Source organism: Arachis hypogaea, chromosome 20 (assembly GCF_003086295.3).
Source record: "Arachis hypogaea cultivar Tifrunner chromosome 20, arahy.Tifrunner.gnm2.J5K5, whole genome shotgun sequence".
Lineage (NCBI taxonomy): Eukaryota > Viridiplantae > Streptophyta > Magnoliopsida > Fabales > Fabaceae > Arachis > Arachis hypogaea.
In genome coordinates this window covers 73,843,514-73,915,602 of record NC_092055.1, presented here as the reverse complement: position 1 = coordinate 73,915,602, position 72,089 = coordinate 73,843,514, and the positions used below count along the sequence as shown (strand labels likewise).

The following is a 72,089-nucleotide window of genomic DNA, read 5'->3' as shown; positions in this document are numbered from 1 at the left end:
TGAAGAAACTGCAAAGCTGTCAGCCTGACCTCTACGCATTCAAACAGTCAAAACTTGAGCTACAGAGGTCCAAACGACGCGGTTCTAGTTGCGTTGGAAAGCTAACGTCCGCGGCTTCGATTTGATATATAATATGCCGTAGTTGCCCTGACACTAGGCGACACGATCGCGTGCTCCATGCGGCCGCGTCGCAGTGACGAAAATTCAGCATGTTGAATTCGCAACCAGCGAATTCTGGGTTGTTTCTGACCCAGTTCTTGGCCCAGAAAACACAGATTAGAGGCTATAAAGTGGAGGAATGCATCCATTCATAAGGAGGCTTTCACATTCACAATTTTAGGAGTAGATGTAGTTTTTAGAGAGAGAGGTTCTCTCCTCTCTCTTAGGATTAGGATTTAGGACTTCTCTTAGTTTTAGGAGTGACACTCAATCCCAGATTCAATGTTTCTTTTATTTTTTTTTCCAATTTAATTTATGAATGTCCATGTCAGATTTAAGTTCTTTTGTGAATGCAATTCGAGGTATTTTCAGATTTAATTTTGCTTTGCTTCATTTATAAATGCTTTTAATTTAATTTAGATATTTTCCCTTTTGGCTTTGGTTGATTAATTGGTGACTCTTGAGTTATCAAACTCATTGTTGATTGAAAATTGAAATTCTTCAAGAAGTAATTCGAGTTCCAATAACTCTAGCCTTTCCCAAAGAAGGACTAGGACTCGAGGAATCGAAATTAATTCATCCACTTAACTTACCTTCATAGTTAGAGGTTAACAAAGTGGGAGAAAAATCCAATTCTCATCACAATCGATAAGGGTAACTAGGATAGGACTTCCAGTTCTCATACTTTGCCAAGAGTTTATTTTACGGTTGTTATTATTTTATTTTACTTGTCATTCAACTAACTTTTTACCTTAATCCAAAACCCCAAAACACACTTTTTCATAACCAATAATAAGAACACCTCCCTGCAATTCCTTGAGAAGACGACCCAAGGTTAAATACTTCGGTTATCAATTTCAAAGGGGTTTCTTACTTGTGACAACCAAAATGTTTGTTTGAAAGGACTTTTGAAGGTTTAGAAACTATACTTGCAACGAGGATTTATCCACAAATTTCTAGACCACGCAAAAGTTTTCTCATCATTCTTTATTAATCCTGTTAGTCTCCTGTTACAAAAATTGGTGCCTTGATCGCTCACGATTGCTCGTGGTGATCCAAAGCGACAAATAATGTGGTTTCTCACAAAGGAAACAACAGTGTTAGCATCATCAATGCGGGTAGGAATTGCTTCCACCCATTTGGAAACAGAATCCACAGTTAACAATATATAAAAATAACCATTAGAATTTGGAAATGGATCCATGAAGTCAATGCCCCAAACGTCAAAAATTTCACAGAAAAGCATAATTTGTTGAGGCATCTCATCCCTCCTGGATATATTACCAAACTTTTGGCATGGGAAACAAGATCTACAAAATTCAGCAGCGTCTCTAAAAAGTGTAGGCCACCAGAATCCACAGTCTAAGATTTTTCTAGCTGTTCTTTGAGGGCCAAAATGTCCTCCACTCTCAAATGAGTGACAGGCCTCTAAGATGGACTGGAATTCTGATTGAGGCACACACCGTCTAATTACCTGGTCAGTGCCACATCTCCATAAATATGGGTCATCCCATATATAATATTTAGACTCGCTTTTCAGCTTGTCTCTTTGATGCTTAGAAAATTTTGGAGGAAAAGTGCGGCTAACTAGATAATTAGCTACAGGTGCATACCAAGGGATTACCTCGGATACTGCTTCCAGGTTATCAAATGGAAAATTATCAGCTATAGGAGTGGGGTCATCTGAAATGTGCTCAAGGTGACTCAAGTGGTCTGCCACTAAATTCTGGTTACCACTCCTATCCTTAATTTCTAAATCAAATTCTTGTAATAGCAGTATCCAACGTATAAGCATTGTTTTGGACTCCTTTTTAGCTAATAGATACTTTAGAGCTGCGTGGTCCGAGTACACTACTACCTTCGTACCAAGTAAATAGGCTCGGAATTTATCCAGAGCAAAAACAATAGCAAGAAACTCTTTCTCAGTAGTAGTGTAATTCGATTGTGCTGCATCTAGAGTTTTAGACGCATAAGCAATAACAAAAGGGTCCTTACCTTCACGTTGAGCCAATGTTGCTCCTACTGCATGGTTGGAAGCGTCGCACATTATTTCGAATGGCTGGCTCCATTCCGGTCCTCTCACAATTGGAGCTTGAGTCAGGGCGGTCTTCAGCTTATCAAACCCTTGTTTGCAATCTTCACTGAACTTGAACTCAATATCTTTCTACAGTAGTCTGGATAAGGGAAGTGCTACCTTACTGAAGTCCTTAATGAATCTCCTGTAAAAACCTGCATGGCCAAGGAACGAGCGGACTTCCCTCACAGAAGAGGGGTAAGGTAAAGTAGAAATAACATCCACCTTTGCTAGATCTACAGAGATGCCAGTATTAGACACAACATGTCCTAGTACAATCCCTTGTTTAACCATAAAGTGACATTTTTCAAAATTTAATACGAGGTTTGTACTGACACATCTATCTAATACTCTAGATAATCCATCTAAGCAAAGGCTAAAGGAATCGCCATAAACACTAAAATTATCCATAAAAACTTCCATACAGTCCTCAATAAGATCAGAGAAAAGACTCATCATGCACCTCTGGAAGGTAGCTGGTGCATTGCACAAGCCAAAGGGCATTCTCTTGTAAGTATAAGTCCCAAAAGGACATGTAAAAGTAGTCTTTTCCTTATCCTCAAGAGCTATATGAATCTGGAAATAACCTGTGTAACCATCTAGAAAGCAATAATGTGATTTACCTGACAGGCGATCCAGCATTTGATCAATGAATGGAAGAGGATAGTGATCCTTAAGGGTTGCTTGGTTGAGGCGTCTGTAGTCAATGCAGACCCTCCAAGCGTTCTGTACTCTGGTTGCTATGAGCTCTCCATGCTCATTCTTCACTGTAGTGACTCCAGACTTCTTTGGTACTACTTGTACTGGGCTTATCCATTCACTGTCTGAGATGGGATAGATGATATCTGCCTCCAGTAGTCTGGTCACTTCCTTTTTGACAACCTCTAAGATAGTAGGGTTCAGTCTTCTTTGGGGTTGACGAACGGGCCTTGCTCCCTCTTCTAAAAATATTCTGTGCTCACATACTTGAGGGTTGATGCCTACTATATCTGCCAAACTCCACCCAATTGCCTTCTTGTGCCTCCTCAGCACACTTAGTAACTACTTTTCTTATTGAGAAGTGAGTTCCCTTGCAATGATAACTGGACACTTTTGCTTGTCCTCAAGGTAAGCATATTTGAGGTGTGGAGGAAGGGGTTTCAATTCTAACTTCTGGTGATGGTCAGGCTTTGGGTTGTTTGGAGCTGGCAACAATAGGAAAGCACTGTCATTGTCCTCTGAGAATGTCCCCACACTTGGACGTTGTCCTGTGTGCTTCTCTTCTAACTCCTCCTGGTGAACTTCAGCCATAGTTTCATCTATAATGTCACACTGGAAGATAGAATGATCTTCTGAAGGGTGCTTCATAACTCCATTCAGATTGAAACTTACTAATCAGCCATCTATTTCAAAAGAGTATGTTCCTGAAAAAGCATCCAATTTGAACTTAGATGTCTTCAGGGATGGTCTTCCAAGTAGGATTGATGATGGCTTCTCTGAGTCATTTTGGGGCATCTCCAGAATATAAAAATTAGTGGGGAATGTGAGTCCCTTAATGCCCACTAATACATCTTCAGCAACTCCAACCACTATAATAATGCTCTTATCTGCTAACACAAAACGACCTGCCGACCTTTTTAAGGGAGGGAGCCTCAAAATATCATATATAGACAAAGGCATTATACTCACACATGCTCCTAAATCACACATGCAATCAGAAATTATCACACCACCAATAGTACAATTAACCATACAAGGACCTGGGTCACTACACTTCTCAGGTAAACCAGCCATTAAAACAGATATGGAACTACCTAAAGGAATAGTTTCTAATTCATTAATTTTGTCTTTATGTATACATAAATCTTTTAGAAACTTTGCATATTTAGGTACCTGTTGAATAACATCAAAAAGAGGAACAGTTACCTCAACCTTTTTGAATATCTCTACCATTTTGGGATCAGGTTCCAGCTGCTTCCTGGGCTTCCTTGCAAGTTGTGGAAATGGAATAGGAGTGGTGTCTTCTGCCGTATCTGCGCCCTGTGGTGCTCCCTCCTATGGTTGAACTTTTTCTTTTTCAGCTATGTCCTGTGTGTCCTCTTCCTCTTCAACATCTTCTATTTCCACTACCTCTTCAGCTGAGGCGTGTTCTGGTGTGCTTGGCTCCTCCTGATTCCTCTCCTGCAGTGTGGTTCTGGACCTTAGGGTGATGGCATTAATGCCACCCTTTGAATTGGGTAATGGTTGAGAGAGAATTCCACTGGAGCTCAAAGGCTGGTTATTGGAGTTATTCATTGATAAAATCTGTGAGACAAGAGCTTGCAAAGTAGCGTTCAGACCATTTAGAGTGGCATTAATGTTATTTTCCATGGTCTGTTGTCTCCGATCGATAGATTGTAGTAAATCATCATTAGAAGATGAGGAAGGATAAGTAATTTGAGAGGTCTGCTGTTGGGTATTCTGTGGTCCTTGGGATTGTCTTAGGTGAGGTACTCTGTAAGGCTGGTTCTGGTTCTGCTGCCTGTTGTTGTTATTATTCCACCTCTGATTTCCCTGATTGTCTCTGCCTCCTCTGTTATTGTTGTCCCTCCAATTCTGGTTAGAATTGTCCTGCCATCCATGGTTGTAATTGCCACCTTGATTGTACCCTTGGTTGGGGCGGTCATAGAAGTTATGAGTGGCTGCTACGGTGTTGTCTTCCTGCTGGAGCTGCGGACATGATGAGCGGATAATTTATACGCTTTTTGGCATTGTTTTTAGTATGTTTTTAGTAGGATCTAGTTACTTTTAGGGATGTTTTTATTAGTTTTTATGTTAAATTCACATTTCTGGACTTTACTATGAGTTTGTGTGTTTTTCTGTGATTTCAGATATTTTCTGGCTGAAATTGAGGGACTTGAGCAAAAATCAGATTCAGAGGTCGAAGAAGGACTACTGATGCTGTTGGATTCTGACCTCCCAGCACTCAAAGTGGATTTTCTGGAGCTACAGAACTCCAAATAGCACGCTCTCAATGGCGTTGGAAAGTAGACATCTAGGGCTTTCCATCAATATATAATAGTCCATACTTTGCCAGAGTTTAGATGACGCAAAAGGGCGTTGAACGCCAGTTCTACGCTGCAGTCTGGAGTTAAACGCCAGAAACACGTCACGAACCAGAGTTGAATGCCAAAAACATGTTACAACTTGGCGTTTAACTCCAAAAGAAGCCTCTGCACGTGAAAGCTTCATGCTCAGCCCAAGCACACACCAAGTGGGCCCCGGAAGTGAATTTCTGCGTCAATTACTTACTTTTGTAAACCCTAGTAGCTAGTCTAGTATAAATAGGACTTTTTACTATTGTATTTACATCTTTGGATTATCTTTTGATCCTTTGATCAAGTCTTGGTTATTGCGGTTCCCCTCTGGGGCCGAGACCAATGAACTCCATTATCACTTATGTATTTTCAACGGTAGAGTTTCTGCACTCCATAGATTAAGGTGTGGAGCTCTGCTGTTCCTCATGATTTAATGCAAAGTACTACTGTTTTATATTCAATTCAACTTATTCCGCTTCTAAGATATCCATTCGCACCCAAGAACATGATGAATGTGATGATTATGTGACGCTCATCATCATTCTCACTTATGAACGCATGCCTGACAAACACTTCCGTTCTACATGCAAACAAGCTAGAATGAGTATCTCTTAGATATCTAATACAGAGGACCGAGTCCGAGATATTAGAATCTTCGTGGTATAAGTTAGAACCCATGGATGGCCATTCCTGAGATCCGGAAAGCCTAAACCTTGTCTGTGGTATTCCGAGTAGGATCTGGGAAGGGATGGCTGTGACGAACTTTAAACTCGCGAGTGCTGGGCGTAGTGACAGATGGAAAAGGAGGGTGAATCCTATTCCAGTATGATCGAGAACCTCCAGATGATTAGCCGTGTCGTGATAGAGCATTTGGACCTTTTTCACAGAGAGGATGGGATGTAGCCATTGACAACGGTGATGCCTTACAGAAAGCTTGCCATGGAAAGGAGTAGGACTGGTTGGATGAAGACAGCAGGAAAGCAGAGGTTCAGAGGAACGAAAGCATCTCTATACGCTTATCTGAAATTCTCACCAATGAATTACATAAGTATTTCTATCTTTATTTTCTGTTTATTTATTCTTATTATTCGAAAACTCCATAACCTTTTGATATCCGCCTGACTGAGATTTACAAGATGACCATAGCTTGCTTCATACCAACAATCTCTGTGGGATCGACCCTTACTCACGTAAGGTTTTATTACTTGGACGACCCAGTGCACTTGCTGGTTAGTTGTATTGAAGTTGTGACAAATTATGAATTAAGATTTGAGCACCAAGTTTGTGGAGCCATTACCAGGGATCACGATTTCGTGCACCAGGACATTCATCAGTATAATGGCTATAATCAGCACAGATTCCGCAAACTCTCTGTGGGACTAACTGTTGGTTTTACTGTGGTGGAGAAGGTTGAGCTTGTTGAACTTGTTGATTCAATTGCATCTGCTTCAGCAAGTTGGTCATTTCACAAATACTCTAAGTTAGAGCACTTGACTGGGAGTAGATTAGTTGGAAGCCCTATTCTTGTTGTAGTACTCTCAAGATTAATTGATAATTGAAGGTCATTCTATTTAGTTATCCCTTACTAAGTAAGGGAAAGTCAAACAAGTTGGAATGATGTTTCTACTCACAAGTCCCAATCCACTTACTTGGAAGGACTGGCATTAATGACTAGAGAGCCATCCAACAGTAAACCCAATTATAATCTCTCTTTTGAGTATTCCAACTCAAGGGTTCCTTTCAATCAACTCCCCATCAAGTTAGGGAACTACTCGCTCATTGTGATTATGGAACACATAACATAGAAAAGGGAACTAATGAAAGACATGATAAATAAAACTCAAAGGAATCAATTAAAAATAAAAGTAACTATTGTATTAATAAATTCTAAAATAATTCAATAATAAAATTGAGTAAATTAAAGGACATGGAAGAGTAAAGCCAAGTAAAGAAAACGAACTAGAATGACGAAGTCTTGATGAGGTAATAACTCTTCTCAATATCCCAATGCAAAGAGAAATCGAAATAAAAATCATAAGAACTATGAATGTGTAGAGAGAAAACCTAGAGGAGGAGTAAAACTAGATCTAAAAACTAAAAACTGTGTAGAATGAATGTTGTTTTTGGTTTCTGCATGTCCTCTGGCTCTAGTCTGCTTTTTCGGGCCGAAAACTGGGTCAAAACAAGGCCCAAAATTGCCCCCAGCAAATTCTGCAGATTATGCAGATCGCGCATGTCACGCGATCGCGTCATTCATGCGGACGCATCATGCGGCGTTTTGCTTTGCCACACGGGCGCGTTGTCCACGCCTCCACGTCAGTTGTGCTATTCCAATCCGCGCGGTCACGTGAGCCATGCGACCGCGTCACTGCGATTTCCTCTCTTCTGCGCGATCGCGTGAGCCATGCGGCCGTGTCACTTCTCGCTGGTCATCTCCTTAATTTCTTGTGTTCCTTCCATTTTTGCAAGCTTCCTTTCCAATCTCCAACTCATTCATGCCCTATAAAGCCTGAAACACTTAACACACAGATCACGGCATGGAATGGAATAAAGGAGAATTAAAATACATAATTAAAAGTCTCTAGGAAGCAAGTTTTCAATAATGTAATAATTTTAGGAAGGAAATATAAATGCATGCTAATCATATGAATAAGTGGGTAAAGATCATGATAAAACCACACAATTAAACACATTATAAACCATAAAATAGTGGTTTATCAATGACATAACAGTAATTTGCTTTTGGGGTTAGGAATGAGGTCTTTTCTTGATCACGTGGGTACATTGGGATTTGATTATATCCCGAATAAGCATCCATGAAGGAAAGGTATTTGTATCCAGAGGAGGCATCCACGAGAGTGTCTATACTTGGGAGTGGATAGAGATCTTTTGGACAGGCTTTATTGAGGTCGGTGTAATCAATGCACATCCTCCATTTTCCATTTGACTTTTTTACCAATACAACGTTGGCTAGCCATAGTGGGTACTTGACTTCTCTTATGAACCCTACCTCCAGTAAAGCTTATACCTGTTCTTCCACGACTTTGGATCTCTCTGGTCCGAGCTTCCGACGCTTCTATTGTACTGGCCGAGATCCTGAGTATACTGCTAGTTTGTGGCACATTAGTTTGGGATCTATGCCCGGTATGTCTATGGCCTTCCATGCAAAGAGGTCGGCATTATCCCTTAGGAACTGTATCAGAGACTCCTTTATGTTTCTTGTCAAAGTCGCCCCAATATTTGTTGTTTTATCTGGGGTATCTTCGATTCGGACTTCCTCGATCTCGCCCTTAGGTTGTGGACGAAGTTCTTCCCGACCTCGAACTCTTCCGAGTTCGATACTATTGATTTCTTCTCTTTTGCCTCTAAGGTTCAGACTTTCGTTGTAACAGCGTCACGCAATTTTCTGGTCTCCTTTTATCGTGGCGATCCCTTCTGGGGTTGGAAACTTCATGCATAGATGTGGAGTCAAAACTACTGCGGCAAGCTGATTTAGCATTGTCCGACCTATCAGGGCATTGTAGGCTGAGCTCACGTCGACTACAATGTAGTCTATATTTAGTGTCCTTGATCGGGTTCCCTTTCCAAAGGTTGTGTGTAGTGAGATATATCCAAGGGGTTGGATTGAAGTGTCTCCTAGTCCAAACAAGCTGTTTGGATATGCTCTGAGTTCTTTTTCTTGTAGACCGAGTTTGTCGAAGGCGGATTTAAACAAGATATCCGCCAAGCTTCCTTGGTCCACCAGTGTGCGGTGGAGGTTGGCATTGGCCAATATGATAGTAATGACCATGAGATCATCATGTCCCCAAAAATCCCTTTCGGCAAGTATACCGAATTGTCCTTCAGTAATAACTCACAAGAGTGAGGTCGAATCTCACAGAGATTAACAGATTAAGCAATCAATAGTTAGTTGATTAGCCTAGTTAGGCGGTTCAGTTTGGAGTGAAAATCAAGCGAGAAATGTAAATTTCATAAAAGTAAATAAAAGCAGTAAAGTGCAGAAAAGTAAATTGACATAAATGTAAAGTGCAGGAAGTAAATGACAGAAAGTAAAAGAAGAAAAAAAATGAACATTGGGATCAAGAGATATTGCAATTCTCAGGATCAAGTTCATTTTCATCTCTTCCTCAATCAATGCATTCATTGATCTTCTTGGCAATCTTAGGTGATTAGATCCTAATTCCTTGGCAATCTAATCTTTCTAAGTATGAACAATTGCCCAATTCCTTGGTTTAATTGTTCATGGAAAGAGATGAAGCTTGGTTACTGACTATACTACACAAATTCATAGATCAAAGTATTGGTAGGATTACATGTCACTATATCCATCCAACCCGCAACCTAATCCAATGTGAGAAAGCATTTCTAGCATGAACTCTTCATTCCTCTCTCGAGGCTCCGAAGAATTCCAGTTATGAACAATTGCTCCGTCGAGACAATTGTTCAATTGAATTAAGATCGAAAGCTTTCTAGTAAGACCAAGAGAAAAGACAGAGAAAGCATGATGAAAATTACTATTGATCCATTAAATAACAGTAGAGCTCTCTAACCCAATGAAAAGAGTTAGTTTAGTTCATTGCTCTACTCTAACAGAAAATAAAGAAAATGCAGAAAATTGAAGAAGAAGAATTAGAACTCAAACAAAAATGGAAACTTTAAATTCCTAACTGAAATTACAAACTAAAATTAAACTAAGAGAAAAGAAAAGAAAAGAAAGAAAAGTGGGTGAAGTGTGTGTGTCAGGGGATGTGAATGCATGATCCTAGACTCCCCTCCAATCCAGAATGATTTCTCCAATCCAGCTATTGCCTATATATAGGCTTGAAAAATGAAAGAGAAAATTACAATTGAATTTAAATTCCTAATCTAGATCCTTCTTCTGCCTTGGATGAGTGATAATTGATGGGCTCAGCTTGCTTGAATGATCCAAGGGTGTATTGGGGCCTTAAGTGATGTTGCAGCATCAAAATTCTGCTCCCAGACTCTGTCATTCGCATTTGCATCAACGTTGGCATGCAAACGTCCGCTCCAACGTTTTTCAACCCATGCGTACGCGTCCCCCAAGCGTACGCGTGCATGCTGTTTTTGCCAATCGATGCGTACGCGTGACCCACGCGTACGCGTCACATCAAATTTTTGCCCAGGGTTGTCATCCCGGACGTTAGACCCAGCATTTGATCCCCAACGTTACCTTCAATGTTGGCCTCTTCACATGTGCGCGCAAGTGACGCGCATGCGTGGCTTGTCATTTTCACTACTCACGCGTACGCGTGAGTTACACGTACGCGTGGTTTGCCATTTCTTCATTATTCACGCGTATGCGTGAGGGACGCATACGTGTTGTTGCAACTTTTTCCAGGCTTCTTTTGTGCGCACATTGGGCTTAACGTTGAATCACCAACGTTCCCTCCAACGTTGCTTCTTCGATTTTTCCTTACAGCGTTGGTTCACTGCCAACGTTTACTCCGACTTTGCCACCAACATTGGCTGTCCAACTCTGCTCTTCTCTGCTTCTCTGCTTCTCTGCTTCTATTTAGCCTATCATCAAACAAACAAGTGTATCAAAGTAACATACAGGATAATCTTTATTCTACTAAGTGTGATAATAATGCTCAAAATTATAACTTCACTTAGTGTGATCTATTCCATCATATTTACCCTGTATATTAACAAAAATTCACCTGTGCTTGAGATTTTCTTAAGGCAGAGATTTTTCAGAGTTAAACCCTAAAATAGTCCCTGAGATTGGCATTATGCCCTAAAATCGTCCCTGAGATTCCAATTGCACCGATTTCGTCCCTGAGATTGAAAAAAATGCACCATATTAGTCCCTTATCCATTTTCCATTAACGACGTGATAACAAGGCATGATGACGTAGACTGTAAGTGACACGTGTCACTTCATGATTTGGCCACGTGTAATGCTATGATGATGCGATGACCAGTGACATGTGGCATGTTAACGTGTTCGTTTGTGCCATGTGTCACGACAGTATTCGTCCACGTGTCATCCATTATGTCATCGTTCTATATGCACCAAATTAGTCCCTCACTTTGCATTAAGTGACTAAAATAAAATTAAATGTCGTGCACCAAACTAGTCCCTTCACCAATTTTTCTCATTTTTTTCTATAAATTCAAAATTCTCAATATTTTTAATGCATGAATTTCAATTCTATTTTTTCACATGTTCTTCAAATAAAAGTGTTTTTATAAAATATTTTTTCTCTTGCGAATACCCTAACCGCCGACTTGGAGTTGACGTGAAGGCTTTTCAAACACCTTCACTACCATCTCCGACCTTTTTCAGTAGTTTTATAAAATATTTTTTTTCTTGCGGATACCCCTAATAACCGCTGTCTTGGAGTTGACGTGAAGGCATTTCAAGCTTCCCTCATTACCATCTCTGACCTCTTTCGTCTAGACTGCAGAGGTCAAAGATGGTAGTGAGGGTGCTTGAAGTGCCTTCAATCTAGCTCATTTACACATAACGAAAACGTGTATTTCATAAGAAAAAATATTTATTTTAATTATTAATTTCTTGTTAAAAACACATGTTTTTTCATGAAAAAAAATGTGTCTAATCAATCATATAATTTTTTTTAATAGTAACATACTTATATATTACAAAATTTACCAATGTTAAATTATTAAAAAAATTGTATAATTAAAACTAAAATCTTAAAAATTTTATGAAAGCACTTATATTTAAACGATATATGAAAAAATAGAATTGAAATTAGTGTATCCAAGATATTAAAATTTTAAATTTAAAAAAAATGAGAAAAAATTGGTGAAAGGACTAGTTTGGTGCACGACATTCAATTTCAGGGACTAAAATGAGTCACTTAATGCAAAGTGAGGGACTAATTTGGTGCATATAGAACGATGACATAATGGATGACACGTGGACGAATATTGTTGTGACACGTGGCACAAACGGACACGTGGCCAAATAACATTGTGACATGTGGCACAACCATCCATGTCAGCATGCCACGTGTCACTGGTCACCACATCATCATACCATTACATGTGGCCAAATCATGAAGTGACACGTGTCACTTACAGTCCACGTTATCATGTCATGTCATCACGTCGTTAATGAAAAATAGGTCAGGGACTAATATGGTGCATTTTTTTCAATCTCAGGGACGTAATTGGTGCAATTGGAATCTTAGGGATGATTTTAGTGCATAACGCCAATCTCAGGGACTATTTTGGGATTTAACTCAATTTTTCATGCTTTTGCTCCTTTATCAATAAAATTTGCATGAAAACTAAACCAAAATCTAGTGAAAAAGCATAAAAAAATAGGCAATGATGCCTTGGCATCACAACACCAAATTTAAATCTTGCTTATCCCTAAGCAAGAAAAGAATCATGCAATAAGGTTTGACAATCCAAGGTGAGAATAGTAGCAGTGTAATATTCATGGTTAGCTAGTTTTTTTATACATGCAGCAATTACAAAAGAAATCAGATGATTGATGCTTCCCACTTTATGAATTCCTTTCTTTATGTTTCTTCCTTGAAACAAGCTTTTCATTCTTTTCTTAGCTTCTTAGGTGCTTTGCACCATTTGTTGAAAGCTACGACTCTAAATGCTTTATTTTCAAGTATTACCACTCGATACATAAGCAACACAAGCATTTAATTAGAGGACTCTTTTTAGCTCATGTTATTTCTTCTCTTTTTGGATTCTCTAATCATTGATGCTTAGAGCCTTGAGCTTTGAGGGTGTGCTTTTGCACTTGGGTCTAACCTTGACTCTAAGTATTTTGTTTTCAAGCTTTTTGCTTGATACATAAACACCACAAGTACTTAACAAATGAATTGCCATTGGTATTCAGAACCTTTAGCTTTCTCATTTTTTTCCCTTTTCATTTTCTTGCCTTAATTGCAATTGCTTCTTCAAGGTTTTCATGATTTCAAAAGAATGTCATAAAATGTCCTCAATGAAAACTTCAATCAAATAAATTCCAATGTAATTGTGCAACAAAACAATTATGCTAACTTCCCAATACTTATATGCTCATGCTAACTTCCTCTTTAATGACCTTGTTTTGTGTATGATCATGAAACTCAATTGCTTTGGACTTGCAAAACTCAAGATGGCAATCATGATATCATAGCAACATGTTATAATCCAAACACTAAACTATGCTTATTCACAAGGAGCATCACACACACATACAAAGAAAATAGAAGACAATCATGTAATTTAGAGTACTGGGAACAAATAAGAGGAAAAAGAACTTTACCACCTTGTAGTTCATCTTTATTGTTGTTGTCCTTCACCTCTTATTCTTTCCCTTCCCACACCAATTTAAGATTGATTGTTTGTCTTCAAGCAGCAAATAAAACAGTGGTAATGAGGTTCATGATGGGTCATAACTGTCTTAAATAATGAAATGTGAGTGATGTATGTGGTTAAGCAAGCAAAACTTAAAGGTAACACTATAGGCTTAAGAAGCAAAGGCATTATGGTTAAACAAAAAAGTGATGTTGCTGGATACATGGCATAGAAAATTAAGTGGCACACCAAACTTAGTGTGACACTTTCTTTTGGAACTGATGCAAGTATCAGAAAGATTAAAAACAGATTGTTGCAGGGCAACACCAAACTTAGAATGTAACCATATGCCTAATTTATTTGACAAAAAGCTAAATAAAAGAAATTGTTCTAAGTGTTAATAACACAATCACCAAGAGCTAGAGGTGTCACAAATAGAGGCTTTTTGGTGAGGCATTAACACAAACAGTCAAAGAGCATAGAAAATAAAAAAAAAACAACAGAAATTAAATGAACAGAAAAAAAAATGTCTAATCTAGGTAACCAACCAACCAGTAGTTTGTTAATCATAATTAATCCCTGGCAACGGCGCCATAAACTTGATGCGCAAAAACTTGCCTCTCGACAAATTTCCTTCCGGCAAGTGCATCGGATTGTCATCAAGTAAAAACTCACAAAAGAGTGAGGTCGAATCCCACATGGATTGGTAGATTGAGCAATGTTAATTGGAGAATTATGCTAGTTGAGCTAAATCAGACTTGAAATTGAGATTGCAGAAAATAAATTGGTGGGAAACTTAAATTGCAAGAAAGTAAATGAACAGAAATTAAATGCTGGAAAATAAATGACAGAAGCTTAAATTGCATGAAATTAAATGGTAAGGGGGAATTAGCATGAAATTAAAGAAGCAAAATGTAAAAAAATGGGTAGATCAGAGATCAGGATTCATTGGGTTTCAGGAGATACTGAATTTTTCGGATCAAATCATTTTCATCTCTTCCTCAATCAATGCATTCATTGACATTGCTTAGAAATCTTAGATGATTGGATCCCAATGTCTTGGCTCACCAATCTCTCTAAGCATGAACAATTGCCCAATGTCTTGATTTAATTGCTCATGGGAAGAGTTGAAGTTTGGTCACTGACTATACCACACAAATTCATAGATCAAAGTATTGGTAGGATTATATGTCACTATATCCATCCAACCCCCAATCTAATCCAACGTGAGAAAGTAATTCTAGCATGAACTCTTCATTCCTCTCTCGAGGCTCCGAAGAATACCAATTATGGATAGCTTCTCTCTCAAGACAACTATCCAATTGAATTAAGGCCGAAAGCTTTCTAACAAAATCAAGAGAAAAGAGAGAAGAAGAAGATGTAAACTACTATTGATCCATTGAATTACAATAGAGCTCCCTAACCCAATGAAAGGGATTTAGTTGTTCATAGCTCTCAAAATGGAAATTAAAATTGAAAGACACATTCTGGAAATTAACAAACAGAGAATGAAAAATACAATAGAATGTAAAAGTGCTCCGCAAAGTAAAGTGAAAAGAAAAAAAATCCCTATCTAACTTAAATTCTAAGCTATTTATACACTTTCTTCCATTGATCTCCAAGCTCTGAATTGGGATTTTGGCCTTGATAGAATTGGGTGGAAATGACTCCAATTATTTTCCCTTGGTGTTGAGAAGAGATCTGTGTGAATTTTGAATTCTGATGCTTCACGTTTGAGTTAACGTTTGATGGCCAATGTTGACTCAAACGCCATTTGGAACAAAACCAAAAAAACCAGAAAGCTTGTTGTCATTGGCATTTGACTCAACGTTGGAGGGCCAACGTCAGCTAACCCATGCGTACGCGTGCCTTGTGCTTCCGCGCAAAAGGGTCAAAATTTGCTTTTTCACGCGTACGCATCATAGACGTGTACGCGCCACTCAAAATTCACTTAGATCCAGAATTGAAGTTTTTATCACCACGTTAGGGGTAACGTTGGATGTCCAACGCTACCTCAAACGTGAGCATCAGCAGTGTTTACAAAGAAGTGCTCTGTTTCTCTTCCCACGTTTGAGGCAACGTTGGTGGTCCAACTTGGCCACCAACGTTGCTTCCTCTCCATCCTTTCCATGCTCCTTTTTCAACCTTCCTCTATGCTTTCCTTCACCTATCATCAACCAATAAATGCATTAAAGCCTTGCTAACGTCATGAGTTTTCTTATCATTCATAGCATACAAATAATCATAGCATAAATCATCATGACATTGCATCAAATTACTCATGGTTGAATGAATATAGGCATACATGAATTTCTACCCAATTTGCTTACTTATAGCTCAAGAAAGTACATAAAACCTATTAAAAACAAGGAAAAAGGATAGTGAAACTAGCCTAAGATGCCCTGGCATCAGGGTAGTCGTTCAGCTCGTCCGACCTCTTCATCCCTTCTTCTTTTTTGGGTTCATCCATTTTGTTGGCTAAGTATCGATCTAGTTGCCTCCTCTCTAACCAATTTTTCTATGACATTCTTTAAGTCAAAGCACTCGTTTGTAGGATGTCCATAGATTCGGTGGTATTCACAGTATTCTGTCCGATTTTCCCCTCCTTTTCTGCTTTTGATTGGACGAGGTGGTGGAATCTTCTCAGTGTGGCATACTTCTCGGAAAACTTCCACAAGAGACACCCGAAGAGGGGTGTAATTGTGGTATTTTTTAGGCTTCTCTCCGTGTTGATCTTCTTTTTTCCTGGACTCTTTATCCTTATCCCGGGAGGAGTAGGAAAATCTAGATTTCGAGCTCTCTCCTAACCGAGAATTTTCTTCCATGTTGATATACTTCTCTGCCCGTTCTTGCACTTCATTTAAAGATGTTGGGTTTTTCTTTGATATAGAGTGACTAAAGGGTCCTTCTCGCAGGCCATTGATGAAACCCATGATAGCTGCTTCTGTTTGTAGGCTTTGTATGTCCAGACATGCTTTGTTGAATCTTTCCATGTAACATCGAAGACTCTCCCGATCTCCTTGTTTGATTCCTAATAGGCTTGGGGCATGTTTGGCTTTGTCCTTCTAAATAGAAAATCTAGCAAGAAACTTCTTGGCTAAGTCATCAAAACTTGTGATGGATCTGGGAGGCAGGCTGTCGAACCACTTAATAGCCATCTTTGTTAGGGTTGTCGGGAAGGCTTTGCAACGAATAGCGTCCGAGGCGTCGGTGGGATACATTCTGCTTCTAAAATTGGTGAGATGATGGCTTGGATCGGAGGTACCGTCGTATGGGGTCATGTCGGGAGCTTTAAAATCCTTAGGAACTTTAGCATTCATGATTTCTTTGGTAAAGAGATCTTGATCTTTAGGGGAGTTGTCCTCGTGTCCGGGTTGGATGGTTTTGGTTTTTAGGTCAGCTTCGAGTTTTAGGAGCTTGTCTTCTAACTCTCGATGTCGCGCGTAGTTTCTCTTCGGAGGCTTCTTTCAGCTTCGCGCTGGAATTTGGCCTCCTGTTCGAGCTGCTTAAGCCGATTTTGTTGTTCTCGGAGGGCATCTAAAATTTATGTATTTGGATAATACTTTTCTCCGTTTTGCTGAGATGTGTCTTTGAGTGCGGCGTCCGCGTTCTTGTGTGGCATCCTGTTTTCCAAATCAGAGTTGTGATCGTTGTTAATGTCGCCCGCCATGATGATGGGATGACTTCCAGTTCTCCGGTAATGACGCCAATGTTCCAAGGGTTACCTGAAACTGTAGTCGATCTCGGATGAGATCTGCGGTGGTGGCCAGAGCTGTCGTGTCTGACTTGTCGAACCTGGTAGAGATGGAGATGCTACTGATCCTTCGTCACCGGGGGGTGGTGGTGGTACCTGCAAGAGACTCCGATGCTTAAGTTAGCATGGGTTTTAAGCAGATTTTTTAGTAGAATCAGAGTATGAGTTATACCTGGGTACTCCAGTGTATTTATAGTAGTGTAGGCTGACCTTTCTAGATAAGATAAGTTAGTTATCTTATCTTTTATCTTTAAGTGAGGATATCTTATCTTCTGGGGAACTTCCTTTATCTTTCTAGGCTTTAACTGCCTTTAGATTGGGCTGTGTCTCTTTATTTGGGCCTATTTGGGCCCCTCTGGCGACTTGGCCGAACTCTTTAAGAAGAGGTCGGGGAATCCAGACCTGAAGAGGTCGGTCGACTTGTCTTTAATTAGCCCGGGTCGTGCAGCTCGACCCAGGGCAGGAACAGTTACAATGGAAGATAAAAGGTAGGCTATTTGGGTAAGTGAGCTAAATGAAATGATGGCCTCAATCATGTAAATGCATGTCTACACAAAATAATGGACATAAAGAATTAAACAAATCAAAGATTACAATCATAGAAATAGAATAATGCACACAAGAAGGAAAAATAAGTGCTTATAAGATATAACCACACAATTATGCTCAAAACTCACAAGCTTGTGTTGTTAGCTCAAAAACCATGTTCTAAAATAAATTCTTTCAAGAAAGTTCAACAAAATTTTTTTTTCTTTCAAATTGGTAGGTTGCCCTAAAAACAGTTTCTTGGAAAAGAAATCATCACCCTAACCAAGTAGTCCTAATAAGAAAGAAGTGGTAAAAATATGTACAAATTCTAACTAACATGCAACTTATCATGCAATGCAACCACTAGCTAACATTGGTGTTGAAAAAGGAAATTGTTACCCGTGAAGATCGGTCATCCACCGAACTACCCCACACTTGAAGATTGCACCGTCTTCGGTGCATGCAAAGAAGAGCAAGGTGGACGGGTTGAAACAACTGATGAGCTTTCTTCAAAAGGTTGTGCGGATGACTTGTTTGTTACCCCATTTAGAAACTTTTCCTTTTTCCTTCTTGGTGGCCAACCTAAAAGGAGAGAAAAAGAAAGAAAATTAAGCCTATAGCAAAGATATCAAAGCAAATAGAACATAGGCGGGGGCTAATGCCAAATAAAAGTAGGGTTCTCACTACATGTTAGCTACGCATGTAAGTGAGAAAGTAATATAGGCAAAGGGCATATCAACTAATACTCGATGCAAGAGTAAAGTCAAAGCATGAAAAGCATATTGAGCATCAAGTTCAAATAAGAAAAAGTGGAAAATGAAAAATAATATGAGTTTATATCAATGCACAAGGGATACAAGAGTCATAAAGGATGAAGCATTGATTTAAAAGTTTCATCATCCATCAATATCAAACAAGTCAAGAAGCACCGAAATAATACAAGAATTTCTCAATAATTGAGTAGGAAAATGCAACACCATTATTAAAATAAGAAACTTAAAAAAAAAGAAAATAAGAATAAGCCATAAAAACAAAATGAAAATGTAATGAATAAAGGTATGCGAATGCAATAAACAAAAGAAAATGAAAGATGAGTAAAAAAAACTCATTTTTTTTAAACAACAAAGTAGCTAACTAACTAAACTAATTAATGGTTGATGGTGTATGTTAGTGTTGGATGAGGTATAGGAGAAGGGAAGAAGGAAGGAGAAGAGAAGTAATGGAACAAAGATTAGAAAAGAAGATGGATGAAAGAAGGCAATCCACGCATATGCGTGCATCAACGCGTGCGCGTGGGAGTGGTGAAATGGAAATGATGTATACGCATGTCTCACGCGTGCGCGTTGTTGGGATATTTACAGAGCGACGCGTACGCGTCATGTGCACGTACGCGTGTGTTGGCTTGCGCGAAAGGCACAATGTTAGCACAGTATAGGCGTAACTCTCTGAAATTTGGCTTGGAGGTGAAAATTTGCAATCCACGCATACGCGTGGGTGGCGCGTGCACGTGGATGGTCGAAAATGCTTGGATCACGCGTACGCGTGAGGCACGCGTACGCGTGGATGGTGCTCTGTTTTTCAAAAATTTTTCTATGTGCTTGCACCAAACCAAGCCTTCCAAGCCTCCAAACAGCTACCAAAACACCATAAAACCTTATTTAACATACCAAACTACCAATTAAACTCAAAAACCCAATAAAAACAAGAAATTAAGCTAATTACCAATATGTACAAAAAAGAAAAAGGAAAGATTTTACCATGGTAGGGTGTCTCCCACCTAGGACTTTTGTTTATTGTCCTTAAGTTGGACTTATGGGGAGCTCCTCATCAAGGTGGCTTGTGCTTAAATTCTTCTTGGAACTCCCACGAATGCTTAGTTCTCCATTGTGCCCCAAGATTTCTCATGAGTTGCACCAAGTCTTGATGGAGTTCTTCGTAAGCATGGGGCTCCCAAAGTCGATCCTCTTCTTGTAATCCAGGATCCCACACTTTATTTTCACACCCATCTTGAAGTTGATTATTACTAGTCCATCCGGGTGGCAAGCAAGATGAATTCTCAATGAAGTGCCCAACAATCCTCCTAGACCCATCTAGTCGAGCACTGTTCCAACCCTTATATTCCATCTTTGATGTATCAACCATAATGAGCCTTGATTTGCAACGCCAACCATGAAACATCTTTCTCTTACGCTTCATCCCGCAGAGCATCCTAAGTTGACCATCCGTTTTAAGCAAGCCATACTCAAGTGCGATAATAAAGCTAATAGAAATGAATTTTATCCACTCAAGTGAAGGAGTAGATGACAACCTAGGCAAAGAAGCTTCCAAGGGTCTCGACAAAGTGTATCCCGTCCTCCCTTTTCTAAGGACTTCCACCTCTTCACAAGATTCCTCAAATGAAATCCTTTGTTCAACAATTTTATCTAAGCCTTTTCCCTTACTCAAATTATAATTGGGAGGATGAGAGAGGTTTACCTCCACAACACTTTCAAATCCACCGGGGAAAATTTCTTCATGCTCAAAGGATTCTTCACCACTAAGACTTGATGCTTGATCTCCATCACCAAGGAAACTCACTTCTTATTCTATCCCGTCCAATTCTTCATTTGCAATATGCCTTGGAGGTTGTGCACATTCCCCCTTAGCCTTAAATTCAATCTTCTTGGAGGGGTTTTCATCAATTCTAGATTCCCAAGGTGGTTCCGCATCTCCTAAGTCTTCAACCACTTCTTCTTTTTCTTTATCAATCCTAACTTCCTCCACTTGTTCGAATACAAAGCAATATCTCTCATCATCCAATCTCTCCTTTATGCTATGCTCTTCCTTGGATTCTTCACATGTAGCTATGGGAGTTCTTTGAGTGTCCAAGCATTGGGAGGCTAATCGGTTTACCACCTCGGCCAAAACGGCCGTGAATTATTGCACATCCCTTTGTATCTCCTCTTGTCCTTAAACAAGAGCATCAAAGATGTCATCCATTGGAGGTTGGGGTGGATGAGAGGGCTCGTTATTTTGGGGGAAGGGTTCATAGTAGGAAGGTGGTTCATCATAGTAAGGATGTAGTGGTTCTATGTTCTCCATTTGTTCTACTTGTTGCCCAATACACTCCAATCCATTGTTCTCAAGTTGAGATTCTGCAACCCTCTTCAAACTACCCTCTTCGGTTTCTCTTCCGCAATCATTCGTGGACATGTGGTATGAGTCCCATGCATCTAACTTTTGACAGACGATTGCTTAAAGTCGATCCATGGTTTCCTTGAGATATGGACATTGATAATCTTCCATGGAGGGTTGTGGTGGGAGATATAATTCATCTTGAGGTTGAAAATTTGCACACATTGGAGGTGGTTTATCTTGGTCATAGTATGGGGAAGGTGGTTCTTGGAAGTATTGAGGTTGGAATGGTTGTGGTTCTATATGTGGCTCATAAGGCTCGAAAGGTGGTTGGTATGGTGTATATGGGTTAGGGTCATATGGAGGTGTTTGGTAGAAAGGGGCTTGTGAGCATGGTTGAGGGTTATGTTGAGGGTATGGCTCATAGGCATATGGTGGTGATTCTTGAAAGTCACAAGAAGATTCACCATAGCCATTGGATTGGTATGCATCATAGAATGGCTCTTGTTCATAGTGCATTGGTGGAGGTTGTTGCCATGAAGATTGATCATATACATAAAGTTCCTCCCACCTTTGATTCTCCCATCCTTGATACACATCCTCATTGTAACTCCCATTTCCTACAACAAAGTGAGAACCAAACTCATAGCCAAAGTGAGAATTCATAGTAGCAAGAGAAAATAGTAAGAAATAATGAACAAAGTACTAAAACTAGCAAAAACTAACAAGAAATCCAAAAATAAAGCTATTCACGATATTCACATATATACAATAACCAATAACACAACACCATTGCAACTCTCCGGCAACGACGCCATTTTGATGAATAAATTTTTGTGTGGTCTAGAATTTCACAAATAAATTCTCGTTGCAAGTATAGTTTCTAAACCAACAATAATCCTTTCATACAAAAATTTGTTTGTCACAAGTAACAAACCCTTAAAATTAATGACCAAAGTATTCAAACCACGGGTGGTTCTCCCTAGGAATTGCAATAAAGTGTTCTTGTTATTGGCTATGAGGTATGCTTGGGATTTTTGAGATAATAGACAAGAAAATAACTTGATGAGGGAAAAATGATTCCACACAAAACTCACCGGCAAGTGTATCGGGTCGCATCAAGTAGTAATAACTCACAAGAGTGAGGTCGATCCCATAAGGATTGATGGATTGAGCAACTTTAGTTAGGTGATGAATTTAGTTAAGCGAATATTTGATGAATTGAATGAAATCTGATTAACAGAAGTAAAATTTCAAGAAAATAAAAGGGAGCATGGGAATTGGCTGAATCTTAAAGTGCAGAAGAAGTAAATTACAGAAACTTAAAGTACAAGAAATTAAATAAGTTGAAATTTAAACTGTAAGAAAGGTAAATAACTGAAACTTAAAGTGCAAGAAATTTAAATTGCTGAATCTAAATTGCTCGGAAACTTAAATTACATAAAGAATAAAGGGATTTGGGTATTGGGATTCAAAACTGAGCTGGAAAATGTAAATTGAAATAAATCAGAGAAGTATAAGATAAAGAGATTCAGATCAAGATCTCAATAGCAAAACAGAAATGTAAAATTGCAGAAAAATCAAAACAGCAAGAAAGCTTAACTCAATTAAGAAATCCTAAAAGAGAAATTGAAAATTGCAAAAGAGTAATAAGAACAGAAAGCAAATCAAGATCTCAATTACTCTCTTGACCAAACAGTAAAGAAGAAATTGCAGAAGAAATAAAAAGAAAAGCAGAAAATGAATTTCAGATCCAATTTCCAATTCTTAGAACTATAAAAAGAAAACTAGAAGATGATTTTCAGATGAAGAATTTCAATGGAGTTCTTCAATCTGAATTCCAAACCCAAAAACAGAAAATAGAAGTTGCAGAAGAAATAACAAACAGAAAGAAAACTTAGATCTAATCCCAATTCCCAAATTCTAAAGAAAAGGAAATTTTAAGAGAGAGCCAAAAGGAAAAGTAAAACAAAAGATGTGAAGTAAAAAGGTCCTTCTCAAATCAAAATTGCTTCTATTTATACACTTTCTATTTTCCGCATTAAGCATTGGAAGTGGGCTTCTATTGATTTGAATTTGGTCTTGAATAAGTGGATCAGGTGCTTGGTGGCTTGGGTCTCCTCCCAGTGGAGCGCTCAGTTCACTTTGTGAACTATACGTTCACTCCCTTTGGTGCTCCCATCACGTGCATTTTTGGTGTGCACCTTGCCTCCTACTAGCGTTCCCTTAGTGAACGCTAAGTTCACTTCTTGAGCACTCTCCCTTGGCTTCTATGGTGTGCAGCACCATTTGGTGCTCAATGTAGCCTTCTCTAGCGCTCTCTTTTTGAGTGATGCGTTCATTATTTGAACGCTCTTAGTGAGGATGGCACAAGCTTCCTCCCCAAAATGTGAAAGTCACGAAAAAGGTGACTAATTGAGCGATACGCTCTAATTTTGAGCGCTACCCTTTTCCTGAGCCTTTCTTGGTGCATGCCTCCCCTTTATGAGCGCTGCCTTAGTGAACTCTAAGTTCACTTATTGAGCGTTGGCTTAGTGTGAGATGCACAAGGCTTCCTCCCCAATTGTGAAAAGCACGAAAAAGGTGCAAAAGTGAACGTCACGCTCACTGGAGAAGTGAACGCTAGCTGCTTGTGTTCCAAAGCGTGGCATCCTCTTTCCTAAGGTAACGCTTTACTGTTTTGCCTCCTTAATGAGCGGATAATTTATACATTTTTTGGCATTGTTTTTATATAGTTTTTAGTATGTTTTATTACTTTTTATTATATTTTTATTAGTTTTTATTTAAAAATCACATTTCTGGACTTTACTATGAGTTTGTGTGTATTTCTGTGATTTTAGGTATTTTCTGGTTGAAATTGAGGGACCTGAGCAAAAATCTGATTCAGGGGCTAAAAAAGGACTGCAGATGCTGTTGGATTCTGACCACCCTGCACTCGAAGTGGATTTTCTGGAGCTACAGAAGCCCAATTGGCGCGCTCTCAATTGTGTTGGAAAGTAGACATCTGGGCTTTCCAGCAATGTATAATATTTCATACTTTGCCCGAGATTTGATGGCCCAAACTGGCGTTCAAAGTCAGCCTAAAATTTCTGGCGTAAAATGCCCAAACTGGCACCAGAATTGGAGCTAAACGCCCAAATTGGCACCAAAGCTGGCGTTTAACTCCAGGAACAGTCTAAGCACCAAAAAAGCTTCAATGCTCAGCCCAACCACACACCAAGTGGGCCCTGGAAGTGGATTTCTGCATCATTTACTTATTTCTGTAAACCTTAGGCTACTAGTTCATTATAAATAGGACCTTTTACTATTGTATTTACACACTTTTTTTATCATCTCTGGACGTTTAGTCCTTAGACCTTTGCTATGGAGGCTGGCCATTCGGCCATGCCTAGACTTCTTTTACTTATGTACTTTCAATGGTGGAGTTTCTACACCCCATAGATTAAGGTGTGGAGCTCTGCTGTTCTTCATGAATTAATGCAATTACTACGATTTTTCTATTCAATTCATGCCTACTTCTTCTCTATGATATTCACTCGCACTTCAACCTGATGAATGTGATGATTCGTGACACTCATCATCATTCTCACTTATGAACGCGTGCCTGACAACCACTTCCGTTCTATCTGCAATAGCTTGAGTGCGTATCTCTTGGGTTTCTAATCTAAGATTAGAACCTTCGTGGTATAGGCTAGAATTATTGGCAGTCATTCCTGAGATCCGGAAAGTCTAAACCTTGTCTGTGGTATTTCGAGTAGAATCTGGGAAGGGATGACTGTGACGAGCTTCAAACCTGCGAATGTGGGGCGCAAGTGACAGTGCGCAAAAGGACAATGGTCCTATTCCAACGCTAGCGAGAACCGACAGATGATTACCCTGTGGTGACAGCGCAGATGGAATTGTTTTCATCCGAGAGGATCATACAGCTTACCATGGAAGGAGGTAACGCATGGTTGGAAGAAGGCAGTAGGAAAGCAGAGGTTCAGAAGAAACAAAGCATCTTCATACGCTTGTTTGAAACTCCTACCAATGAATTACATAAGTATTTCTATCCTATTTTTTGTTTTAATTATATTTTAATAATCAAAACTCATAACCATTTGAATCCGCCTGATTGAGATTTACAAGGATGACCATAGCTTGCTTCAAGCCGACAATCTCCGTGGGATCGACCCTTACTCACACAACGTATTACTTGGACGACCCAGTGTACTTGCTGGTTAGTTATGCAAAGTTGTGAAAAAGAGTTGAGATTACAATTGTGCGTACCAAGTTGTTGGCGCCATTGAGATCACAATTTTGTGCACCAAGTTTTTGGTGCCGTTGCCGGGGATTGTTCGAGTTTGGACAACTGATGGTTCATCTTGTTGCTCAGATTAGGTACTTTTATTTTATGTTTAAGCTTTTTAACTTTTATTTATTTTTGAAAAAAATTTCAAAAAAAAAATAAATTATTCTATGACTTCAGAATTTTTAAGAATGAATTATAAAGTTTCAGATGATGCTTTTATCATCACAGGAGCTGGTTGATTCCCATCAATTTAGCTGTTGTATGTAACGTTCTGCTGAAGCTTGGCTAGCCATGTCTAATCTTTTTTTAGACTGAAGCTTTAGACTAACATTGCATGATTCCTGGAATTCGTATTAAAAATTTTGAATTTCTTTATTTTCCTTTTCAAAATAATTTTCGAAAAAAATTACAAAAAAATTTTAAAACCATGAAAATAAAAAATAATTTGTGTTTCTTGTTTGAGTCTAGTGTCACATTTTAAGTTTGGCGTCTTGTATATTTGTAATTTTCTTGCATTTTTCTAAAATATATGTGTTATGTTCTTCATTGATCTTCAAGTTGTTCTTGATGATTTTCTTGGGTCTGATCTTTAAATTCTCTTGTTTGGTGTCTTTTCTTGTTTTTCATATGCATTTTTGAATTATTAGTGTCTATAGAATGAAAATTTCTATGTTTGGTGTCTTGCATGTCATTCTTTTCTTAAAAATATGTGTTGATATTCATCTTGACATTCAACGTGTTCTTGCATGCATTGTTTATTTGATCTTAGTTATTCATGATTAGTTTCATTTTGTCGTTGCTCTCTCTCATCATTAAAAATTCAAAAAAAATTTTCAAAATTATGTCTTTTCAAGTCAATAATATAGAGAAGTGAAGATTTAGAACATACAGCAGAGGAATTACAGAGAAAAAGCTGGGCGTTCAAAACGCCCAGTGAGGAAGGAAAACTAGCATTTAAACGCCAGCCAGGGTACCTGCCTGGGCGTTAAATGCCCAAAAGGGTAGTATTTTGGGCGTTAAACGCCAGAACGGATACCATTTTGGGCGTTTAACGCCAGGACAACACAAGAGAGGTAAGTTAGTTTTTTTAATTCAAATCTTCATAATTTTTCAAAATCACATCTTTTTCAAATCATATCTTTTTCAATTTTCTTCTTAATATTTTTGAAAATTTTAAAATTTGATTTTTAAAATCTTTTTCTTATTTTTATTTCATAATTTTCGAAATTTATGCTAACAATTAATGTTTTGATTCAATCTTTAAAATCATATCTTTTAGTTTCTTATTTGTAAAGTAATCAACTTTGATTTTCAAAAAAATTTCAAATCTTTTTAAATTATTTTTCAATCATATCTTCTCAAAATCCTTGATTTCAAAATCTTTTTCTAACTTCCTATCTTTTCAAAATTTATTTTCAAAACCACTTTCTCACTTTTGATTTTCGAAAACCATTAACCAATTTTCAAAATTCTTTTTAATTAACTAATTGTTTTAAATTTTAATTTTATTTTCTTTCTTTTAAAAATTTTTGAAAATTCCCTCTCTCATCTATTTCTATTTAAGGACTAACACTCCTCCTCAATTAGCAATTCGGACTCTCTCTCCTTCTTCATATGTTCGAATTCTTATCTACCTACCTCATCCCTCTATTCCTGTTTTCCTCTGACACCTCAAGGAATCTCTATACTGTGACATAGAGGATTCCATACTTTTTTGTTCTCTTTTCTTTCTTATGAGCAGGAACAAGGACAAGGACATTCTTGTTGAAGCTGATCTTGAACTTGAAAGGACCTTGAAGAGGAAGCTAAGAGAAGCTAAAGCTCAACTCTCTGGAGAGGACCTAACAGAAATTTTCGAAAAAGAAGAAGACATGACAGCTGAAAATAACAACAATGCCAACAATGCAAAGAAGATGCTTGGTGACTTTATTTCACCCTCTTCTAACTTCTGTGGAAGGAGCATCTCAATTCCTACAATTATAGCAAACAACTTTGAGCTTAAGCCTCAATTAGTTTCTCTAATGCAGTAGAATTGCAAGTTTCATGGACTTCCATTGGAAGATCCTCATCAGTTTTTAGCTGAATTCTTGCAAATCTATGACACTGTTAAGACTAATGGGGTTAATCCTAAAGTCTACAAACTTATGCTTTTTCCCTTTGCTGTAAGAGAGAGAGCTAGGACATGGTTAGACTCACAACCTAAAGAAAGCCTGAACTCTTAGGAAAAGCTGGTCAATGCCTTCTTGGCAAAGTTCTTTCCACCTCAAAAATTGAGTAAGCTTAGAGTGGAAGTCCAGACCTTCAAACAGAAGGAAGGCGAATCCCTCTATGAAGCTTGGGAAAGATACAAGCAATTGATCAGAAGGTGTCCTTCTAGCATGCTTTCAGAATGGAGCATCATATGTATATTCTATGATGGTCTGTCTGAACTGTCCAAGATGTCATTGGACAACTCTGCTAGAGGATCTCTTCATCTGAAGAAGACGCCTGAAGAAGCCCAGGAACTCATTGAAATGGTTTCAAATAACCAATTCATGTACACTTCTGAAAGAAATCTTGTGAATAATGGGACAACTCAGAAGAAAGGAGTTCTGGAGATTGATACTCTGAATGCCATACTGGCTCAGAATAAAATATTGACTCAGCAAGTCAATATGATTTCTCAAAGTCTGACTGGAATGCAAGCTACATCCGACAATACTAAAGAAGCTTCCTCTGAAGGAGAAGCTTATGATCCTGAGAATCCTGCAATGGAAGAGGTGAATTACATGGGAGAATCCTATGGAAACACCTATAATCCTTCATGGAGGAATCATCCTAATCTCTCATGGAAGGATCAACAGAAGCCTAATCAAGGCTTCAATAATAACAATGGTGGAAGAAACAGGTTTGGCAATAGCAAACCTTTTCCATCATCTTCTCAGCAACAGACAGAGAATTCTAAGCAGAGCCACTCTGACTTAGCAACTACAGTCTCTGATCTATCTAAGACCACTCTCAGTTTCATGACTGAAGCAAGGTCCTCCATTAGAAATTTGGAGGCACAAGTGGGTCAGCTGAACTCCCTCCTAGTATTCTCCCAAGCAATACAGAAGAGAATCCAAAAAGAGAGTGCAAGGCCATAACTATAACCAACATGGCTGAACCTGGAGAGGAAGAAAAGGCAGTGATTTCCAATGAGGAAGACCTCAATGGACGTCCACTAGCCACTAAGGAGTTCCCTAATGAGGAATCAAAGGAATCTGAGACTCATATAGAGACCATAGAGATTCCATTGAACTTACTGTTGTCATTCATGAGCTCGGATAAGTATTCTTCCTCTAAAGAGGATGAAGATACTGCTGAAGAGCAAGTTGCTCAATATCTAAGAGCAATCATGAAGCTGAATGCCAAGTTATTTGGTAATGAAACTTGGGAGGATGAACCCCCATTGCTCATCAATGAACTAAATAATCTGGTTCAACTGAAATTACCTCAAAAGAAACAGGATCCTGGAAAGTTCTTAATACCTTGTACCATAGGCACCATGACCTTTAAAAAGGCTTTGTGTGACCTAGGGTCAAGTATAAACCTCATGCCCCTCGCTATAATGGAGAAACTAGGAATCCTTGAGGTGTAAGTTGCAAGAATCTCACTAGAGACGGCAGACAATTCAAGGAAATAGGCTTATGGACTTGTAAAGGATGCTTTGGTAAAAGTTGAAGGCCTTTACATCCCTGCGGACTTCATAATCCTTGACACTGGGAAGAATAAGGATGAATCCATCATCCTTGGCAGACCCTTCCTAGCCACAGCAAAAATGGTGATTGATGTTGAAAGAGGAGAGTTGGTTCTTCAAGTGAATGAGGACTACCTTGTGTTTAAAGCTAAAGAATCTCCTTCTATACACATGGAGAAGAAGCATGACAAGCTTCTCTCAATGCAGAGTCAAACAGAGCCCCCACATTCAAACTCTAAGTTTGGTGTTGGGAGGCCATCATCATGCTCTGAGTATCTGTGAGGCTCCATGAGAGCCCACTGTCAAGCTATTGACATTAAAGAAGCGCTTGTTAGGAGGCAACCCAATTTTTTCTTATCTATGTTAAATTTCTATTGTTATTTTATGTTTTCTTTAGGATGATGATTATGTGGAGTCACAAAAACAAAAGCTAAAATAAAAAACAGCATTGAAAATAGTACACCTTGGAGGATGAGCATACTGGCATTTAAACGCTAGTAAAGGTAGCAGAATGGGCGTTAAACACCCAGTCTGGCAATATTCTGGGCGTTCAACGCCAGAAAAGGGCACCAGACTGGCGTTTAACGCCCGAAAGGGGAGAAAAGCTGGCATTAAACGCCAGAAGTGGGCAGCAACCTGGCGTTTAACGCCAGGATTGGCACTCCAAGGGGCGTTTACACGCCAAAATGGTGCAGGGATGAGAAATCCTTGACACCTCAGGATCTGTGGAGCCCACAAGATCCCCATTAATGGCACCTAAGGCCGGAAAAACCTCTAGAAAGAGGAAAAAGAAGACAATTGCTTCCAACTCTGAGTCATGGGAGATGGAAAGATTCATCTCAAAAGCCCATCACTAAGAAAAGGATGGAGCAAACAAGATAGCCCACGCATGGACCTCAACAAGAGCGTTCCATTATCCTCTATGAAATTAGAGAGGATCAAATAGCCATGAGGGAAGAGCAACAAAGGCAAGGAAGAGACATTGAGGAGCTCAAGAACTCCATAAGATCTTCAAGAGAAAGAACTAGCTGCCATAACTAAGGTGGACCCGTTCTTTAATTTCCTTATTCTTATTTTTTTTGTTTTTCGAAAATTATGCTTTATGTCTTGTCTATGTTTGTGTCTTTATTACATGATCATTAGTGTCTAGTGTCTATGCCTCAAAACTATGAATGTCCTATGAATCCATCACCTTTCTTAAATGAAAAAAGTTTTCTGAAAAAGAAAAAGAAGTACATGAATTTCGAATTCTTAAAATAGTTTAATTATTTTGATGTGGTGGCAATACTTTTTGTTTTTCTGAATGAATGGTTGAACAGTGCATATTTTTGAATTTGTTGTTTATGAATGTTAAAATTGTTGGCTCTTGAAAGAATAATGAAAAAGGAGAAATGTTATTGATAATCTGAAAAATCATAAAATTAGTTCTTGAAGCAAGAAAAAATAGTGAAAAGCTCGCAGAAAAAAGAAGAACATTGCAGAAAAAAAAAGAGAAAGAGAAAGAAAAAGCAAGCAGAAAAAGCCATTAGGCCTTTAAACCAAAAGGCAAGGGTAAAATAAAAAGGATCCAAGGCTTTGATCATTAATGGATAGGAGGGCCCAAAGGAATAAAATCCTGGCCTAAGCGGCTAAACCAAGCTGTCCCTAACCATGTGCTTGTGGCGTGAAGGTGTCAAGTGAAAAACTTGAGACTGAGCGGTTAAAGTTGTGGTCCAAAGCAAAAAGAGTATGCTTAAGAGCTCTAGACACCTCTAACTGGGGATTCTAGCAAAGCTGAGTCACAATCTGAAAAGGTTCACCCAGTTATGTGTCTGTGGCATTTATGTATCCGGTGGTAATACTGGAAAATAAAATGTTTAGGGTCACGGCCAAGACTCATAAAGTAACTATGTTCAAGAATCAACATACTGAACTAGGAGAATCAATAACACTATCTGAATTCTGAGTTCTTATAGATGCCAATCATTCTGAACTTCAAAGGATAAAGTGAGATGCCAAAATTGTTCAGAAGGAAAAAGCTAATAGCCCCGCTCATCTAATTAAGACTGATCTTCATAGATGTTTTTGGAATTTATTGTATTTTTTCTTCTTCTTATCCTATTTTGTTTTTAGTTGCTTGGGGACAAGCAACAATTTAAGTTTGGTGTTGTGATGAGCGGATAATTTATACGCTTTTTGGCATTGTTTTTACATAGTTTTTAGTATATTTTTATTACTTTTTATTATATTTTTATTAGTTTTTAATTAAAAATCACATTTCTGGACTTTGCTATGAGTTTGTGTGTTTTTCTGTGATTTCAAGTATTTTCTGGCTGAAATTGAGGGACCTGAGCAAAAATCTGATTCAGAGGCTAAAAAAGGACTGCAGATGCTGTTGGATTCTGACCTCCCTGCACTCAAAGTCAATTTTCTGGAGCTACAGAAACTTAATTTGCGTGATCTTAATTGCGTTGAAAAGTAGACATTCTGGGCTTTCCAGAAGTATATAATAGTTTATACTTTGCTCGAGATTTGATGGCCTAAACCGGCGTCAAAGTCAGCCTAAAATTTCTGGCGTAAAACGCCCAAACTGGCACCAGAATTGGAGTTAAACGGCCAAACTAGCACCAAAGCTGGCGTTTAACTCCAGGAATAGTCTAAGCACGAAAAAGCTTCAATGCTCAGCCTCAGCACACACCAAGTGGGCCCTGGAAGTGGATTTCTGCATCATTTACTTATTTCTGTAAACCCTAGGCTACTAGTTCATTATAAATAGGACCTTTTACTATTGTATTTACACACTTTTTTTATCATCTCTGGACGTTTCGTCCTTAGACCTTTGGTATGGAGGCTGGCCATTCGGCCATGCCTAGACCTCTTTTACTTATATATTTTCAACGGTGGAGTTTCTACACCCCATAGATTAAGGTGTGGAGCTCTGCTGTTCTTCATGAATTAATGCAATTACTACTATTTTTCTATTAAATTCACGCCTACTTCTTCTCTAAGATTTTCACTCGCACTTCAACCTGATGAATGTGATGATCTGTGACACTCATCATCATTCTCACTTATGAATGCGTGCCTGACAACCACTTCCGTTCTATCTGCAATAGCTTGAGTGCGTATCTCTTGGGTTTCTAATCTAAGATTAGAACCTTTGTGGTAAAGGCTAGAATTATTGGCAGTCATTCCTGAGATCCGAAAAGTATAAACCTTGTCTGTGGTATTCCGAGTAGGATCTGGAAAGGGATGACTATGACGAGCTTCAAACCTGCGAATGTGGGGCGCAAGTGACAGTGCGCAAAAGGACAATGGTCCTATTCGGACGCTAGCAGGAACCGACAGATGATTAGCCATGCGGTGACAGCGCAGATGGAATTATTTTCATCCAAGAGGATCATACAGCTTGCCATGGAAGGAGGTAACGCATGGTTGGAAGAAGGCAGTAGGAAAGCAGAGGTTCAAAAGAAACAAAGCATCTTTATACGCTTGTCTGAAACTCCTACCAATGAATTACATAAGTATTTCTATCCTATTTTCTGTTTTAATTATATTTTAATAATCAAAGCTCATAACCATTTGAATCCGCTTGACTGAGATTTACAAGGATGACCATAGCCTGCTTCAAGCCGACAATCTCCGTGGGATCGACCCTTACTCACATAAGGTATTACTTGGACGACCCAGTGCACTTGCTGGTTAGTTGTGCAAAGTTGTGAAAAAGAGTTGAGATTACAATTGTGCATACCAAGTTGTTGGCGCCATTGAGATCCCAATTTCGTGTACCATTCCTCCTTTCTTCATTTCTTCATTTCTTCACCATTAAGATCTTTGCATCATTCATTTTCACTTGTTTCATTAAGTTTTATGCACTTTCTTGCACAATAAGTAAGTGATTGGAGTGGATTTTCATGATTATTTTGAATCAATCAAACGTCATTTATTTTACACAAAATCATAAGGTTTATGCTAGAATTAATCGATTTGATAAATGATGCAAAGATCTTGTGAATTTAGGGATAATTTGATTGTTTGTTTGGTTGCTTGTAGGTGAAGAAATGAGAAACAAAGGGCAGCGTTCAATGAATGAACGTAGCGTTCAAAGAGTGAACGCCCATGAAGAGAGAAGCGTTTAACCAAACCAAGGCTCACACAAGAGGCAGCGTTCAAGCAAGTGAACGCCACGTTCACTTTAATGAACATTTTCGGGCACTAACCAAGGGAAGCTGGGCGCGCATCAAAGCAACACAAAGGGTAGCATTCAAAAAAGTGAACGCCACGTTCATTATCTCCACCTTTTTCATGGATTGCTAGCCAAGGAAGGAAGGCGAGCAGCAAAGCTCACTAAGGAGCGTTCAAGGAAGGCAACGTAGCGCTCAACCATGGGAGCGCTAGACAGCACTCAACCAAGGGAGGCACGCACCAAGGAAGGGTCGCGTTCAAAGAGTGAACGTGCCGTTCACTAAAGCAACGGTGGAGGAACAAGGCGCACCAAATTGGCACACCACAAGAGTGAACGCCAAGTTCACTTATCCAACGAAGCGCTCCACTGGAGCATGCATCACCCCTGACCCATTTTCCATTTCAAGGCCAAATCCAAAATTAGAAAGTCCAGTCCAAGTTTTGAAGAGGAAAAATAGAAAGTGTATAAATAGGATTTAGTTTGATTGGAAGGGGGCTGACACAAAAACCTTTGCTCATTTTTAGTTTTCTCACTTTTTAATTTTCATTTGTTTTGAATTTGTGAATTGGGGATTAGATCTAGTTTTCTTTCTGTTTGTTCTTTCTTCTGCAACTTCTACTTTCTGTTTTGGGTTTTTGAATTGATATTGAAGAATTCTATTGAAATTGTTCACCTGAGAATCATCTTCTACTTTTCTTTTGATAGTTCTAAGAATTGGAAAGTTGGATCTGAACTTCCTTTTCTGTTTTCATTTTCATTTCTTCTGAAATTTCTTTTCTGTATTGTCAAGGGAGTAATTGAGATCTAGATCTACTTTCTGTTCTCATTACTCTTCTCCAATTGTCAATTACTCTTTTAAGATTTCATAATTGAGCTGAGCTTTCTTGCTGTTTTAATTCTTCTGTAATTTTTCATTTCTGTTTTGGTTCATCTGTAATTCACTTCATCTCATAGTTCTTTAGTTTACTGCACTTCAATTTTCAATCCCAATAGCTAAATCCCTTCTATTTTTCAAGCAATTTACATTTCCCAGCAATTAATATTCAGCAATTTAAGTTTCTTGCACTTTAAGTTTCAGTCATTTACCTTTCTTGCAATTTAAGTTTCAGCTCTTTTACTTTCTTGCTCTTTAAGTTTCTGCAATTTACTTCTTCTGCACTTTAAGATTCAGCCAATTCACCCTCTCCCTTTTATTTACTTACAATTTAGCTTCTGTTAATCAAGTTTCACTCAAATCATCAAATATTCGCTTAACTAAATTCATCACTTAACTAAAATTGCTCAATCCATCAATCTCTGTGGGATCGACCTCACTCTTGTGAGTTATTACTACTTGATGCGACCCGGTAAACTTGCTGGTGAGTTTGTGTGGAATCATTTTTCCCTCATCAAGTTTTTGGCGCCGTTGCCGGGGTTTGACTTAGATTGACAATGATTAAGTAGGGTGATAATCTAGATTAAGCATTTTCTTTTTATTTTTACTAAGCACACTAGCTGTTTGAGTTTTTGTTTAAGCTAACATTAACATCACTCTAGTAGTAGAGTAAATTGTCTCTGGTTTCTGGTTTTGTGTGTATGACAGAAGCAAGGAGAGAGGTCTCCACCTCTTGTAACCTTGACGAGAGAACTCTGCGAAGACTAAGAAGAGAAGCGAGAGGAAAGGGAATTGTTGGAGAAGAAGCATAAGAAGAAGAGGATCAAGAGATGGAGGATAACATCCGAAACCAACATGAGGAAGTAGCTAACAACAATGGCCAGCCTCAAAGGAGAGTTCTAGCCTCCTACACCTTCCCTAATCCAAAGCACTGTGGGAGTAGCATACTTACTCCAAATGTCAATGCAAACAACTTTGAATTGAAGCCTCAACTCATCACTTTGGTGCAAAACAACTGTTCTTATGGAGGAGGTTCCTTGGAAGATCCAATCCAGCACCTATCCACCTTTCTAAGGATATGTGGCACAGTGAAGACCAACGGTGTGCATCCAGACATTTCTAAGTTGCTGTTATTTCCATTCTCATTAAGGGACAAAGCTGCTCAATGGTTGGAGGCATTTTCAAGAGAAAGCATCAACAGCTGGGAGGATCTAGTGAACAAGTTCCTAGCCAAGTTCTATCCTCCCCAAAGGATCATTAGACTGAAGACAGAGGTCCAAGCATTCACTCAGATGGATGGAGAGTCATTGTATGATGCCTGGGAGAGATACAAAGCTTTAATCAGGAAGTGTCAACCAGAGATGTTCAATGAATGGGATAAACTTCAAAATTTCTATGAAGAATTGACACTGAGAGCTCAAAAAGCCCTTGATTATTCAGTAGGAGGTTCATTACAACTCATGAAGACAGCTGAGGAAGCTCAGAACCTTATAGACACTGTGACAAACAACCAATACTTCTATGGTCATCAAAGGCAATGCCAACCAGCTCAAAGGAAGGGTGTATTGGAGCTGGAAGGTGTGGATACCATTTTAGCTCAAAACAAGGTGATGCATCAACAGATCCAACAGCAGATGGAGTTGATGGCCAAGAGGATTGATGGTCTTCAAGTTGCACTAGTGAACACCCCAAATCAACCACCAACTGGGTGGGGGCAGAATGGAGAACTCTATGAAGAGCAAAAACCTGAGCAAGTCCAATACATGAACAACCAAGGAGTTGGACAAAATAAGTTCCATGGAGATACCTACAACTCATCCTGGAGGAACCACCCCAATTTGAGGTGGGGAGACAATCACAATCAAAACCAGCAGCCTTGGCAAAGAAACTCAAACCAAAACAATTCCAGAAAGACAAACTATCAAAACCATCAAGTCACTAACCAAACTCAGTAAAGAAAACTGATGGGTGGAAATTAGATTCCCACATAAAACTCACCGGCAAGTGTACCGGGTCGCATCAAGTAGTAAAACTCACTTAGAGTGAGGTCGATCCCACAGGGATTGATGAATCAAGCAACTTTAGTGAGTGATTAGTTTAGTTAAGCTAACATTGGTGAATTAAATGAAAATTTGATAACAGAATGTAAATGACAACTAATTTAAAGTTGCAGAAAGTAAATAAGCAGAAACGTAAAGAGCAAGGAATGTAAATTGGCAAAATCTTAAATGACAAGAAAGGTATCTGCATGAAATGTAAAGGGGGATGGGTGCTGAAAATTAAAGAGGCTAAAAATCAAAGCTCAGGACAATTGCATGAATCATAAATTGCAGGAATTGTAAATTGTAGAAAATGTAAATCAAGCTCATAGCAAACTCAAATGTAAATTGCAGAGGAATTAAATTGCATAAAAGTAAATTGAGAACAATGGAAACAGAAAGCAATGGGAACAGAAGATTAAAATCAAGCTCAATGTAACTGAATTGTAAAACTGCAAAAAGGGAAATTGGAGTAAAAGATTGCAAAAATTTAATTTTGCATAAACTGAATTCAATGTAACTCAAATGTAGAAAGTGTAGAAAAATTAAAGTGTTTTAACGAGAACTTTCTATTCTAACCTACTCCTACTACTCTTGCTCTCTAGCAGAGCCAGCCTCCCTAATGAAATGAAACAGATGCCTTTTTATAGGCTTTACAAAAATGAAAATGAAATTGAAATTGAAATCAAATTACAAATTAAATGAAATTTCTATTCTAACTATCTCTTGTGCCTTTGAGTGATGATAATGGGCTTTGCTTGCTTTGGATTTGAAGAAAAGTGGATCCGGATGGCTTGGTTCAAGTGAACCAGGGTGTGTTGGAACCTTCCAGTGGAGCGCTCTATTTGGTTGAATGAGTGTCACATTCATTCCCTCTTGGTGCGCATGTTTTCCTTCCTCTAGCGTTCAATATGTGAACGCTACGCTCCCTCAATTGAGCGCTAGGCTCTTTATCCCTTGGAGCGTGCTTTGCTCCTTGCCCATAGCCTAGCTTTTGGTTTGCTTTGAACTCAGCTTTCCTTGGTTCCAAGAGCACGAAAAAGTTAGCAAAAGGGAGCGCTACGCTTGAATTTTTGAGCGCTACTCCTCCTTGTGTGCCTCGTCTGTGTCATGGCATGCACCTAGCGCTCACATTTTGAACGCTATGTTGCCTTGTTTGAGTGCTGCTTCCTTAATTGAGAGCTCCCTTTTCGAGCCTTGGTGTGTGCCTCCCGAAAATGCTTGGTTGTTTTTTAGGCCTTAAAGATGCCTATCACTTGTGCTTCAATTTTATTCCAAATATAGATTGCTATATATCGTTGGAAAGCTCTGAATCTCAGCTTTTCAACGCAACTAGAAGTGCATCAGTTGGACATCTATAGCTCATGTTATGGCCCTTCGAAAAAGGCATGGTCGCGGTGTTTGGAAGGCCGAAAACACTCAATTTAGTGAGCGCTACGTTCATTTTAGTGAACGCTGGCTGTTTGGAGGCCAAAGTTTAGCGCCAGCTTCTGAGGCCTAAGCTTGATGTTCGCCCCTTACTATTGTATATCGTTGGAAAGCTCTGGATATCTGCTTTCCAATGTATTTGAGAGCGCATCATTCCAAGCTTTACAGCTCAAGTTATTCTCCTTGGAAGGCGAAGAGGTCAGCTGGCCTTGCTGTAGGTTGATACTATGTTCATCTTTGCACTTTCGGAGTAAGTTTTCTCCCTCAGATTTAGTGTCCACCATGCAGTGCCATATATGCTTGGAAAGCTCTAGATGTCTACTTTCCAATGCCACTTGAATCACCTCATTTGGAGTTTTGTAGCTCGAGTTATTTATGTTGGAGTGTAAAGAGGTCAGGGTTGCAAATCCTCTTTGCTCCTCCTTGAGTCTGTTTCCACTCTTTTGCCACCTTGGGGTTGTGATTCTTTTTTTAGTGATTTTATTGCTCCTTCTCCTTCATCATTTCACCTATCATCAACCAAACAAATACATCAAAGCCTTAGCATAATCATCAAATCTTGCATCATTCATATTATCAACTAAATCTTGCAAGAAATCAAATGAAAATCACTACAAAAAAATTATGTTTTAGCGGCAAACTTTTAATGGCAATAACATAATAGTCACTAATTTCTTAATTTAAGTTATGTTTTTGCGGTAATTATATATTTGCCATTATTATTATATATTATAGTGGTCATTATTACTATTGCCAGAAAATTATCTTCCTTTTTACTTTTAATTTTAATTTTTATAAATTATTATAGTGGCAATTGTAGTTATGGCCGCTAAACTCTTATTCTTATTTTTTTCTTATCTCATCCGTTAGTCAAATAGAAATCACGAAAAGAGAAGAAAGAAAATTTCCCTTTCCACCACGCGCCGCTTCCTCCTTCACCTGCGAGCTTCCCCAAACCCTCTTCATCCCTTGTTTCTCTTCACTTTCTTGCTCTCTCTTTTCTTCATCAATGAAAGATTGATTTCGCTACTGGCCTAGGTTAACTCGTGTAACCATTGCCATCGCCGACCACCACCACCACCACTGTAACCATTGACGATAGCTGCCATCCATCATCCTACTCCTTGGACTTCGTTTCCATCCGATCTGCCTCAGATTCGCATCTCTGTCATTGTTTGTTCATCTCAGATCTACGTCGCCAAGGGCTTTCAGCCACCGTTGCTGCTCTTATCGCAACACCACACCTCCGTCGCTTGCACCGCCACCGTTCTTGCATGTAGACGCACAAGATCATCGCCGCCGGTAGGTCTTCTCCGTTTATTTTTTCGATTTTGGTTTGAATATTCAGAAGCATGTGATTCTCTCTCTGTGTTATTACTTTTGCTCTGTTTGCTTACTTGATCCTAATGAATCTGGTAGATTAAGCTAAAATTTAAGTGTTTAAGTGTTTCAGATCCTAATTTTTTGTTTGCTCTGTCTTCTCCGTGCTTGCTTACCTGTGCCGTTGCTGCTTGCTTGCTCCGTTTATATTTGGATTTTGGTTTAAATGTTTGAAATGCTTTCTGTAGAGTTTCATTAAGATTATATTTGTATTATTGCTCAGAATATAAAAATGTTTGAGAGTCTATTTGCAGTAGTAATTGTTGGCAAGGAGTGAGATGTTGATGCTGCATTTTCTAATTCTGTGGTTTTTAGAATATCATCACTACTGGTTTCATTGTCTTTAAATTACTCAACTAACTATCTTGGGAGAAAATATATTCATAGATTCAGATTATGAACTGCCTTTTCAATTAGTAGAAGATTATGAACTATATTTTCAATTTTCATGGTTAATAAGTGAATATAACAGAGAAAACAATGTCATAAGTGAAGAAATTAAGCAAAAATTGTTTCTTCTTTTTGCCGTTAATTTTTGTTTGTGGGAGGGTTTCTTAGGATTGGGGCTTCTTCTTCACACAGCAAATCAGCTTCAACGAATGGGAAAGAAAAGAGAAACAAAAGAACTTGCTTTGAGTTTTTGGTTTGGAAGGGGATTTGAAAAAAATAGCCAAATGATAGTTTGCTTATTAGTTTGTTACATTGTTGGTTTTGAATGATAGTCTTTTAAAAGTGTTGATTACACTATGCATAATATGCTCAAATGTGATTGAGTTGTTGCAGGTTGGGGTTATGGCTTTTGTCACAGGTTGAGCCCTCAGAGATATTTTTGAAATCTATATCGAATGAAGTCACTAGCGTCAAAGTCATTTACCCTTCAAGGTTGGTGCCGCAGCCTTGCTTTGATGCATACTTGCTTGGTTTTGGAATAGTTTAGTAGTTTACTACTCTTAATAGTAGATTCGCCTTCGATAGTTCGATATATGTTTATTATGCGGTTGATATGTATGGCAATGTTGAGTTTGATTCCTGTGTCTGAGCCTTTAAAGAGTTGCTTAGAAACCTTCCCTGATATATGACAATTACAATGTTATTGCAGTCTAAATGCACAACTTGTTCGCCGAAGATTAGGACATATTGCTCTGAGGTAATTCTCCCTCTAACACCTGTTTAAAAAAAAAATCAGCAAAAGTTGATGGTGTTGGAACAATAATTTAATATGAAATCTGTTAGTGTAGCTTCCAATTTAATTATGTATTTAAATCTTCATTGTCATATGAACTATTGTCTCATTTACAGGGGAACAATTATCCACCGAAAATACTTATATGCTACAGTTTCATTGATTCCATTTTTCTCTACACTGATGGTATGTATGTGCTCGGTGGACTTGTGTTTGCTCTTTAATATCTATCTTGGCTTCAATTGATGACCATTCTTAATTGTACATTGTAGGTTTTACCTTTTCCTAATATCACATTCTTCTGGGTTTCATTTCGGGCTTATTCTCATTGGAGAGCCCTTCAGGTTTGTACTACTATTAGATTTGCAATGCACTTGCAGTTTATTATTTTCCCTCTATAATAATTTATGGTAATCTGTCTGTTTTAAAAACAATGTCATAAGTGAAGAAACCTGTTTTTGCTTTTTTTTTTTTTTACTATCTTTTTTGCATGATTTGTTTGTATTCTTAATGCTTTGGCATGTATCGAAATGGTTGAGCTCACAAATAAATATGAATAGATTTAATAAAATAATTAATATCATAAGTGGCAACAAGATATTAAGCTAATGTCTCGTTTTTCTTTCTTTGAAAAAAAAATACGAATGGATGCAATCATGCAGCTTGTAATTGTACATAATTGATTCTTTATTATTTATGATTTATGAAGGAAGAAAGTCCAAGATGGTTGTTAGTATCTTGCTAAGATAAGACACATTACTGAAAAGAAATTGCAGGTGATCTAATGAACATAAACAAACACTGCAAGGTTATTGTTTATTGACTTCCTCGTTTTATAATTTTCCTTTAATTCGTCTGTTATTACAAGGTTAGCCTTATGTTGCGTAAACAAGAATCTTTATGTCTATGATATATCCAAGACAGTACCATAGGAGATTTAAAATTTCAAGACAAAAAAAGCTAAGATACACAAACCAAAGCTATTAAACAAAACATTAAAACTATATATAAAATTTAAGCATACAATCAAATCATCTATGTATAGTTAATTAGTTACACAGAGTTAAGATACATGCATTCAAATTATTCCCAACTTGCGTGGATTGGCTAAGCTTCAAGAATCAATTAGGAATTCGGAACAACGTGTACTATTGTATGTGAAATAGTGGAAAACTTCTAAAATGAATTAACTTTTAAATTTATTATCTACAAATTTATCTAAATACATCAAATTATCTGTGTAAAAAGGAGCAATTCTATTTCAATGTCATTAGTTTGTTGAGTTAGTTTTATATCACTTTTTTTTATTGTATTCTTGAATAGTTGACTCTAGGTTCTTGTATTAGTTTTTAACTTTAGGCCTTTTATTTTTCTAATGTGCAGTATATAAATAGCACACATGTAAATTCTACTAATGCCAATTATATTCTGCAGAATCATTTCATTTTATATTCACTGCAAATTTTTTCTTTTTCATTCTTCAATTAGAACCTCTTCTATCTTTACGTTCATTGCTAAAACTTCAATATGGTATTATAGAGCTCAGATTCTGAATCCTCCAATCCGGTTTAATATAGCTTTTCTAATGAATTGCAGGATATGTAGGTTTAATATAGCTACATTATGAAAAGCTACATAATGCCATTAGCAAACTTAAGCAGCAATTCCCTTCAGCAATGCTTAAGCTTTCCAGATGAAATTGCAGGGACAAAGTCAGAGGTATTTATTGCTTCTCCTAGATTTATAAATCAATATATACGCATGTTTTTCTTTGTGTTAGCTTGACTTGGATGCTGTGTTTATCAATTTGTTTTACTATCAGTTAAATGAATCAGATATCACAAGGACATACCTTAGCAATGTATGTATTGTAGAACAGTTGCACAAAAATGAATTGGGGTATGCACTTCTTGAAAAATCAAAGCTAGTTACCTATGATTGGGTTAAGATATAACATAGCAATTTTCACCACTTCATGAGCAAAATTAATTTACTATGATTACTAGCTGTGCTTAATCTGTTAAAGTGTTAACCGAGTTTTTTCCTATTCATGAATAATAATAATAATAATAATAATAATAATAATAATAATAATAATAATAATAATAATAATTATTATTATTATTATTATTATTATTATTATTATTATTATTATTATTATTATTATTATTATTATTATGCAGAGTATCTCACTGCTTTTTTTCTTTCTATATAGAATGAAAGAGAAATGTAAGACTCTTAAGTCTTACCTTATCTCTAAGCTATGTCTACAACAATTTGACTTCTTTTTATTATTATTTTAAGTTGAACATCCTAAGAACTTAAAAGAATTGTTAGAATATGGCACTTATCTTATTAATCAATTCAGTAGGAAAAGCAAGAAAAAGTTTCCTTTGTATAGTACGTAGAATATATTGTATTGGAATAATATTAAAAGTGAAGAGTACCTAAATGTTCTCTGTGTCTATCATTTTGCTACTTGCTAGAGACACTTGGCAATAATTCAATTAGATGCTTTTATGAATGAATAATTTCAGTCATCAAAGCTGATAGAGTTTTCAAGATTGATACTACCGATCGATTATGGAAATTTAAGAAAAGTCCATTGATGGAAAACTAATAATAAAAAATTTTGATGATTATTAAAAGAATTGAAAATTGAGTTATGAAAATTAATAATATTCACTTTTTAAAAAATCAAATTATTCAAGCATAGTAAAATTATTGTTACAAATTATAAGAGTTTCTAAAAAAGACCAATTTTATATTTTTGGTTTTTGTTGATGTAGTTCCAATGGCAACTTTGTGCTCGAGTTGGACTTTGAGCCTTTTAACATATCATTTTCCCGCCCAACACTTAACAAGTCAATTGGAAATGGCGTTGAGTTCTTTAATGGCCACCTTTCCGCTAAGTTTTTCCGTGGTAAGGAGAGCATGCAGCCATTGCTGGAGTTCCTAAGGCTTCATAGCTACAATGGAAAGGTATGCTCTATGCACTTCTGACAACAAATTCACAAATTTTTTAACAACAAAAGATGATTGGCACCATTGGTAAAGCAATAAAATGACCTTGTATCTTAAAAGACGCTTGCTGAAATGATGATCACTTAGGTGGGACAATAATCTGTAACTATCTCTGAAGATATTCTTTGGAAGGATCCCTATGGTCTTCAATATGGTGATCCTTTCTCCCATGGTTACTTTGCTCAAGACAATGTCTTGGGATACCCTAATACTAGTGGCCAGGTTATTTGAGAACTCTAGATCATATGATAAAATTTGTAATTCTATTTTCGTGTTAACATTTTATTCCTCAATAATGTTAATTGGCATAAACTGTTCTTGATTCTATAATCAGGTTGTTTACATCTTGGATCAAGTTCGTGCATTGGAGAATGAGATGCTCAACCGCATCAACAAATAAGGCTTGGACATCACCCCTCGCATTCTCATTGTATCTCCCTATTCCAGATGTAAATATTTAGCTGACTTGTATATAGTGAATCGATTTTCACTAACTTGAGCCTGTGATTGCTTTTAAAATGGATTTTCACCCCGTGATTTTCATTAATATTTAACCTATCATTGGGATTGGTTTATAGCCTAACTTAATGTAACATAGTTATAAGCTTGTAGCATTTTTTATTATTTAGATTTGTAACATGATTTATTACTTTTCAAGAGAAATTTGTGTATTAATATTTTGAGTTTAATGAAATATCCATTTTGTAGTAATTAATTTCAGTATATTTATATTATGCATAGTAATAATAATTGTTGGCATAAATAATTGAGATTCTAGAAAAAAAAGTAGTTCGTTATTTCTAAGAAAATGAGTATAATATAACTAAAACAAGTCTTAAGATTTTAGCGGCAATAGTGATGACAACTACAAGTAAATAACATTACAATTTTAGAATTACTTTTAGTAGCCATATAAATTGCCGATAAAATGGGTTTTGGCGGCAATAGTAATGGCCGCTAAAAATGAATAACATTGCAATTTTAGAATTATTTTTCGTGACCATATAAATTGCCAAGAAAATGGCCACTAATAGTTATATACTTTTTGCGGCCATTAAAAAGGTCTTTATCGGCAAATGTTATAATTTCCGCTAAAACCTTTTAGCGGCAAAGCATAAGACGGCTAATGTCTAATTTCTGGTAAATGTATTAGCGGCTATTTTTATTGCTGCTAAAATTACCAATGTTTGATTGAATCAAGACAAGCATGAAATTCTCAGTTAAACACTTACTTATTGCCTAAAAATGCATGAAAACCAAGTGAAAACTAATGAAATAGGCTTGTGAAACTAGCCTAAGATGACTTGTCCCCAAACTTAAATCTTGCTTGTCCCCAAGCAAGAAAAGAAACATGTAGTACATTTTGACAAACCAAGGTGAGAAGAATAGCAAGCCAATATTCATGGTAGGCTAGTTTTCTATGCATGCTACAATCACAAAAGAAATGTAAATGATTGATGCTTCTATCTAGCTCATTTTATGAAATCTTTTCCTTATGTTTCTTCCTTAAAAACAAGCTTTACATTCTCTTATTAGCTTCTCCTTTTGGGTGTTTTACCCCATGAGTTGATAACAAAGCTACGATTCTAAATGCTTTGTTTTCAAGTATTACCACTTGATACATAAGCACCACAAGCATTTAATTATAGGACTTTATTAAGCTCATTTGTTTCTTTTCTTGACTCTCTAATCATTGATGCTCAGAGCCTTGAGCTTTGAGCGAGTGCTTTTTACACTTTGAGCCTAGCCTTGACTTCTAAGAGTTTTGTTTTCAAGCTTTTTACCTGATACATAAACACCACAAGTACTTAACAAATGAATTGTCATTGGTACTCAGAGCCTTCAGCTTTCTCATTCTTTCCCTTTTTATTTCTTGCATTATTTGCATTTGCTTCTTTCAAGGTTTTCATGATTTCAAAAGATTTCACAAAATGTCCTAGATGAAAACTTCAATTAAATAAGATCTAATTCAATTAAGAAACAGTTAACCATACTAGCCTTCCAGTACTTGTATGCACATGCTAAATTCTTCTTTAATGACCTTGTTTGTTTATGATCATGATACTTTACTGCTTTGAACTTACAAAACTCGAGTTGGTAGTCATGGTGGCATAGCAACATGTTACAGATCAAAATTCCGGCTATGCTTTATTCATACACATATGTAAATAGAGAAGATAAATACAATCATGCAATTTAAAGTGCTGGAAACAAATGAGAGGAAAAGGAACTTTACAATCTTGTAATTCATCTTCTCTATTGTTGTCATTTTCCTCTTATTCTTCCCTTTCCCTTGCCAAACTTAGAATGCTTGTCATCCTCAAGCAACAATTAGAACAATGGCTATGGGGCTAAGAAAGATCATGAATGTCTTACACAATAAAACATTAGTAGTACGTGTGTTTTAAGCAAGCAAAATTAAAGATAACAATCAAGACACATGAAACAGAGACATTGTGATTGCAAACATAAGAGGGTGTGCATGATACATTGCATAAAGAATGAGTGGCACACCAAACTTAGTGTGACACTCTCACTTGGAATCGATGCAAGTATCTAGTAAAGATTGGAACCAAATTTTGTTGCATAGCAACACCAAACTTAGAATGCAACCATATGTCAATTTATTTGAACTAAAACTAAACACAAGGAACTGTTATATGTTCAATACAATCACCAAGCCAAGAATCTGTCATGAATAAAGATCTCTTGGTGATGTATTAAGAAAAATAGTTAATAAAAGAAAGCATTAAAAACAAGAAAATGACTACAACAAAGAGAAAACTACAACTGTCCAACTAAAAAGAAAAATAACTTTACAAAGGACATTACGCGTACGCGTGACCTGCGCGATTTGCAAAATTAACAGAAAACGCTGGGGGCGATTTCGGGCCACGTTTTGACCTAGTTTTCGGCCCAGAAACACAGAACAAAGCCAGGGAACATACAGAGACTCAACACACATCTTAGACATAATAGACATACAGTTTTAGATACATTAGGATTACTTTTAGTTTTAGATCTGAATCTAGAGAGAGAATTACTCCTCCTCTAGTTTCTCTTTATATTCCTAGTTATTGCTTTTGCTTTTGGATATTGGAGAGTCATTACCTCCGTTGAAGACATTATTCTAGTTTTTTTACTTTGTCCCTTATTCTTCCATATCCTTATTTATTTTATTTAGAATTCTAATTGGATTATTTTCATGGATTGTTGATAAAGAGATTACTTTTACTTTTAATTAATTTTTAGTCTCTATTTTATTTTAATTAAATTATTATGTCTTCTTATATTTTTCTGAGTATTATATTCATGCCAATGGAGTAGATTTCCCAAACTTGACATGAGGGTTGATTAAGAGGAAACACATGAGTTGGAAGGCTTAAGTGTTGGTTAAATTGGAAGTTGTCGGCTAGTTCTGTATTTACTAACGTTTGACCTTCCCAAGGGAGAGGACTAGGATTTGTGAATAAGGATTAGCTCAATCACTTGACTTTCCTTTATTTAGTAAGGGTAAACTAAGTGAAAACAACAAAATTTTTGATACTACACTTAAGAGATCTCAACAAGGATAGAACTTCCAATTAATCATTCCCCCAAGTCAAGGCTTTTTATTAGAATATTAATAATCATTCTTAGTTTTATTGCTTTAATTTATAATTGTTTAATTGCTCATTATTCAAACTCAAACTCTCTTGAAAATTCCTGATTAATAAGTTAGCACCCTTTCCTGCAACTCGTTGGGAGATGACCTGGGACTCATACTCCCAGTATTTTTATTTCTAAATTTTGTGACAATTTTTCTAAATTGACAAGGCGGATCTTAGCTGGTTAAGAACTATACTCTCAATACATTCTCTATATTGTTTTCTTAATTAGCCAACTTCTGCCTGCACGTCATGCATCCTCAAGCAGGAGCACTTCCACTTCTCTTGGTGACTTGTAGCCATGGTACTTATTCACTCTATGTCCATTCACTTTGAAAGTTGTGTCACTTTGAAGGTCAAACAATTCTACCACTCCATAGGGCTTTATCTCCTTCACCTTGAAGGGTCCTTCCCATCTAGAACGGAGCTTGCCAGGCATAAATCACAGCCTCGAGTTGTAGAGGAGAACCTCATCACCTTCATAAAAATCCTTCTTCCAGATGTGATGATCATGAAAGGCTTTAGTTTTCTCCTTGTATATCCGGGCATTCTCATATTCCTCCATCCTCAACCACTCGAGCTCCTCTAGTTGTAGTTTTCTGGCCACACCCGCCTTGGTGAAATCCATGTTACACTGCTTTACCGCCCAATAGGCTCTATGCTCAGTTTCCTCCGGAAGGTGGCATGCCTTACCATAGATGATTCGGAAGGGATTCATCCCTAACGGAGTCTTGTAGGCCGTCCTATACGTCCATAGTGCATCTCCAAATCGGAAGCTCCAATCCTTCCTTTGTGGATTTACCACTTTCTCCAAGATTCTCTTAATCTCCTGGTTGGACACTTTTGCTTGCCCGTTGGTTTGTTGGGGATAAGCAGTGGCAACCTTATGCAATACCCCATAGTGCTTGAGCAGTGCCTGTACTTTCTTGTTATAAAAGTGGGATCCTTGGTCGCTCATGATTGCCCGTGGCGACCCATAACGGCATACAATATGATTTCTAATAAAAGAAATGACGGTATTGGCGTCGTCAAGGCGTGTAGGTATTACTTCTACCCACTTTGACACGTAGTCAACCATAAACAGAATATATAGATACCCACTTGAGTTATGAAACGGTCCCATAAAGTCAATGCCCCATACATCAAATATCTCACAGAACAACATAGGTTGCTGAGGCATCTCATCCCTTTGGGACGTGTTTCCCGACTTCTGACACTGATGGCAAGACACACAGAAAAGGTTAGCATCCTTGAATAAGGTTGGCCACCAGAATCCACAATCCAACACCTTTTTAGCTGTCCTTTGTGGGCCAAAGTGGCCACCACATTCGAACGAATGGCAAGCTTCAAGAATGGGTTAAATTTCAGATTCTGGGACACATCTTCGAATTACTTGGTCCACGCCCCTCTTCCACAAGTGAGGATCATCCCAAATGTAGTATTTGGAGTCACTCCTCAACTTGTCCCTTTGGTTTTTAGAAAAGTTGGGACGGAAGATTTTCGCAACCAAGTAGTTCGCTATTGGGGCAAACCAAGGAAAGCTATCCGACATAGCATGCAAACTATCCAATGGGAATGAGTCATTGTTTGGAAATGGGTCAAATTTTAAATTCTCAAGGCGGCTTAGATGATCCGCAACCAAGTTTAGAGACCCACTCCGGTCTCTAATCTCAATGTCGAAATTCTTGCAAAAGCAAGATCCAACGTATGAGTCTAGGTTTTGCCACATTCTTTGTCAATAAGTACTTTAAAGCTGCATGATCTGTGTATACCACTATCTTCGACCCTAGAAAATAAGATCTTAATTTATCTAAAGCATAAACAATGGCTAGGAGTTCCTTTTTCGTAGTCATATAATTGGATTGTGCTGCATCTAGTGTTTTAGAAGAGTAAGCAATGACATAAAGGAGTTTACCATCGCACTGTGCAAGCGCGACACCTACAACATGGTTTGACGCATCGCACATTATCTCGAATGGCAATGTCTAGTTGCGGCCTCGCACAATCGGTGCTGTGGTAAGAACTATCCTTAGCTCTTCAAACGCTTTCACACAATCACTGTCAAACTCAAAATCCACATCTTTTTGGAGTAGGCGCGACAATGGCAAAGCAATCTTGCTGAAATCTTTGATAAAGTGCCTATAGAATCCTGCATGTCCCAAAAAGGAGCGGACCTCCCTCACAGATGAGGGGTGAGGTAAAGTGGTGATAACATCGACCTTGGCCGGGTCTACAGATATGCCTTCACTAGATACCACATGTCCTAACACTATACCTTGCTTTACCATAAAGTGACATTTTTCAAAATTCAAGACAAGATTAGTGTCAACACATCTAGCTAGGACCTTGGCCAAGTTTTTTAAGAAACAATCAAATGAGGTTCCATAAACACTGAAGTCATCCATAAAGACTTCCAGACAATTCTCCATTAGATCAGAAAAGACACTGGTCATACACCGCTAAAAAGTAGCAGGTGCATTACATAGTCCAAATGGCATCCTCTTGTAGGAAAAGGTGCCAAAAGGGCAAGTAAATATTGTCTTTTCCTGATCTTCAGGAGCAATGTGAATTTGGAAGTAACCAGTGAATCTATCAAGAAAGCAATAATGGGATTTACCCACTAAACGGTCCAACATCTGGTCGATAAAGGGCAAAGGGTAGTGGTCCTTTCTTGTAGCGGCGTTCAACCTCCTATAATCGATGTACACTCGCCACGCATTTTGTACTCTCTTAGTGACCACTTCACCATCACCCTTTTTAACCGCAATGATGCCCGATTTCATGGGAACAACCTGGACCAGGCTCACCCATTCACTGTCAGAAATTGGGTATATGATTTCCGCATCAAGTAGCCTAGTGACCTCCTTTTTTACCATATCAAAGATGGTCGGGGTTGAGCCTCCTTTGCGGTTGCCTAACCGGCCTAGCTCCCTCTTGGAGAAATATACAATGCATGCACTTGCGGGGGTCAATCTCCACAATATCAGCTAGGCTCCAACCAATTGCCTTCTTGTACTTTCTTAGGACATCTAGGAGCTTTTCTTCTTCCTCACTAGAAAGCTCACTAGCAATAATGACTGGAAACTTTTGGGTGTCCTCTAAGAAAGGATACTTCAAATGAGATGGAAGAGGCTTCAATTCACTCTTTGCCTCAAGTTGGGGTTCCTTTTCATCAAGCTCACGGAGTTCACTCTCAACAACTTTCTCTTGTTCATCTTCTTGGTCATCCGTCTCTTTAACAATAGGGTAGCATAGCTTGTTGTGGTCTTCTTCTTGCACTTCTGCTACCACTTTATCGATTACATCACATCGGAGAACGGAATGCTCTTTGGGAGGATGCTTCATGGCTTCTTCCAAATTGAACTTGATAGTTTTGTCTCCAACCTCAAAGGAATATGTGCCGGTGAAGGCATCTACCAAGTAGAACAGAGGATGAGCTTCTATTTTCTGTTGGAGGCATTTCAAGGATATAAAAGTCAACTGGAAAGACCAAGTCCTTGATTGCCACAAGTACATCTTCTACTATTCCCATCACAGTGATCACACTCTTATCGGCTAAGGCAAACTTTGCCGCTGACTTCTTTAATGGAGCTAAATTCAATCGCACAAAGATAGAAAGTGGCATGATGCTTACGTAAGCTCCTAGATCACACATACAGTCATGAAAAGTGCATCCGCCAATACAACAAGACATCAAACAAGGTCCAGGGTCACCACATTTCTTTGGAATGGGTTCCGTCAAGGAAGAAATTGAACTACCCAAGGATAATGTCTCCAACTCTCATATCCTATCCTTGTGTGTGCACAAGTCTTTCAGAAATTTTGCATACTTCGGAATTTGTTGGATAGCATCAAGAAGCGGTATGGTTACCTCAACTTTCTTGAACACTTGAAGCATGTTCAAATCAAATTCCGAGGTCTTCTTTGCTTTCTTCACCAAGGAAGGGAATGGGATAGGAATGGACTCATCCATTATAGCTTTCCTCTTGGGTTCTTTAAGGGTTACTCCTTCTTCATCATGCTTTTTGTCTACCTCCTCCTCTTTATGTGGAGCTTCAACGACCACCTCTTCTTCATGAATGTCTTCCATGAACCTAGGAGGTATCTCCTCCAATGTAGTCCCCGACCGTAGAGTGATGGCGTTGAGCATGCCCTTGGGGTTTGGTTGGGGTTGGTAAGGAAGGCTAGAAGAGCTTGAGGGTTGGTTGCTATTGTTAGAGGAGGACACGAACATCTTTGAAATCATGTCGGTAAGATTGGCCAATTGAGCGCCCATTTTATCGAATTGAGCCTTGTAGTTATCGTCCCGTTTCTCCATAGCGGCTCTAAGCTCATCAAATTGATTGGTGGAAGATGAAGAGGATTGGTTGGATTGTTGTCTATGGTGTGGTGCTTGGTATTTGGTGTAGTTGTTGTGGTTTTGCTTGTGGTGATTTTGGTTGGCTTGGTGGTTGTTGTTGTTGTGGTGGTATTGAGATGAAGATTGGTTGTTGTTGTAATGAGAAGAAGAGTTGTTCCATCTTTGGTTTTGATTGCTCCCTTGTGCATTATCCCTCCACCCTTGATTTTGATTACTACCATGAGAGTAGTTGTTTTGGCCTTGAGAAGGATAGGGCGGACAGTTGTTATAGTTCACATTGGCCATGACAAAGGCATGCTCCTCTTGAATTTGATGGCATTGATCAGTGTAATGTGTGGTGCTAGAGCACAAACCACAAATTCTAGGAGGGCCTTCAAGTTGAGCAACTTGAGGTGGGGCTTGGATGGCTTGGATGGAGTAGTATTCCTTTTGATCTTTTTGTTTTTGCGTGAGGATAGTGGTCATGTCCCCAAGTGCCTTGGTTAAGCTTGCTTCGGAAGGGGATGGTTCTACCACACCCTTGAGAGGATTACTTCTCACCCTTACATGTTGTGTAGCCTTGGCAACATCATTTATCAATTTCCAAGCTTTTTCCTCCGTCTTGTTCTTTGAAAGGGAACCGCCACTAGAATTGGTGAGCAATCTTCTATCTTCCACACAAAGACCTCCGGTGAAGTAACTACTGAGCAAGTGAGTGTTCAATCCATGGTGTGGACAAGATTCCAATAGCCTCTTAAACCGAGTCCAATACTCATACAAACTCTCTTGGTCCTTTTGCATTATACCCGAAATCTCCTTTCGGATGTAATCAGTCTTCTCCGGTGGGAAGAATTTATCTAGAAACTCTCTTCTCAAGAAATCCCAATTGGTCACAATCTCATCCGGTTGTGAATAAAACTACATCTTTGCTTGTCCTTCAAGAGAGAAAGGGAAGGCAAAAACTATAATAGCCAACTCATCGGCTCCATGCCTTCGAGCCATAGAACAAGCAACTTGAAAGTCTCTTAGATGTCGGATGGGGTCTTGACCCGGCAACGGCGCCAAAAATTTGATGGCCCCGAAGACTATGTTGGTATAGAATTTCTCAATAAAATCCTGTTGCAAGTATAGCTCTACCCAACAACAATCCTCAAGTCAAATTTAGAAAGGAATTGGTTGTCACAAGTTCAACCCCAATAAAAGTAACCGAAGTATTCAAACCTCGGGTCGTCTCACAAGGAATGGGCAAACATGTGCTTCAACATTGGTTAGAAATCCGGGGTTGTAAGTCATGAGCAAGAAATTAAACTAGGAATCTTAACAAGCAAGTAACCTTGGAATGCAAGAACTAATTCAAACAATTAGAGAAAAATGTAAATAATTCCAAACTCATAAAATAACATCCAATGTAATTCTATTCTAAACTAAACAAGTAACTATAACTAAGACAAAGCCATCAAGATTTTTGGGTTTTCAAATATGAATGATAAAAGAAACTCTTGGCTAAGCATGGGAATTGAGATCGCCATCCTTGTCTCTATATCAAACATTGACAATTATGAGGTACCAACCCACTAAGTCTACTTCTCAAAAGCCTTAAGTACGTATTGTCTACTCCTAGGCTTGAAGTACGTTAAATAGGTTTGATCACATCAACCCATAAGTCCCACCCTATCTACTAATTAGATTAGTAGTGGGTTAGTGTCAATGGGTATCAAATTGATCACCTAGGATTCTCAAATTACCAATTCAATGAGACCCAATGACTCAAGGTCACTCAAATCCCTTAGCTTATGCCAAGAGTAAAGAAAACTACTCCATAATTAAAGGAAACATTTCATCAAAGACATGGTAAGCATTAACAAAAGACATATTCAAATTGCAATTAAATTGGAACTAACAAGTACCCACTAACAATTATCAACATACAATCACTCAAACAACACAATTAATCATGGAAATCATCAATGCAACAATAACAAATCAAGATCCACAAGATTCATGAATGGGTATAAAATGATAAACAACAAGGAAACATAAAACTAACACAAGATCTAAACAAAATTATACTAGAGAATTCAAATAAAACAATTAAAACTAGTAATTAACAAGATCCAATTCAAAATTCAACAAGGGAAGATCAAATTAAAGCTAGATTTAGAGAGGAACAAGGATTTCTCTCTCTCTAGAAGAACAAAGAACCAAAACTAGCTAAAAATTGTGTCTATGTGTAAAATGATTCATCCCTCCTTTCCCCCTAGCATCCTTGGGTTTTTTCCATGCAGAAACAGCTTGAATTTGGGCCTGATGAGCCTCAGAAATCGCCAGGCACGATTTCCTTTAATGAGGTCACGTGCAACTTTCTGTGCGTGCGCGCCATGCGTGCGTGCGCGACCATTGCTTTTGTGATCCACGCGTGCACGCCATGTGCGCACGCGCGTCGGTGGGATTTCTCTGATCCCCGCGGATGCGTCCATTCTTGTGCGCCACTTCCAGCTATCCACATCCACGCGTGCGCGTGAAGTGCGCGTGCGCGCGCATGCTGGAATTCCCAAAATCCAAATCTTCATGTTCCTTCCTCTTGTCCATGCTTTGTTTCTCTCCTCTAGGCCTTTCTTGCCCTATAAACCCTGAAATCACTTAAAAAATACATCACGGCATCGAATGGCAATAAAAGAGGATCAAAATATGGCAATTCTAAGGCAAAATAAGCATGTTTTTCACCATAAAGCAATATTAGAAAGAGAACACAAAACCATGCAATTCTAGTGAATAAGTGTGAGAAATATTGACAAAACCCCCCAATTTTACACAATATAAACCACAAAATTGGGGTTTATCAGGGGTTTAAGTATGTATGATGTGTGAATTTGAAGGTGGTAAGGAGGGGTATTTATAGGGTAAGAGAGAGGGGGAATTCGTGTATGGGGGGTGGGTTTGGGAGGGAAATGTTTGAATTTGAATGGTGAGGTAGGTGGGGTTTTGTGATGGATGGCTGTGAGTGGTAAAGAGGTTGTGGGGAAGAGGGTAGGATTTGATAGGTGAAGGGTATTTGGGGAAGAGTGTTATGGAGAGGTGTGAGGAGGAGAGAGAGTGAGTTGGGGTCCCACAGATCTTGAGGTGTCAAGGAATTCTGCTCCCTGCACTATTCTGGCATTCAAACACCCTCTATGTGCCAATTCTGGCGTTAAACGCCAGCTCTTCTACCTTTCTTGGCATTAAACGCCAGTCTGTTGCCCCTTTCTGGCGTTTAATACCAGCCAGACACCCTTTTCTGGCGTTAAACGCCCAGAGTGCTGCCCATTCTGGCGTATAACGCCCAGAATGCTGCCAGACTGGGCGTTAAATGCCCATTCTACTATCTTTACTGGCGTTTAAAACGCCAGTAAGCCTGTCCTCCAGGGTGTGCTATTTTTAATGCTGTTTTTTATTTTGCTTTAATTCTGCAGCTATTTTTATGACTTCACATGATCATCAATCTAAAGAAAACATAAAATGACAATGGAATATAAATAAATATAATTAAATAACATTGGGTTGCCTCCCAATAAGCGCTTCTTTAATGTCAATAGCTTGACAGTGAGCTCTTAGAGAGCTTCACAGAGACTCAGAGCTTAATGGTGGCCTCCCAACACCAAACATAGAAGTTGAGTGTGGGGGCTCTATTTGACTCTGTATTGAAAGAAGCTTTTCATGCTTCCTCTCCATGGTTACAGAAGAAGATCCTTGAGCCTTAAACACAAGGTAGTCCCCATTCAATTGAAGGACTAACTCTCCTCTGTCCACATCAATCACAACCCTTGTTATGGCTAGGAAGGGTCTTCCAAGGATGATGGATTAATCCTCATCCTTTCTAGTGTCTAGGATTATGAAAGCAGCAGGGATGTATAGGCCTTCAACCTTCACTAAGACATCCTCTACAAGTCCATAAGCCTATTTTCTTGATTTGTCTGCCATCTCTAGTGAGATTCTTGCAGCTTGTACCTCAAAGATCCCTAGTTTCTCCATTACAGAGAGTGGCATGAGGTTTATTCCTGATCCCAGGTCACACAGAGCTTTCTCAAAGGTCATGGTGCCTATGGTACAGGGTATTAAGAACTTTCCAAGATCCGGTTTCTTCTGAGGTAATTTCAGTTGAACCAAGGCATTCAGTTCATTGATGAGCAATGGAGGTTCATCCTCCTAAGTCTCATTACCAAATAACTTGCCATTCAGCTTCATGATTGCTCCTAGGTACTAAGCAACTTGCTCTTCAACAATATCTTCTTCCTCTTTAGAGGAAGAATACTCATCAGAGCTCATGAATGGCAACAGTAAGTTCATTGGAATCTCTATGGTCTCTATATGAGCCTCAGATTCCTTTGGTTACTCAATAGGGAATTCCTTAGTGGTCAGTGGGCGTCCATTGAGGTCTTCCTCACTAGAAATCACTGCCTCTTCCTCCTCTATAGTTTCGGCCATGTTGGTTATATTTATGGCCTTGCACTCTCTCTTTGGATTCTCTTCTGTATTGCTTGGGAGAGTACTAGGAGGGATTTCAGTAACTCTTTTACTTAGTTGACCATCTTGTGCCTCCAAATTTCTGATGGAGGACCTTGTTTCAATCATGAAACTTAGAGTGGTCTTAGATAGATCAGAGACTATGGTTGCTAAGTCTGAGAGGCTCTACTTAGAATTCTCTGTCTGTTGCTCAGAAGATGATGGAAAAGGCTTTCTATAGCCAAACCTATTTCTCCCACCATTATTATTAAAGCCTTATTGAGGCTTGTGTTGATCCTTCCATGAGAAATTAGGATGATTCCTCCATGAAGGATTATAGGTGTTTCCATAGGATTCTCCCATGTAATTCACCTCTTCCATTGCAGGATTCTCAAGGTCATAAGCTTCTCCTTCAGAGGAAGCTTCTTTAGTACTGCCGGATGCAGCTTGCATTCCAGTCAGATTATGAGAAATCATATTGACTTGCTGAGTCAATATTTTGTTCTGAGCCAATATGGCATTCAAAGTATCAATCTCAAGAACACCTTTCTTCTGAGTCATCCTATTATTCACAGGATTTCTTTCAGAAGTATACATGAAATGGTTATTTATAACCATCTCAATGAGTTCCTGAGCTTCTGCAGGTGTTTTCTTCAAATGAAGAGATCCACCAACAGAGTGGTCCAATGACATCTTAGACAATTCAGACAGACCATCATAAAATATACATAAGATGCTCCATTTTGAAAGCATGTCAGAAGGACACCTTCTGATCAATTGCTTGTATCTTTCCCAAGCTTCATAGAGGGATTCACCTTCCTTCTGTCTAAAGGTTTGGACTTCCACTCTAAGCTTGCTCATCTTTTGAGGTGGAAAGAATTTGGCCAAGAAAGCATTGACCAACTTTTTCCAAGAGTTCAGGCTTTTTTTAGGTTGTGAGTACAACCATATCCTAGCTATGTCTCTTACAGCAAAGGGGAAAAGCATAAGTCTGTAGACCTCAGGATTAACCCCATTGGTCTTAACAGTGTCACAGATTTGCAAGAATTCAGCTAAGAACTGATGAGGATCTTCCAATGGAAGTCCATGAAACTTGCAATTCTGTTGCATTAAAGAAACTAATTGAGGCTTAAGCTCAAAGTTGTTTGCTCCAATTGCAGGAATTGAGATGCTTCTTCCATAGAAGTCAGAAGTTGGTGCAGTAAAGTCACCAAGCATTTTCCTTGCATCTCCACCATTGTTGTTATTTTCGGCTGCCATGTCTTCTTCTTTTTCGAAAATTTCTGTTAGGTCCTCTCCAGAGTTTTGTGCTTTAGCTTCTCTTAGCTTCCTCTTCAGAGTCCTTTCAGGTTCAGGATCACCTTCAACAAGAAAGTTCTTATCCTTGTTCCTGCTCATATAAAAAAGAAGAGAACAGAAAAGAAGAGGAATCCTCTATGTCACAGTATAGAGATTCTTATGTGAGTATAAGAATAGAAGAATAGAATGAAGAAGGGAGAAGAAGAAGAATTCGAACACAGAGAGAGGGAGAGGAAGTGTTAGTAAATAAATAAAATAAATAGAAAGAGATTAGAGAGAGAGAGTGTATTCGAATTTTTAATTAAAAGAAAAGTAAAATATTTTTGTTTTTATTTTAATTATTGATTAATATTCAAAAATTAAGAAAAGAAAAAAATAAAATTAGAATTTGAAACAATTAGTTAATGAAAGAGAATTTTGAAAAAATGGTTTGTGATTTTCGAAAATTAGAGAGAGAAAAGTAGTTAGGTGGTTTTGAAAAAGATAAGAAATAGTAAAACAAACAAAAAGACAAGTAGTTAATTGAAAATGATTTGAAAATAAATTTGGAAAAGATAAGAAGTTAGAAAAAGATTTTGAAATTAAGTTTTGAAAAAGATATGATTGAAATTTATTTTGAAAAATATTTGAAAAAGAAATAAAAAAGATTTGATTTTGAAAATTAAAGTTGATGACTTGACTAACAAGAAACTAAAAGATATGATTCTAGAATTTAAAGATTGAACCTTTCTTAACAAGAAAGTAACAAACTTGAAATTTTTGAATCAAAACATTAAATGTTAGCAATAATTTCGAAAATTATGAAATAAAAATAAGAAAAATATTTTGAAAATTAATTTTGGGATTTTCGAAAACATGAAAGAAAAATGAAAAAGATTTGATTTTTGAAAAAGATTTAAAAAGATAGAATTTTTAAATTGAAATTTTGACTTGACTAACAAGAAACAACTAATTTAAAAATTTTTGACTAAGTCAACCCAAAATTTTGAAATTTATGAGCAAAATAAGGGAAAGATATTATTTTTTATTTTTGAATTTTTAATGAGGAGAGAGAAAAACAACAAAATGACACAAGACATAAGAAATTAAGATCAAAACAAATAATGTATGCAAGAACTCTTTGAATGTCAAGATGAACACCAAGAACACTTTGAAGATCATGATGAACATCAAGAACATATTTTTAAGAAAAGAAACACATGCAAGACACCAAACTTAGAAATTTTTAATGTTTAAACACTATGAATTCGAAAATGCATATGAAAAACAACAAAAGACACAAAACAAGAAAATTTAAAGATCAAACAAGGAAAATCATCAAGAACAACTTGAAGATCAATGAAGAACACAATGCATATATTTTCGAAAATTAAAGAAAAATTAAAAACATGCAATTGACACCAAACTTAAAATTTGACACAAGACTGAAACAAGAAACAAACAATTTTTTTTTTGGTTTTATAATTTTATTAAATTTTTTTGTATTTTTTTGAAATATTTTTAGAAATAGAAAATAAAGAAATTCAAAATTTTTAATAAGAATTCCAGAATTCGTGCAATGTTAGTCTAAAGCTTCGGTCCAATAGAATTAGACATAGCCAGGTGGCCAGCCAAGCTTTAGCAGAGCATTACATACAACAGCCAAATTGATGGGAACCAAAAGGCTCCTGCAAAGATAAGTGGAAACCTCAATCCAAAAGATTAGACATGGCTTAATAACCAGCCAGGTTTCAACATATCTCATGAAACTCTAGAATTCATTCTTAAAAACTCTGAAGAACATTTTTTTGGAAACTTTTTTTTTTTGAATTTTTCGAAAACTAAATTTTTTTTTGTTTTTTTCGATAATAAAAATAAAAAGCTTAAACATAAAACAAAATTACCTAATCTAAGCAACAAGATGAACCGTCAGTTGTCCAAACTTGAACAATCCCCGGCAACGGCGCCAAAAACTTGGTGCACGAAATTGTGATTCACACTTTTCACAACTCCGCACAACTAACCAGCAAGTGCACTGGGTCATCCAAGTAATACCTTACGTGAGTAAGGGTCGATCCCACGGAGATTGTCGGCTTGAAGCAAGCTATGGTCATCTTGTAAATCTCAGTCAGGCGGATTCAAATGGTTATGAGTTTTTATAATTAAAAGATAAATAAAACATAAAATAAGATAGAGATACTTATGTGATTCATTGGTGGGAATTTCAGATAAGCGTTTGGAGATGCTTTGTTGCTTCCGAACCTCTGATTTCCTATTGTCTTCTTCCAACCATGCACACTCCCTTCCATGGCAAGCTGTAGGATCCTCTCGGATGAAAAATACCAGGTACGATCTCTGCACGGCTAATCAACTATCGGATTTCTCGTCTCGGATGAAAAATACCAGGTACAGCTACTACACGGCTAATCATCTGTCGGTTTCGGCTAGCGTCGGAATAGGACCCTTGCCCTTTTGTACACTGTCACTACGCCCAACATTCAAAAGTTTGAAGCTCGTCACATTCATCCCTTCCCAGATCCTACTCGGAATACCACAGACAAGGTTTAGACTTTTCGGATCTCAGGAATGGCTGCCAATGGTTCTAGCCTATACCACGAAGGTTCTAATCACGAATTCGGATGCTCTGTTGTCAGGAGAGACAATGCGAATCGTGGCTTAGGGACCCAAGAGAATATACTCTGGCTGTGGTCCAATGACTACATTGAACATCACGTAGACCGCTTTGTGGTTGTCAAGCACGCGGATCTTGGCTAAGCGAGTAACGAAGATTGGGTGATTGTCACGGGTCACCCCTTCATTCTGACTTAACTGAATTAAGTACAAGAGTATAACTTGGATAAGAAGTAGGTGTGAATTGAAAGAAAAACAATAGTACTTGCATTAATTCATGAAGAACAGCAGAGCTCCACACCTTAATCTATGGGGTGTAGAAACTCCACCGTAGAAAATACATAAGAGAAAATAGTCTAGGCATGGCCATGTGGCCAGCCTCCAAATGTGAAAAATGGGCTTCTGTGGCTCCATAAAATCCATTTCGATTGCAAGAGGGTCAGAATCCAATAGCATCTGCAGTCCTTTTTCAGCCTCTGAATCAGATTTTTGCTCAGGTCCCTCAATTTCAGCCAGAAAATACCTGAAATTACAGAAAAATACACAAACTCATAGTAAAGTCTAGAAATGTGATTTTTTCATAAAAACTAATAAAAATATAATAAAAAGTAACTAAAACATACTAAAAACTATTTAAAAATAATGCCAAAAATGGTATAAATTATCCGCTCATCACTCACTAACCAAAAAATTCATTTCACTACACAGAAGACTCATTTCAACATCCACAAAATTCATTTCACAACCCACAAAACTCACTCCATACCCCTCAAAATAATTTCACCACAACACATCCATGTCCACAAAATTACTCTCAACCTTCATCTCTTGAGCCAGCAGTTGAGGATTACCTTCAATGGTCCAGGGAATTTTTGGAAAGACAAGAACAATTCTTAGAAAGACAAAAACAATCATGGAAAGAACAATAACAAGAAACCTTCTTCAAGAAGATGGATGGGCGATTAGAGAAAATAAGGAGAAACTTAGGATTGCCAAACATTGAGGACGAAGACCAATTTGTGGGTGAGGAAGTAGAAGAACAAGAAAAAGAGGTCCCTGTATCAAGTGAAATTTCAATGAAGAATGAGGCTGTGGAGGTATATGAACCAAGGATTTCATATCCACAGAGGCTACTTGAGGTGACAAAGGAATATGAAAACTCACAACCCACACAAAAGCTTGAGTCTGTGATTGAAAGATACGAAGAGGAGATGAAGAAATCTTGGAAAGATCAAGAAACCTCTTTCATAGAAGTGCTGTTAAACCAGATGTTGAGTGCAAGAGAGGAAGTAGAAGAACAAGGTCCAATATCAAGTGAAACCCCAAAGAAGAAGGAGGCGGTGGAGGTATTTGAACCTATGACTTCATATCCACAGAAGCTAAGTGAGGTGATAGAGGAGCATGAAGACTCACTCTAAAAGGACTTAATGGAAGATCATATGGTAGAAAGGGAGGAAGCCAATCAAGGAAGTTCACACTCAATTGATGCAGAGAGCTACATAGAAGAAGGGTTCACTGAACCACCAAGTCTTGAAATCAAAGAAGTGAAGGCAACAAACAACAACACCAAGAAGAGGATTGTGACTAGGCTATAATTGATCATATCCATAAAGAAAAACGGGTCAACTATAAACAATCCAACCCCTGCCCCAATAAGCAAAGTAAATTAACCAGATAACAAAAGAAAGCTTATTGAGAAAAGGCTAAGACAGGGGATACTGACTGGCTCTTCTCTCTCTTTAAGGTCATTCCTCTTAACAAACTGGAAGAAGAGGAAGAAAACCATGAATAATATGTCAAGCTAATGACACTAAAAGAGCGCTTGTTGGGAAGCAACCCAACCGTAGGTAATATTTTCTTTCTTTGCTTTGTTTATTTTCAATAATTTGGCATATGATTACATTCTAAGTTTGGTGTTGCCCTACAACAATCTGTTTTCAATCTTTCTGGATGATTGCCTCAAATCTAAAATGAAAGTGTTACACTAAGTTTCTAAGTTTAGTGTGCCACTTAATTTTCTATGCAATAAATCCAACAACACCACTTGTCTACATAATCATAATGCCTTTGTAGTATTATCTTTCTTTTGGTTTGACATTTTTTTATTCTCTTTGTTTTAGTTATTTCTTTGTTTTTAATGCTTTCTTTTATTTTGCTCCTTAACTGTTTTTGTTAATACCCCACCAAGAAATCCTTAGTCATGAAAATTGTTTGCTTGGTGATTGTGTTATTAGCATAGAACAGTTTCCTTTGATTAGTTTTAGCTCAAACAAATTGACATGTGATTATATTCTAAGTTTGGTGTTGCTATGCAACAAAATTTATTTTCAATCTTTATTGGATATTTGCATCAATTCCAAGTGAAAGTGTCACACTAAGTTTGGTGTGCCACTTATCTTGTATGCAATGTATCATGCACACCCTCTTATTTTTGCAATCACAATGTCTCTGTTTCCTGTGCCTTCATTGTTATTTTTCATCTTGCTTGCTTAAACACATGTACTACTAACATTTCATTGTGTAAGACACTCATGATTCATCATAGACCCCATCACCACTGTTTTAATTGTTGCTTGAGGATGAACAAACACTCTAAGTTGGTATGGGAAAGGGGAAGAATAGGAGAAAAAGAACAACAGTGAAGATGAACTACAAGGTGGTAACGTTCCTTTTACCTCCTACTTATTTCCAACACTGTAAATTGCATGATTGCCTTCTATTTTCTCTATATGCATGTGTTTTGTGATTAAGCATAGTTTGATTGCTAAATTGTAACATGTTGCTGTGACATTATGATTACCATCTTGAATTATGTGAGTTCAAAGCAATAAAGTATCACGATCATAAACAAACAAGGAATTAAAGAAGAACTTAGCATGGGCATACAAGTATTGCTAGTATGATTAATTGTTGCTCAATTGCATTTGATTTTATTTAGTTGAAGTTTTCATCTAGGAAATTTTATGAAATTTTTGAAATCATAAAAACCTTGAGGAAGCAAATTGCAAATTAAGGCAAGAAAAGCAAAAGGGAAAGAATGAGAAAGCTGAAGGCTCTGAGTACCAATGACAATTCAATTGTTAAGTACTTGTGGTACTTATGTATCAGGCAAAAAGCTTGAAAACAATAAACTTAGAGTCAAGGCTAGGCTCAAGTGCAAAAGCACTCCCTCAAAGCTCAACGCTTTGAGCATCAATGATTAGAGAGAAAAGAAAAGAAACAAATGAGCTTAAAGAAGTCCTCTAATTAAATGCTTGGTGGTTATGTATCAAGTGTTACTTGAAAACAAAGCATTTAAAGTCGTAGCTTTGTTTTCAACTCAAGGGGCAAAGCACCCAAAAGGAGAAGCTAATAAGAGAATGAAAAGTTTGCTTCAAGGAAGAAATATAAGGAAAAGATTTTATAAAATGAGCTAGATAGAAGCATCAATCATTTACATTTATTTTGTGATTATAGCATGCATAGAAAACTAGCCAACCATAAACATCAACATGCTATTCTTCTCACCTTGGTTTGTCAAAATTTAATGCATCATTCTTTACTTGCTTGGGGACAAGCAAGGTTTAAGTTTAGTGTTGTGATGACATGTCATATTGTGCATGTTTTCTATACTTTTTCATACAAGAAATTGATGATTAATGCTTAAATATTGAGTGTTTTAGTGCTTAAATAGTATATTGCTTTGATCTTTTGATTTTATAAACTTTGTAGGAAATAAGTGGAAAAAGAAGCAAAAAAGCACAAAATAAGCTCGAAAAGAGAAAAGAGTTATTCTGGGGCACACTTTGAAGTTTGAGCACACTTTGGAGCCTTAGGCCATGCTTTTAAAAGTGTGGCCCTTGATTAAATCAAGGGAGCGTTCTCTGTTTTCCACAATGAGCGCTCATGGCGCGAGAGCGCTACATTCATTTTCAAAGAGCGCTTGAAATAGTGGAGCAAACGAAATTCGCAAGTGACACGTACGCGTAGGTTATGCGTACGCGTATGCGTACACGTCGAAATTGCAATTCTAGAAGACCACACGTACGCGTGGGTGACGCGTACACTTGGGTGTGGCATTCATGAAGATCCACGCAAACGCGTGGGCTGAGCGCAGTGTGGAAGTGAAATTTTTGAAGACCACGCGTACGCGTAGTGGACGCGTACGCATGGGGAGCGCTCTTATTTCAAGCTCTATGCTCTTTTGGAAAATGCTATTATGGACGCGCAAGCGTATAGCACGCGTACGCGTCACAAGTTCAAAATCTGAAGGTCACGCGTATGTGTAGGTGACGCGTATGCGTAGGTGACGCGTACGCGTGGATGTGCCAAAATACAAAAAGGACGAGCACGGGTATGGGACGCGTACGCGTGGGTGTAAAAATGCTCCGTTCTCCAACTGAGCGCTACGTTCTCCTGGAAGTGCATTTCTCCACAAATTAATTTCATTCTGAGCCCATTTGAACTACAAGCAAGCAAGCCCACTCTGATTACTCAATGAAGACCACAAGGATCATCTAGAATAGGAATTTTCATTTAAATGTAATTTATTTTGAATTTCATTTCAATTTGTAATTTAGGCAAGCCTATATAAAGGCATCAGTTTCATTTCATTAGGGAGTTCTGTTAAAAGTTCTGGCGCTGGAGTACATTAGGAGGAGTAGTAGTAGTAGTAGGAGGAGTAGGAGAAGGAGTAAAATAGAAGGCTCTTGTAAACACTTTTACCTTTCTGCACTTTTACATTTCAGTATTGAATTCAATTTAGCTTATGCAATTTCAATTTACTGCAATTCTGTCCTTATGCAATTTAATTTTCTGCACTTCTGTTCTTTACAATTCTACATTTCTGTTTTAATTTCCTGATTGGAGCGATGATCCATTAAACCCCACTTCATTAGGGGAGGAGCTCTATTATAATTCACATGATTGAGTGAACTTCTTCTTCTTCTCAATCCGTTTGGGTAGCTATTGGATATCATTTGTTTTGATTGATGATTCATTCACTCCGGAAGGGGGTTTGAATCTGTGAATGCTTGTGTGAGCCTCGTAAGGGGAATCATGAGCATTAGAACTGAGGCTCTATCCTTCACTACTCTCTTGATTAACACCATTCGTGAGGAATTGAGTTCTTGAGAGTTAGTGTGGCTTATGGATGAGAGACATACACTTAAGCTCTTCTCATGATAATTAGATCAAGGAATTGGCAAGATTGATTGTGATTAGAGAGATTGAATTGCCAAGGAATTGGGATCCAATCAATTTCAGTCCACCATAGATCTACTCATATGATTGAGAAAGGAGTTGAGACCCATTTGATTCATTATGGATTATGATATCTCCAATCCCTAGTGAATTTCTCTTTCTGTATATGTCTATTTACGTTTCTGCAATTTAATATTCTGCCATTTACATTAAGCACTTTAACTTCCTTGCCATTTACATTCTGTGATCAAATTTCACTTAATTCACCACTGTTAGCTTGACTAGACTAATCACCACACTAAATTTGCTTGATCCATCAATCCTCGTGAGATCGACCTCACTCACGTGAGTTTTACTACTTGATGCGACCCGGTGTACTTGCCGGTGAGTTTGTGTGAATTCAATTTTCCCTCATCAGCTCGAATCCAAAGGCGCAACATTCTCTGATTCGGAAGATCTGACCTTGTCTGTGGCATTTTGAGTAGGATCATTGAGGAGAATGGACTGCAGGAGCTTCACCCTCAATCAGACTGGATGCGCACTAACCCTGGTGTTCAGATCTGGATGAGCATTGACGACCTCTCAAGAAAGATGTTGATCGTATACAGCCTGCCATTGAAGAAATCATTCATAATTGAAGGAGACAGTACGACCAGAGTTAATTCAGAAGGACAAAGCAACTCCAAGCCTTAACCATCTAAGTTTTAAGATTATCATTATAAACATATCAACCTAGTTCAGATCTCACAAATCCAACAACTCTTCTATCCGCCTGACTAAGACCTACAAGATAACTATAGCTTGCTTCAAACCACAATCCTCGTAGGATCTACCCTAACTCGCTCAGGTATTACTTGGACGACCCAGTGCACTTGCTGGTTCAGCTGTACGAAGCATGGGGATTCGTGCACCACACACCTCCCCTATGGGCGTTCAATGCCCAAATTGGCGCTGAATGCCAGGAAGCAGCCAAACGTTCACCAAAGTGGTTTCCAAAGTAGATTTTAGCACTCCCTAGTTTATCTTATCTTATCCTTGTAACTTTTAAATTTAAATTAACATATTTTAGGTTTAGCTTTACTATTTAAAGTGGAGATCACTTAGGTTTATAGACATTCAGATCTAGATATATCTTCTCTACTTTTTACTCTGTAAGTCATAAGCAACTAAACTTCCTGATTAAGGTTAGGAGCTCTGTTTATTTCTATGGATTAATATTATTACTTTTCTATTTTAATATATGTTTGATTCAATTCTAAGGTGTGTTTTCATTCTTAATCTAAATGAAACTGGGTGGAACGGAATTATGAGTCTTTTTCTACATGAGTTCCTGTGATACTCTGACCAAGGTCACTTGAGCTACAGCTTGAAAATACTTCTCCTAAACTGCAATCTATCTGGGATAATTAGATATGTGATATATAATCCGGTTAGCTTTGGGTAATTGAGGTTTTTGTGGCGCTAAACTAGTTTTCCAAATATCATCCTCTAATCTGAAAGGACTAACCTTGTTTGTGGCGTTTTAGTAGAATTGGAGGAGATTATATCACAAAGGAAATAGGGTTTAATCACTTACAGTTTACCATAGAATGAATCTTCATTGTTAAAGTGGTTAGGGGGAAATATTAATCCGAAAAAATAAATATCTCGGAGACCTTAACTATTTTTCTTTATATTGATCTTAAATCAACCTTTTCTTGCTTAACTGATTTATGCATTTACATCAACATAACCATCTTTTACTATTTGCCTGACTAAGTCCAATAAGATAACTATTGCTTGCTCAATCCAACAATCCTCGTGGGATCGACCCTCACTAACCTGAGGTATTACTTGGATGACCCAGTGCACTTGCCGGTGAAGTTGTGCGAGTTCAAATTTCGCGCACCAAGTTTTTGGCGCCGTTGCCGGGGATTGTTCGTGATTGACAACTACCGGTTGTCTTGTTGCTTAAATTAGGTACTTTTACTAGTTTTTCATTTAATTGTGTTTCCTTTTAAATTTTCAAACTTTTTTATTTATTTTCTTACAATTTTTCGAAAATTCATCTTAGTAATCTTTTTCTCTTTTTCAAACTTTGTTTCAAATTTTAAGTTTAGTATTTCTTAGTTTTGGGTTAATTTTTCTTTTTCTTAATTTTTGAATTTGATTTTATTTGCTTTCTTGAAAGTTGTAATTTCTTTCTTGTTTATCTTTTTCCTTTCATTTTCGAAATTTGTGCTACCTTCTTTTTTTATTTATTTTCAAATTTTAAGTTTGGTGTTTTTTTAGTATTTTTTCTTTTCTCTTTAAAAATTCAAAAAAAAAACCTTTTCTTTTAAAGTTTCAATATTTCTTGAGTCTTTTTCTTATCTTGATTTAAAGTGGTGTCCCGTTAGTGATCTTTTCTTGTTTAAATTTGATTTTCTTTAATTATATCTTGTTTATCTTTCTTGATCTTTGATCTTTATCTTATATTTTTATTTGATTTTCAAATCTTGTTAGCTTATCTCTCTTTTAAATTCAAATTTTAAGTTTAGTGTCTCTTTAGTTTTTCTTTATTTCAAATTTGAATTTCACAATCTTTATTTGACTTCTTCTCTCTAAATTTTTGAAAATTTTTAAATCATATCTTATATTTTTATTTTCAAATCTTGGTAGTTAATTGGTTGCTTTATTCTATTTTAAATTTAAGATTGGTGTTTCTTTAATTTTTCTTCCCTTTCTTTCTTTCTTTTTCGAAAAATTCTTTACCACTTTCTTTTTCTTTATTTTCGAAAAACTCTTTGAATTAAACCCCATCTCTATTTGTTTTATTTCATACTCTATCTCATTTGATATCTTTGTTAGAGTTTCTTATAGGGAGTCCTCTATACTTTGACATAGAGGCTCCCATCTTTTCTTTTCTTGTTTTGTTTTTTCTTGTTTATGAGCAGGAACAGGAAAAGAGAACCTCTTCTTGATCCTAATCTTGAACCTGAGAGGACCTTGAGGAGGCATTTGCAGCAAGCTCAAGCCTGCAAAGTGATGAGTGGATATTTTATATGCTTTTTGCTATCATTTTTATATAGTTTTTAATATGTTTTGTTTAAGTTTCATTATGTTTTGATAGGTTTAGTGTAAAATTCACATTGTTAGATTCTACTATGAGTTTGTGCGTCTATGCAATTTCAGGTATTTTCTGGCTGAAATTGAGGAGTTGGAGCAAAAGTCTGATTCATAGACAGAGAAAGTGTTGCAGATGTTGTCAAGATCTAACCTCCTTGCACTTGAAAGAGCTTTTCTAGAGCTACAGAAGTCCAAATGAAGCGTTCTTAATGGCTATGAAAGCTAACATCTAGGAATTTCCATCAATGCATAATAGTTTATACTTTGCTTCAGAATTGAAGGCCCAACACTGGCGTTCAACGCCAGCCATCTGCCCTATTCTGGCATCCAACGCCCAAGGGAGGAGAGACCAGCGTCCAACGCCCAAGAAGGTGCCCCTAGCCAGCGTTCAACGCCCTGGGACCTTCCTAGCACGTGGCTTACTTTTTTGCTCATCCCAAACACTCACTAAGTGGGCCCCATAAGTGGATTTTTACACTAAACGACTATTTTACCCTTCTTATATAATCCCTAGTCATCAGTTTAGTATTTATTTGAGAACTTTTATACTTTTTAGAGAGATTTGATCACTTTTCGAGACCTTTAACACTTTACATGTTTTACGTTGTATTTTCTATCAGTATGAGTCTCTAAACCTCCTAGGTTGAGGGGAGGAGCTTTGCTGAGATTTATGGATTGATAAAAGTATTACTGTTCTATCTTCAATCCATGTTTGATTCTCTATTCTAAGATGTATCTTCGTTCTTCATCCTTATGAATGTGTTGAACCGGAACAAGGTTATCTCATTCTACATGGGTTCAAAGTGAGTCTTTCATAGGACAATGATGAACCACTATCTTGATTATACATCTTTTAGACGGCTAATTCATGACTTCGTTGGGGACTTCTCGAGACACCAGTTCAGCCGAGGTATATGGAGATTAGAGTCTTTGTGGTAGAGGCTAGAACCAAAGCCGCATCATTCTCTGATTCGGAAGATTCGACCTTGTCTGTGGCGTTTTGAGTAGGATCACTAAGGGGATTGGACTGTAGGAGCTTCACCCTCAATCAGACTGGATCCGTACTAACCCTGGGGTTCAGCACTGGAGGAGAATCGGCGACCTCTCAAGAAAGGCATTGATCAGATACAACCTGCAATAGAAGAAGTCATTCACAGTTGGAGGAGATAGTAAAACCAAATTGATCTAGAAGAATAAAGCATCTCCGAAGCCTTAACCATCTTCTTATTGTTGCATTCACCATCAACTGAGTAACGTTATCTTTATTTTACTTTTATGCGTTTTAAACAACCAACCAACTTTTCTCTCCGCCAGACTAAGATCTACAAGATAACCATAGCTTGCTTCAAATCACAATCCTCGTGGGATCGACCCTGACTCACTCAGGTATTACTTGGACGACCCAGTGTACTTGCTGGTTCAGTTGTGCAAAGTGTAATTCCGCGCACAGTTTTTGGTCCCGTTGCCAGGGATTGTTCGAGTTTGGACAACTAACGGATTATCTTGTTGCTTAGATTAGGTATTGTTTTTAATTTTGTTTGAGTCTTTTATTTTCCTTTATCGATAAAATAAAAAAAAATCAAAGCTTTTTCAAAAACCTTTACTTTTCTTTATCAATCTTTAACTTTTGTTTGAGTCTTTGTTCTTGTTCTTGTTTGAGTCTTTTTCGAATTTCTTGAGTTTTTTTCTAAAAATTTTCAAAAATAGTATCTTTTGTTTGAATCTTGTGTCAATCTTTAAGTTTGGTGTCTTCTTGTGTCTTTTTTTTTATTTTCGAAACTTGTATCTTTGGTTTTAAAAATTTTTAAGTTTAGTGACCTTTGCATGTTCTTATTTTCTTTGAATTCTTTGATTTTTGTTCTTGGTGTTCTTATTGATCTTCAAAGTGTTCTTGTTTTTCTTCTAGTTTTGAACTTAACATTTTTAAGTTTGGTGTCTCTTTGCGTTTTTCTTGGAAATTTTTTAATTCTAGGTGTCTTAGATCTAAAAATTTGAAGTTTGGTGTCTTTTTGTTGTTTTCTCTCTTTCTTTATTAATTTCAAAAATAAAAAAAAAATAAATATCTTTTCTTATCTTGCATTAATTTTCGAAAATCTTGCACATTTAAATTCAAAATTTTTAAATTAGGTGTTTTCTTGTTAGTCAACTCAAGATTTGAATTTTAAAACCATATCTTTTAAAATCTTTTCAAGTCTTTCCTTTCAAAATTTGATTCTCAACTATCTTATCTTTCTTTTAATATTTAAATTTCAAATATTTTTAAATTAAAAATTTATCTTTTTTATTTTGATTTCAAATCTCTTTAATTTAAAACATATCTTTTCTTAACTTCCTTATCTTATCTTTCTTACCTAACTTATCTTCTTTTAAATTTTAATTTTAAAATCTTTTTCAAATCTTTTTCAAAATCTTATCTTATCTTAATTCCAATATTAAAATTCAAAATTCAAATTTCAAATTTCAAATTTCAACTTTAAATATTTTTCAAATCTTATCTTAATTTCAAATCTTTCTTAATTAGTTACTTGTTTTCTCTTTCTTCTTTTTCAAAACTTCCTAACTAATTCCTCTCTCTTTTAATTTTTGAAAACTTCTTGCTTCTTTCTCTATCTTCTTTTTCGAAATTCAACAATTTATTTTCAAATCCTTTTAGTTAATTAACCTTTAATTTCGAATTCAATAAATAAATAAAATAAAAATAAAAATATTTTAATTCTTGTTTCTCTTCTTGCTTCTTAATTTTCGAATTTCTCATCTCTTTATTCGAATTCTTCTTCTCTCTTCTTCTATTTACATTCTTCTTTTCTTCTCTTCTTCACATCTCACAAGGAATCCTCTGTTCTTGAACATAGAGCTCCTATTCTTCTTCTTTCTTGTCTTCTTTTTCTTGTTTATGACTAGGAACAGAGATAAAGAGCCTCTCTTTAAACCTAATCCTGAACCTGAGAAAACTCTGAGGAGGCGTTTGCAACAAGCTAAAGTACAACACTCCAGAAGAAATCTCTCAGAGAATTTCGAACAAGAAGCTGAAGACATGGTAGACAACGCTAATAATGGAGGAGATGCAAGAAAGGTTCTCCGTGACTACACCATACCTACCTCTGACTTCCATGGCAGAAGTATCTCTATACTTGCCATTGGAGCAAACAACCTTGAGCTTAAGCCTCAGTTACTCTCTCTTCTGCAACAGAATTGCAAGTTCTATGGACTTCCACTAGAAGATCTACACCAATTCCTGTCAGAATTCTTGCAAATCTGTAACACTGTTAAGACCAATGGAGTGCATCCTAAGGTCTACAGACTTATGCTCTTTCCCTTTGCAGTTAGAGACAGAGCTAGGATATGGTTGGACTCTCAACCTAAAGAAAGCCTAGACTCTTGGGAGAAGCTAGTCAATGCTTTCTTGGCCAAATTCTTCCCTTCTCAAAGGATGAGCAAAATTAGAGTGAAAGTTCAAACCTTCAGACAAAAAGAAGGTGAATCCCTCTATGAAGCGTGGGAAAGATACAAGCAACTGATCAAGAGGTGTCCTCCTGACATGCTCTCAGAATGGTCTATCCTAGGTATCTTCTATGATGGTCTGCCTGACATGTCCAAAATATCATTGGACAGTTCTGCTGGTGGATCACTCCACTTAAAGAAAACACTTGAAGAGGCAAGAGAACTCATTGAGATGGTTGCAAACAACCAATTTATGTACACCTCTGAGAGAAACCCTATGAACAATGGGGCAGCTCAGAAGAAAGGAGTTATTGATGTAGACACTCTGAATGCCATATTAGCTTAGAACATGATCTTGACCCAGAAGGTTAATATGATCTCTCAGCATTTGACTGGAATGCAAGCTGCAGCTGGCAGCACTCAAGAAGCTTCCTCTGAAGTAGAAGCTTATGATCCTGATCAACCCACTATGGAGGAGGTGAATTATATAGGAGAACCCTGAGAAAACACATACAATCCCTCACGGAGGAATCATCATAACCTTTCACGGAAGGATCAACAGAAGCCTCAGCAAGGCGTCAACAATAATCAAGATGGAAGAACCCAGAATAGGTTCAACAACAGACCACCATTCCCATCTTCTCAGGGACATATGGAGACCAATAAGCAGAGCCTTTCTGACTTAGTCACTATAGTCTCCAACCTCCCCAAGATTACTCACAATTTCATTACTGAAACAAGATCCTCCATCAGAAATTTTGATGTACAAGTTGGTCGACTAAGCAAGAGAATCCCTGAGACTCCTCCTGATACTCTTCCTAGTAACACTGAGGTAAACCCAAGAGAAGAGTGCAAGGCCATCACCACTGAGGATGAAGCCGAATCTGGAGAAACTGAGATGGCATTGAACACCAGTGAGGAAGA

General features: G+C 37.6%; 1 protein-coding gene and 3 non-coding genes across 4 annotated transcripts; 2 read left to right on the top strand and 2 right to left on the bottom strand.

Annotated features, from left to right (window-relative positions):
- The first annotated feature begins 21,129 nt into the window (after nucleotides 1-21,129).
- On the top strand, nucleotides 21,130-43,790 carry LOC112786932 (uncharacterized). The gene is made up of 8 exons (XM_072231104.1): nucleotides 21,130-21,309; nucleotides 38,598-38,797; nucleotides 39,659-39,757; nucleotides 39,975-40,022; nucleotides 40,175-40,244; nucleotides 40,331-40,402; nucleotides 41,655-41,777; nucleotides 42,848-43,790. Exons 1-7 carry the CDS (start codon nucleotides 21,130-21,132, stop codon nucleotides 41,661-41,663), a joined length of 678 nt encoding a protein of 225 aa, XP_072087205.1. The 3' UTR covers nucleotides 41,664-41,777; nucleotides 42,848-43,790.
- LOC112787567 (small nucleolar RNA R71) lies at nucleotides 27,548-27,651 on the bottom strand. The gene has a single exon (XR_003194973.1). It is a non-coding gene; the product is annotated as a small nucleolar RNA R71 (small nucleolar RNA).
- Nucleotides 43,791-56,294: 12,504 nt separating the features above from the next.
- LOC112787528 (small nucleolar RNA R71) lies at nucleotides 56,295-56,402 on the top strand. The gene has a single exon (XR_003194937.1). It is a non-coding gene; the product is annotated as a small nucleolar RNA R71 (small nucleolar RNA).
- A 14,758-nt stretch (nucleotides 56,403-71,160) lies between these two features.
- Nucleotides 71,161-71,269, bottom strand: LOC112788150 (small nucleolar RNA R71). Its single transcript, XR_003195528.1, has one exon. It is a non-coding gene; the product is annotated as a small nucleolar RNA R71 (small nucleolar RNA).
- Nucleotides 71,270-72,089: the final 820 nt, after the last annotated feature.

What these genes read in the sequence shown, in the direction of transcription:
- LOC112786932 (XM_072231104.1), top strand. Translation starts at nt 21,130, where the DNA reads ATGGACATTGATAATCTTCCATGGAGGGTTGTGGTGGGAGATATAATT. An exon ending in GCACAAGATCATCGCCGCCG is followed by an intron (nt 38,798 to 39,658) that starts GTAGGTCTTCTC and finishes GAGTTGTTGCAG; the next exon opens with GTTGGGGTTATGGCTTTTGT. An exon ending in CATTTTTCTCTACACTGATG is followed by an intron (nt 40,245 to 40,330) that starts GTATGTATGTGC and finishes TGTACATTGTAG; the next exon opens with GTTTTACCTTTTCCTAATAT.